The 72,089-nt window shown below is 33.1% G+C and overlaps 4 protein-coding genes and 1 long non-coding RNA gene across 5 annotated transcripts; 3 read left to right on the forward strand and 2 right to left on the reverse strand.

The window, feature by feature from the left end:
* Positions 1 to 8,362: 8,362 nt before the first annotated feature.
* On the forward strand, positions 8,363 to 10,801 carry LOC134274330 (N66 matrix protein-like). The gene is made up of 4 exons (XM_062756599.1): positions 8,363 to 8,438; positions 9,113 to 10,028; positions 10,107 to 10,186; positions 10,713 to 10,801. Exons 2-3 carry the CDS (start codon positions 9,113 to 9,115, stop codon positions 10,133 to 10,135), a joined length of 945 nt encoding a protein of 314 aa, XP_062612583.1. The 5' UTR covers positions 8,363 to 8,438; the 3' UTR covers positions 10,136 to 10,186; positions 10,713 to 10,801.
* A 3,864-nt stretch (positions 10,802 to 14,665) lies between these two features.
* Positions 14,666 to 16,675, forward strand: LOC134274332 (acanthoscurrin-1-like). Its single transcript, XM_062756600.1, has 4 exons — positions 14,666 to 14,762; positions 15,494 to 15,587; positions 15,930 to 16,580; positions 16,671 to 16,675. The coding sequence occupies exons 1-4, from the start codon at positions 14,706 to 14,708 to the stop codon at positions 16,673 to 16,675; spliced, it is 807 nt and encodes a 268-aa protein (XP_062612584.1). The 5' UTR covers positions 14,666 to 14,705.
* A 3,599-nt stretch (positions 16,676 to 20,274) lies between these two features.
* On the reverse strand, positions 20,275 to 27,048 carry LOC134274338 (N-alpha-acetyltransferase 30-like). The gene is made up of 4 exons (XM_062756612.1): positions 26,441 to 27,048; positions 25,065 to 25,188; positions 22,922 to 22,977; positions 20,275 to 20,642 (listed from the first exon to the last, which is right to left on the reverse strand). The coding sequence occupies exons 1-4, from the start codon at positions 26,906 to 26,908 to the stop codon at positions 20,505 to 20,507; spliced, it is 786 nt and encodes a 261-aa protein (XP_062612596.1). The 5' UTR covers positions 26,909 to 27,048; the 3' UTR covers positions 20,275 to 20,504.
* A 215-nt stretch (positions 27,049 to 27,263) lies between these two features.
* LOC134274331 (uncharacterized) lies at positions 27,264 to 32,420 on the forward strand. The gene is made up of 3 exons (XR_009993591.1): positions 27,264 to 27,383; positions 31,779 to 31,956; positions 32,191 to 32,420. It is a non-coding gene; the product is annotated as an uncharacterized LOC134274331 (long non-coding RNA).
* Positions 32,421 to 40,747: 8,327 nt separating this feature from the next.
* LOC134274339 (breast cancer metastasis-suppressor 1-like protein) lies at positions 40,748 to 45,208 on the reverse strand. The gene is made up of 9 exons (XM_062756613.1): positions 45,052 to 45,208; positions 44,300 to 44,390; positions 43,796 to 43,923; positions 43,418 to 43,497; positions 43,128 to 43,224; positions 42,807 to 42,899; positions 42,432 to 42,496; positions 42,193 to 42,264; positions 40,748 to 41,863 (listed from the first exon to the last, which is right to left on the reverse strand). Exons 1-8 carry the CDS (start codon positions 45,182 to 45,184, stop codon positions 42,223 to 42,225), a joined length of 729 nt encoding a protein of 242 aa, XP_062612597.1. The 5' UTR covers positions 45,185 to 45,208; the 3' UTR covers positions 40,748 to 41,863; positions 42,193 to 42,222.
* Between the last annotated feature and the right edge of the window lie 26,881 nt (positions 45,209 to 72,089).

Genomic DNA, 72,089 nt, shown 5'->3' on the forward strand with positions numbered 1-72,089 from the left:
CAGGAAAGATGAAACTCATGTGAAATTATCCTCAGGTAGTGTAGATTCAAGTTTGTTCGAATCATGACTTTCAGGCCGGAGTTAAAAATATCTTTGTTTCCCCTAACCCGACCCTAAATTCTCATGTTGAGTCGGTAGGTAGGTAAACAATTTTTTTTGACAGCAGCTTTGAAAATACATTCTAAAATTTCATGGAAAATTACTTTTATAAATAAGAAAAGTGATTCGTGAACAAAATGCTAAGTATTATACATATGCCGTTTAAAAGCAAAATTCATGATTAATTTATTCACAACTGTTATTCAGTTGAACTTGTGAAATATCTCACGCTAGTATATTTCTTATATAATTCAAATAAAAAAAGACAAAATTCTCAAATAGGCAAAGACCGATCATCCGAGTATATTTTTTCAAACCTTTCATCAACCTTCAGAGCTTATAGACGATCAATGTACTTTTTTGAGGGCCATGAGATTTGCAGTGGTTCTGGAGCATTTTGCTTTAGAGTTAAGACGTAAGTGGCTAATTTTAAATCGCAGGTTCAATTACCAATGAGGAACGTTGAAAACGGTCCTTCGAAAGGGGCTATAAAAAATTATGTCCAGTGTCGCAGAAGATGCTGGCTCAAAAAAGATCCCCCTTAAGCTCCAAAAGTCACGGCAAAAAGTGCTGAGTACGTCTAAATTTTGAGCAATGGGGAAATGTTCAAATGTCGTCCCAACAAACCTCGAAGGGATTAAAAGCAAAAAAAAAAAAAAAATTTAATTAATGAAAAATAAACTGGACATCTTAGGAAGCTGAATCATGATTTCAAAACTATTTGGAAAGAGTATGTAAACAATATTTAATTGAACCCATCCGAATCTACAAATGATAAAAATGCTATATACAATGTCATAGTCACAAAGTTTAACCCATAATTAAAGGCATGAAGAAAGAATATCTGAATTATATTATTTGGAAAGAGTATGTAAACAATATTTAATTGAACCCATCCGAATCTACAAATGATAAAAATGCTATATACAAAGTCATAGTCACAAAGTTTAACCCATAATTAAAGGCATGAAGAAAGAATATCTGAATTATATTTATCAGGATGAATATGCAGACATAAATGAACTGGTTATTAGATCAAAACTCAAATTGAATAAAATACAGTGAAAATGAATGATGTGTCTATACCAGGTGAGCCTTACCATGTATTTCGTACCTTTTAAAAATTCAGCAGGAAGGTTTGTTTGTTGTTTAAAAATTTATTCACTCACATGGAGACGCCAAGACACCTCCGAAACACTCTTAATTAGTCATGGTAAATTTTATCGAATTGTTTCAAAAGTGAAGAATTCTAATCAGCTAAAGGCAAAAAATTGAGACGTTGCCGCTGTTATATGAAGAACCACATCTGGGCGCCATTTTGTTTTCAACAAATGCATGAAAATCACAATAGAACAATATCGGCCATTCTGATAAAAACTGAATTTTATGAAAGTGTATGTTATAAAACTTGGTTAACAATAAAAAAATTTTGAATCAACTTATTTAAAAAATCTTTTCAGTCGGCGCGATTTAATTGGGTCGGTCGCGTTAGGGGAAACAAAGCTATTTTTTATTTTGGCCTCAGTTCTGATCTGATATGTGCTTTCTCCTAACAAATTGCTCAGGTGAGCGATGTGGCCCCTGGGCCTCTTGTTTAGAAGATAGGATCAGATTTAAACATACAGAGTTTTATTTTGAAGGCTCTCTGTGGTATAAAAACCTTGGCAACCATTGCCAACCAAAATGAAATATCATATTTTGTTCTTGGTATATGTTCAAGGCTCTTTTTTCTATTATTTGGTCAAATTTCATCGTATAATTGCTTTTTATTTTTACGTGTATGACTTTATAAAATTCAATGAATATTTTTTTTTTTTACTTTTGAATACTTTGTTACCATAGTAACGTATGTAATAGTTGATTTACCAAACATGTTTATCATTGCATTTGAGACATCTGACCTTCAACTTTTTGAAACAGTCATTGCCAATTGTTTGCTTTGCCGTAAATGTTAACTATGGGGCTCTAAACATGTTAAAAAATGCCATTTTTCGAACTTTAAGACATGTTGCCATGGTAACTATAAAACATAGCAACCAATTTTTGCCTGATTTCAGTTTAGGGTATCAATGACTTTTATCATAGAGAGTTTGGAGAAATTCTGAGACTATGCGTGCCACAGCTCCTATATAAAATTTCAAATCATTACAGAGAATGGTTCTTAAGGTTTCCTAAATATGTCTCTAAATCAATTTGAAAACGAATGCCTGAAAATTTTGAAAAGTCGATCACTGCGACCTCCTTTTGAGACAACGTGGTATGAGATCCTAAGATACATTGATCTAGTCCTTATAGCAAAATATCAAAGTTTTACAACAAATTTTTAGCAAACTTTAAAGGGACCTTGGGAGTCTTTGCCACAGAGTGATATTCTCATCTTTGTATGTAAGTTAGGTGATTATTTGCCCAGTGGTTCTTCAGAAGATTTTTAGAGACCAGTACGTTTGGTTTTTTTTAGCTTATTGGCCAGAGATCAGAAGAGCTTAGATGCGATAGTTAAGATATCTGTCGTTCGTCTAGATATCTGTAACACTTTCAAAACCTTGGATACCTATAATTTTTCATTCTAACAATTTTCAATTAGAAAATGCACAGTGGGTGTTTTTATTTCCTGAAAATTTATTTGAGATTTTCTTATTTTCCTTATATCATTTGATTAAAGATGAAGTTTGAAGAACTTCCGTGGGCAAATACACTTTACTTTGAGATCTCAGAGACAGCATTTTCATTATTCAATGCCTGTTTTTCAGAACCTGGGGATCGAAATACCTTAAAAACAACAAAGTATCTGGTACTTTAATGGAAAACGTGTCTATTTCCAATGCACAGTGAAAATGATTTTAAATTCATCTTTTTATCTGGAAACTTTCCAAAGATGGAATACCTAAACAAGAGGCCCATGGGCCACATCGCTCACCTGAGAATCTTTTGTCATATTGTTCTTTACCAGATTTCCCCCTTGTAATACATATTGTGGCCCTGCCCTACCCCCTGGGGTCATGATTTACTACCCCAGGGTGCATCCACATCAGTTTCAGCTTTGGTTCTTGAGAAGAAGATTTTCAAAGATTTTTCCTATATATTTCTATGTAAAACATTGATGCCCCATTGTGGCCCCACCCTACCCCCTGGGGTCATGATTTGAACAATTTAGAATCTACCTACCCCAGGGTGCTTCCACATCAGTTTCAGCTTTTCTGGCCCAGTGGTTCTTGAGAAGAAGATTTTCAAAGATTTTTCCTATATATTTTTATGTAAAACTTTGATTCCCCATTGTGGCCACACCCAACCCCCGGGGATCATGATTTGAATAACTTAGAATCTACACTACCCAACAATGCTTCCGCATGAGTTTCAGTTTTTCTGGCCCAGTGGTTCTTGAAAAGAAGATTTTCAAAGATTTTTCCTATATATTTCTATGTAAAACTTTTATTCCCCATTGTGGCCCCGCCCTACCCTCGGGGGTCATGATTTGAACAATTTAGAATCTATAGTACCCCAGGGTGCTTCCACATGAGTTTCAGCTTTTCTGGCCCAGTTGCTCTTGAGAAGAAGATTTTTAAAGATTTTTCCTATATATTTCTATGTAAAACTTTGATGCCCCATTGTGGCCCCGCCCTACCCCCGGGGGTCATGATTTGAACAATTTAGAATCTACACTACCCCAGGGTACTTCCACATCAGCTTCAGCCTTATTGGCCCAGTGGTTCTTGAGAAGAAGATTTTCAAAGATTTTTCCTATATATTTCTATGTAAAACTTTGATTCACCATTGTGGCCCCGCCCAACCCCCGGGGGTCATGATTTGAACAATTTAGAATCTACACTACCCCACAATGCTTCCACATGAGTTTCAGCTTTTCTGGCCCAGTGGTTCTTGAGAAGAAGATTTTCAAAAATTTTTCCTATATATTTCTATGTAAAACTTTGATTCCCAATTGTGGCCACGCCCTACCCCCGGGGGTCATGATTTGAACAATTTAGAATCTACACTACCCCAGGGTGCTTCCACATCAGTTTCAGCTTTTCTGGCCCAGTGGTTCTTGAGAAGAAGATTTTTAAAGATTTTTCCTATATATTTCTATGTAAAACTTTGATTCCCCATTGTGGCCCCGCCCAACCCCCGGGGGTCATGAATTGAACAATTTAGAATCTACACTATCCCAGGGTGCCTCCACATAAGTTTCAGCCTTATTGGCCCAGTGGTTCTTGAGAAGAAGATTTTTTAATGACCCCACCCTATTTTTGTCTTTTCTTGATTATCTCCCCTTGTAAAGGGACTTGTCCCTTCATTTTAACAATTTAAATTTCCCTTCACCCAAGGATGCTTTGTACCAAGTTTGGTCAAAATTGGCCCAGTGGTTCTTGAGAAGAAGTCGAAAATGTGAAAAGTTTACAGACAGACAGACAGACAGACAGACAGACAGACAGACAGACAGACGGACAGACGGACGGACGACGGACAAAATGTGATCAGAAAAGCTCACTTGAGCCTTCGGCTCAGGTGAGCTAAAAATGGCGTAAATTGCATTTTGAGATTTTATCAATTTTCTGAAGTTGATTTTTGTCTTAAAACATAGAATAACACGATTATGTCATATACCACTATATTATTAAGTAAATGACATGTAATGGCCTTTATTACGAATGTATAAATTCATGCCAATACATCAACAAAAGGACATTAAAGACCAGTTCTTTGCAAAATGCTCGAATGCTATTTCACTGTATTAAGGATAGAAAAAACAACTTGAACTACATATCAATGACCTTTTCAAAGATCAATAGAATTCACATATTCATTATAGGGTAAGGTTGAAAATGTTAGAAAACTGTAAAATAAATTCCTCGACCGATAAATTAATAACTAAGCGTTATATACATGTACTAAATTAATTTGTATTTACATAGTGCGGGGGATGGGGGTACTAATAATATTTTGTTTATATAAACAAAGATGTATTTTACTTGAAATTTTCTCTTTTATTCATTATTTGACGATTGATACTTGTACTTTGAATCGGGCTGCTAAAAGGGAAATGATAACACATTTTTAAAATATAATGCAATTTCCAGAGAGGACGCTGGGTAACTCAATAAAATTTTTTTAAAATATATAGTATTCACTCTTTTTGAAAAGTGATTTTTAGTGGAAAGACAGTTTGGAATTTTGATAAACCATTGGTGAGTTTTTTTGTTTTTTTTTTTAAATATAACATGTATATATCATAATTATGTTAGTTAATTGTTCTCGCAAACAACTAGATTTCAGAATTGGTTTGAATTATGAGATTCTGATGTGTACGATTTTTTTTATAACACGGTTGCCTTCTGTATCAATATATTCCAGAAAACTAATCCATTTCTCGACAGGGTTCTTAAACACGCGTAAGAAATGTACGTCTAGTTTTTTTAAATAATCACTTCAATGCACAATTACGCAATAATTTCATGTAAAGATTCGTTCTATTCTATAACCTTGTTTTTTCTGTGTTTCAAAATAAGTGTTTTTTATGCTTCCGTTATCAAGGATTCGGGCATATAAATTTTGCTCTGTCCATCCTTCTGTCAACTTGTTTGTCCACATTAATCTTAACCCTGCTCATAACTTTTGAATGGCTATAACCTCTATATTTTACGTATGTTATTCTTGTGATAAGATCGTTTTGGGTACGATCATATTTGACATCTTATTCTTGATCTTAGAGTCCATTTTTGCAAAGTATAACATTTGAACGGTTGATGATAGGTGTTTCCTGTTTCACAGGAAAACGGGGGGAGGGGGGGGGGGTATTCATTGAGACAAGCACTTTCTAAAGTTTGGTAACGACATCTATAACATATCTCTCTTGATGATATAAGTAATATTAATATTAATACTGTTTCATGAAAATTGCAAAAGTTTACATACACATTGCTACAATGCCCTGAAGTGGTCATGATGCTTCAATATAGATATGCTTCAATTCTTAATTGTTTTAAAAAAGTTATTTTACCTACAGGTGCTGATAAGCGAGACAAAAGCAATTCTATATATTGTTTTAAAAAGTATACAGAATAAAAAGCTTAAAAACATTAATTTCAAAATGGTACAGTATTTTAGAATCCATATTTTACGCAGGTTATATATTTTTATGCAACAAATGCAACATTCTTTTCCATACTAACAACCAAAGAAAGAATATCATTCTTTAAAGAAACTGAATTGTGGTGTAAGAAAAGGGGAAAACGTTGTTATCTCGATATACTCAATTTTTTTTTTAATAAAACATTTTTTATAAGATTAAAGATAAGTACCTTGCAGACCATTAGGTATAGTTCATTGTATGTATGACTTTATTTACCGTATTCTGCGACATTACCAAGACCATTACCGGGACAACTTTAAAATGTTTGTTTGCCTTGTTGAGACTAAAACTAAAGCCAATTGTAATATCTTAAAAAGATTTAATACTTATATTCTTTTAAAATTGCCTGCATTAAAAAATATCAATAACAGAGTTATAGAGAATATAAAGAAAAAAAGTTCTTTACAGAACTACATTTTAGTCTCAGTCTTTAGGTATTTTCATACATAAAATTTAGAATTTTTGTTGTGAGAAATTTTATGCTTTCTATTTTTCCATTGGGGGGGGGTTGTATTTCGAACGTTTTAATGTGCTTTAGGTAAGATTTTAGACAGGAACTTGGGAGACCACTTCCTGGGGGTGCATACAAGATGTTTACACACATATTGAAAACAAATGGTTGTGTCAACTAATGTGATTTAGAATGTTTAACACGTCCCGTTAAATATTTTTTTCATGCATTCAAATAATTAAAGATTTTTTAAAAAATTCTACTTGTAAAATGACATAGAGAAAAACAACATTGTATACACGAGTATCTCTTCTTCCTGCGGTGTCATCCAATAGTCTGGCAGTTATGTTGCGAGGAGACAAAACAAGGTATAGAAATGTTCTGGATTCGGTTGCACGAATGTTAGTTAAATTTAACTAGCTGTTAATTTTACTTTAACGCCACGTTAAATTTAACGGCGAGTTAAATGGTTGCACGAAAGTAAATTATCGGCTAAACCTTAGTTAATTTTGTGATTTAACTAACAGATTTAACTTAGGTTACCTAGGTACATTAAATATTTAATTAAACTTTAAAATAAAAATTGTGGAATTGTTCTCCTTTCAAAACTTGTTTGCGGTGAAGGACGCACTTACACAGAGATAAAATAAATGTTAGACATGAGCAAAACACACATTTAATCCTGATTTCAGTTTAAGCACGATTGATTTATTAGGGCTGTGTCAATATATTGCGACATATACATGTACATGTAAGTTGATAAAAACGTTTTTCAATAAACCCCAGGCACAAAAACATGAAGAAGGGGGGGGGGTGTTCCTCTCCCCCCTTTTAGCGTATTATTTATTTATTTATTTTTTTTATTTTAGGTTTAAAATTTAACACCGCGTGTTATTATTAAATACAAAAAAACTACATGTACAGGTATTCATTGTAACTGTATTGTTTATATTGCGTGTGAATTGATATTTCAATATTAAATTCATGCTAGAAGAAACTACTTTTAATAATGTATTAAGCAATATCTGATAAAAGGATAACATATATCAAGTAAATTTTCCTTAGCAAATTCACATTTAAAAGTTGACATCATTTTAATTATGACGTCAGTAATCTTTTCACCATAAGTAAGGGAAGTGCACGCGTCAAACGATTTTAACAGAGATTTAACTATAAAACATGAATTAAATCTGAGTTAAATTTAACAGCTAGTTACGGCATTAACTCGAAGTTAATTTAACTAACGTTCGTGCAACCGAATCCTGAATATAAGGTGAAACCAGTGGATGATCCTTTTAACATTTTTGTACATTACTTTAAATTACATAAATTGATCAAGAAATTGCATCACAATGAATATATTAACAGCATTCTCCTATTTGAAATTATTGCTTTAATTGTCTTTTTGATAACTGTTTCATGCAGAAGGTAAATATAAGTTGATTGATGCATCAAAATTCCAGTATAGCATATTAAGACAGAAAGCATATAAAGATTATCACCTGTTTACAGGTATGACCAATATTCATCATTTCAAATGTCAAATTTGATAGCTAATATCAGGACCATGAAATTAATTACAAATGACCTTTGGAAATATTTAAATGAGACAAAAATTTGTTGAACAGATACTGATTTTTAGTTTTATAAATTTCAAATGATTTTGTTAAGGATATATAGGCTACGTCACATGATTGTCATTATAAATAATTTGTAAAATCGACTGTTTTATAGTCAGGGAGAAATATAGCAAAGTTTAAGGTAAGGTGGTAAACTGCTTCATACTCAAGAGGAGTTTTTGAGTTTGGTCAATTTTTATACTTAGGCTACTTACAAATAAACTAATGTTACTGGGATTTGAACGACCTTGTTTAAAGTCAGTATTTTGTAAATTATATGGCGGTCATTATAACCATGTTAGCAATTACAACTTCTCGTAGGATCTTTCCTTGACCAACTTATCTTATTCCAATAGTTAAACAGTTTATTGGTTCTAGGCATTTTGATTTCGACAGCTGTTCGTAAGCTTCACCTTTTTCATGTACTAGTACCAGTATTGGGCATGAAATCTGCAAATATTTGATGATATGCATACGTTCATAATGTGTCTCCGGGGGTTTTGGTCTCTATGCACCAACCCCTGTCGGTCCCCTTACAATTGGTTTACTGTGAAAAAAATCTCAGATCTGAGTTAATTACATAAAACAAATATTTGCGGATAAAATGTACGTTTGATATATGTATATATTCATGGAAATTCTTTAATTGAAGCTTTCAAATTAAATCCCTTAAAAAGAATAAATGCTATTCCCTATAAATGTGTCACATTTAAGTCAAATATTTATTTTCATAAACTCTAATGTGGAATTAAACTATAAATATCGACCACTAAGAGAATTTAATGTTAATAAAGTTTAGATCACTGATCTTTTCAGATGAACAGAATACTGCTGGGATTTGTCTTCTTGCTCGCGGTCCATGGCGTCAACGCTCAGTTCGAAGCTCTTATTCCATTAATTGGCACTTTGGCTGGTGGTCTTTTAATGGGATTTGGAGTGAACGAAATGAACAACAACAGGAATGCCATAAACGGTCCCATCATGATGATGCCGATGAACGGCGGGGGATCACCGAGCATGATGATGCCCATGAGACCAGTAGGACGACCCCAGACGGTGGCCATGATAACGCCGCTCGGATCACCTCAAATGACAAGTTCGAATGGAATGAATATGGGGTGGCCAATGTATGGAATGGGAAATGGGAATAGCATGATGATGCCAATGAATGGAAACAATGGTATGTCATCAAATGGGAGGAGCAGGATGTCAAGTGGCAATGGAATGATGATGATTATGACTGGAGAGGGAATGATGAGAGGAAATGTGGGTGGAAATGATGCTGTGATGGTTAGTGAAAGTGCTATGAGGAATGGAAATGGCATGATGATGAATAGAGGAAATGGTAGAATGATGAACGGTGGAAACGGTGGTATGATGAATGGAGGAAATGGCGGAGTGATGAATGGAAACGGAATGATGATGAGTGGAAATGGAATGATGATGAACAGAGGAAACGGTGGAATGATGAGCAGAAATCGCGACATGATGAATAGTGGAATGATGAATGAAAACAGGAGAGTAATGAATTCAGGAATGATGAGGGAAAGTGGCATGATGAGTGGAAACAGGAGAATGATGATGAGCAGCGATGGTAGGATGATGTTGATTGGAAATGGACGCATGATGATGCAGGAGGGGGAATCTGACCGAGATAACGGAGACAGAGATTCGTCAAGGAGCGGGGTCTTGATGCCCGTCAGCCGGGTACCTCGCAATCGATTACCAGCATGTAAGTTCACCTATAAAGTCCTAATATCGCTTACATCATTGCACGTTCTATTTATAATTTGTCTTTTTTTAATTTCAGATTTAATGAGACGAAGAAGGATAGTTTGAGCACTTTTTAACAAAATTCGTCTGCTGATATCCATAAATCGCACACTCGAGGTAATTTTTCAACTTTATCAAATGTACTGTGAATTTAAAAAGAAAAACGTCAATTTAAAAGGAAATGACATGACTTTGGAGCGCAAACACATTAAAGCACAGGCACCTGAAGTATGGATCGAATACCCCCCCCCCCTTTTTTTTAATGAAAAAAAAATGTAAGAGTGTTTAATACCTCGAAAATATAAAATTTCCCCGTCAAACACATCTATATGTCGTTATATGCAATCAGATTGCACTTTTTCTCACGTTTAAAGAATGGCCCTATTCGGTATAATAAAAATACACGTGTTTTATTACTAGTATACCGAATAGGGCCTTCTTTAAACGTGAGAAAAAGTGCAATCTGCTTGCATATAACGACATATAGATGTGTTTGACAGGGAAATTTTATATTTTCGAGGTATAATACACTCTTACATTTTTTTTCATAAAAAAGGGGGGGGGGTATTCGGTCCATACTTCAGGTGCCTGTGATTAAAGTTTGGATTTCGTTTTTAAATCATTAATTTTTTTTAATTTTCAGCTTGTGCTGTTCCACCTTCAATTGCGGGTGCCAGTCAGGGGTCTTGTTTATAATTGTGTTACCCATGAATATTTCAGAAGACTTACCTTTACTATATTTGTTGTTAAATATATAAATATTGTTATCCTATCGTCTTTTTTATTTATTGGTGTCAAGAATAGCAAAATGGGGTTGAAAAGGTAAAAATATATCTTTCGGCCCACATTGTGGTGAAAACCATGAAAATGGATTGATTATTATACTAGTTTTACGCCGAATTGGCAAGCACTGATCTAACCTCTGAGGTTTAAACATCCAAAGTCAGTTAAAGTGCCCCAAAACTAGTTTTCGATGTCACAAACAGTTTTTGAAGACAAAAACCCGCATCTTCAGTTGTTTAGGGGTTGAAATGTGATGTTAAGTTATGATCAATTTAAAAATATAGATATTACGATGTATTGATCCCGTTTACTATTCAAAAGCACAGGATTTCTAAGCCTAATTTGATCAAAACAGGGTGTCACAAACAAGGGTGGTTTTATTCAGGTTTGAAAAAATAATTTAGGATTACCAACAAAAATGCTAAATATTGTATATCATAACAATAAAGGGTTAAACAACTCATTTTTACTTATAATTTCTCTGCGATAGCCAAAAAAAAAATTTGCACTGCGTAATTTGAATGTCCCATCTAATGCAGTGAATTACGTTACGATTTTCTCACTGCTTTAACGAAATTGTAAGTGGCATTAACGGTTACGTTACATGGATAAAATTGATTATTAACTTATCAAAATTAAAAATAAATAATGATTTACAGGCATATGATAACATCTGTGTCAAAAAATTCACGAATTTTGAAAATTTTCCATTTTCGCATTTAATTGTGAATTACGTTACGATCTTACACACAATTCCTAAATGCTACGAACATCAAATCTCCTGACTGATATACACACTTATGCCCATTATAAATCACACATAGACAATGCCTTAAACTGTTATCATTAGTTAAATATTTGAATTAAAGTCGAAGTTCGTGAACTACGTTACAGTGAATTACGTTATGATCAATTTTCTTTTTGTTATAAAAGAAACCTAACTAGGAGCAAAATTACCATGAATCTTTATTCAATGTCATCACTTATCATATAGGAACCTATAGAAAGGAAGTTTACAGGCGGGAACGGGTTTAACTAATGCAGCGGTTTAAAAACTATCATAAAACTGAAAATTTTATTTTTAAATAAATAAAAATATTTCATCGTTCATAGTGTTATAGGAATATCGTTTTGAAAATGAAGGATATATGTTCTACTAAGATATCATAAATATAAAACATTGATTCGCTCGGTGTTTATATCAGGCAAGGTCTGTTGTATAATAGTGTAACGTAATCCACAACAGTGTAACGTAATTCACACATTACAGTTTTAATCTTAGATAATGACTAAAATGATTAATGCTGAGCCCCAAAAGAAATGTCGGTGGTAGGTAAAGGCCAAAGAAGGAGATAACTACCTGGAAAAAGAGGTCTAACGTGTAAAATTAAGTTTAAGGGTCTAGAAAAGGTCCAAAATTTGTTTAAAGAACTAAATAGAACACACTTAAATAAGAAAATTCTCCTTACTTTAAACATTTATTTCCATATTGACACTTACAATCTGGTATGTGAATTACGTTACATTGTTTGTTTTATAATGCAGATTGATTTTGAAATATAATTTGATGCTTAATCCCACCAAATTTAAGTGCAACGCCAGAAATCGTGTAGATATAATGTTTAAATCATCTGTAATAGGTACATGTACCGTAGTAATTCGGCACTTTCAGAATATACAGCTTTTGATTTTATCTGAAAAATACCAAGGTGTGTGAAATAGGATGTTTTACAATGATAACAATCTAGATATATATAATTATGATGTCTATTGCAAAGATATTGCAATATTTATAATCATTTTCTGTATTCTAATTTGTAAAAACGGTGTTGTTCAACCAATAATAATCATTAGTTTTCATTTTAAGGATGAATGTGAATTACGTTACAAAGAAGACAGTTTGCTCCTGTCTCAAAATAAACGTTTACTTTGAATTCCAAAATGTAAAAACTTGAGAGTCTTTATATAAAAGGTATACATCTGCAAACACATACAAACTTCTTTGTTAATCTGAGTGTGCGAGTTTAAACAAAGAAAAAATAAGATGTCATTTTCTCAAAATCCATATTATTAATTTTTCGTACATTAACTATGTGTAAATATGGAATATTTTTGAATATATGGTAAATTTTCAATTACACTGCGGTTTTTAATTGGATAGTTATATATAACTCTATCAAATACAACTACTTGAAACACCATTTTGAATCTACAATAATAATGTATTTAATTTTTTTGATAACACCTTAAGAAATAACGTAATTCACTGCTAAAATTACATTGTATTTGTTCCATATGTGTGCAGAATATAATACCCCCTTTCAAGAGCTATCATATGTGTTTTCTGATCATTCGAATATTGTACTATCAAAATCAAAACATTTCCTTTGTTTTCTGAGTTGAAAATCTTCAGCCGTTTTTTGAAACTGTTTGGGGCACTTTAACTGACTTTGGATGTTAAAAGGCCTGAAACTTGATGCTTTATAAAATATAATCATTCATTTAAGGTTCTTTAAGTCTTAGAAATGGTCATGAAATATTCAAATTTGTACCCAATAAAAGCATTTAAAAAATGAGAAAATATATAAAGAAATAATTTACATATACATGTATATGGAGTTTCCGCTTTTTACAATGCTAGGAAAAAAGGCTTAATGTGCGAAAATTCGTTGAAGATTCAAACGGAATAAAGTAGGGCCTATACCATCAGCATAAAATATCAACTGTTTCATTAATAAAGAAGGCTAATCTGCCTAATATACTTATTAACGGTCCAACAGGAAATAATTAGCTCAAATACATAATCAACACTATTACCTGAGATAAAATAAAATCATGTACAGTTATTCTCTGGGGCAAACACAGGACAAATCATCAGATGACGCGAGAGGTTACCTGGATGTAAGGTCACTAAATAGACAATGACCTCTGTATGGACACATGTATTGGTCCAAAATATGTAAAATCATGAATATGCAAAAATGATAGCTACATTACTTAAGAAATGTGAATAAGTTATGCCAATCTATAATGTAATAGATGGTGAACATAACTAAATTTCAAACTCTTTATTTACAAATACATGGAATGTCACCTGTGGGGACTTTGGTCATAGGCAATGTCATACGGTGATGCATATATATAGCAGTAATTAGAAAGATACACGTTTATTACACGGCAAGGTGCTCTGGCAGCAAGTCCATTCTGTTGAAAACAAAATTTACCTTTATTTATTAGAAAGATCAGGATCAGGCCAATACAACCCACATTTATCTATCACTTTAAGTTTTGAGCTGTAAAACACGCCAGCAAGCATTAAATTTGAAAAGGAAATCAACTAATTGACATAATTATCAGGATCTTCTTACAACAATGAAACGCAATAACGTTCGATAGTCTCGTTTTTTCTAGCTTCCGTGTTTGACGGACACGAAAATCAAAAAAAAAAAAAAAAAAAAAAATCATAGTGTATTTCTTAAGTCAATTTCATTTAATTTAAGTTTTCAAATTTGGAAAAAAAATCACAAATATGAAAAAAGAAAGTCTTAGCTGCAGATATTTTAAAAGCAACTAGAAAATAATGATTTAAAAATGTATGTGTTAAATATAGACCGATGTCTGTGTCGCCGTTTATTTCCCGGTCCTTACTCAGTCCGGGTTGTCTTTCTAACCAGTACGTACCTTGACCAATACACGTTGTTGACAAAACATCACGTAACATACAACAAACCATCGATCAAATAGCCGCAATTATACAGAACTTTCTTATCGAACACATTTATTACGACATGACCAATCAAAATCGTGGGTATCTCCACGTGGTATTACGTGTCCTATAAGAAGCAAATGTTTAATGTCCGCGTGTACAGGAGTTGACTTTTTCTTTTTAGGACCACAAGCCTGCACGAGGGTAGGATACTGGCTTAAATAATAATCATTGTTATATGATTTATACTAGTATAATTTCTTAAAAAAAACATTTTGAGACGCAAAGATGAAAAGAGGCTAATTTTGTAATAATTGTCGTATTTAAGATATGAAGGAAATCAATGAAAAGTAATTTTTCTTCAATACTGAAATAATTATTTGGATCTGTTTCCTTTGTTTGTTTGTTGAACGTTTCGTCGATAATTTTTAAACTCATATTCAGACGCTACTACTTGTCAGTGGAGGGCTGCAATTTTAGAACCATACTCGAATCTTACGACCTGTGCTGGATTTTTTTTCTCGTGCAAGCACCTACTACAATACGGGATCTCGATTTATTCAGCCCAATCCAAAGAACTAGTATAAATGTATCTATGTTACACAGCAATGATTGCATCCGAGACGAAAGGATCCTCTCCTTACTCTGCGATTCTAAAGCAAACCCTTTAACTACTGCGCCACGCGGGTTTCCGATTTATTTACAATAGTTCGCGGTTTCCGTAAGAATTAAAGTTCAATATCAATTGATGCACTTAATTATCATATATACAATTAATTCTTTAAAAACTTGTTTTACAACCCAAACGAGATTGCAAATTTCAATCCGATTCTCACAAAAAGAGTTTTAAAAAATGATCTTTCCCTATACGATTTTTTAGAATTCAAAAAAAATTATAAGAAAAAAAATAATAATTCTATATTCTGAACTTTCAGGTGAAAATGAAGTTCCTGTTCGTGCTGTTAGTGTTGGGGATCTTAGCTTCTGTCGAGGCCGGTGGTTATAAAAGACGCCCCGCACCAAGGCGTAGTAAGTGTTTGATTAAAAAAAAAAAGGCAGGCATGAGTTAAACAAAATACGAACAATATCAAGGGGGTAATTGAGGTCGGGGTGAATCTTTATCAAACTTTCAGTACAATTTTTCTGTTCAACGCTGGAGTTTGCCACTGTTGACCGTACAGCCACAAAAAGTGGTGCTAGCTGGGTTGGGGGTGGGTGAGGACCCCTGGATATAACTGTCTTTTGCTCTATTATCTTTTTGAAATTTAAGCAGATAGAGTTCTAAAAAAAAAATTAATTTTGTGTTATTTTTACAAGCTACGATATTCGTGCGAGTTAATAATCATCAGCATTTCGGTGACATACTTTCAGTGTTCAAAGGATATGGCAAAGGCAAAGGCGGCGGAGGATACTGGTATGGTGGGATGGGTGGCATGGGCAACATGGGAGGATGGGGATATGGAGGTGGCATGGGAGGCTGGGGATACGGAGGCGGTGGTATGGGATACGGCGGCTGGGGATACGGAGGCGGTATGGGATACGGAGGATGGGGATACGGAAGCGGTCTAGGTGGATATTACGGAGGATATGCATCATCCTATCCTAGCGTATCATCCTATCCTAGCGTATCTTATGCATCATCCTATCCCAGCGTATCTTACGCATCATCCTATCCCAGTGCCTCTTATGGAGGATATTACAGTGGATATCCTTCCTACGCCGGAGGATACTACAGCGGCGGATATCCCGCGTACAGTGGGGGATATTACTCTGGTGGCTACCCCTCGTACAGCGGTAGTTATTATGCCGGTGCTAGTTATCCTACCTACGCTGCAGGTGGTTTGGCTTCCGGTGGGATCGCCGCAGCAGGAGCAGCCGTTCCCGCGGCAGTTCCGGCAGCAGCAGGAGGTAACGTTGCCGCCTTGGGAGGCACATCTTTAGCCTCTGCCATTGGTTCCATTGGTTCATTCGGAACCGGGTCTTCCGCCGGCTACTATCCCCTGGGAGGTGCTACTTATGCAGGTAAAAATCTATTTTTCTAATTGTCAGTGTAGCAATGATGACAATTGATTTGATATTCTTTCATTAATGAAATTCAATTTCTTTGTCCAGGTTGATGAACCTACCACTCATGCTATTGTTGTTCTGGAAAGAGTTGCTGGTCATTTGTTCTTGTACTTTTACAATAAATTATTTCAATATTCCTAATAATTTAAACATTGACCCAAATTTTAATTGAAATAATACACTTATTGAAATCATTGCAAACGGCGATTTTCACAGGAAAAATATTAATAAAAAGGAAACATATAATTTGTAATTGTGATTCAAGTGATGAAATGTCACTTTGCATACAAACGATATGATGAAAAAAAACTTATGGTTCCGTTCATTATTGAAAAGGAAGAGTTTATTTAAAAAAAAATTATCGATATCAACTTAAAATACGATTTCGAACAAAAGGTGACAATGGATATATAACCGTGACTTTTTGTGACTATATTTTTTAGCTATACTGGTCAGGATCAGAAGAGCTTACACGATAGTAAGGTGCCCGTTGTCTCTCCGTCTGTCTGTAAATAATTTGTTAAAACGTAACTCCTCCTACAGCGTTGGTTTGATTTCAATATACTTAGTAACTGGGCACATACGTATGTAGACTACGCTAAGATACATACTTTTTAATTGGTTTTTTATTTCGATGAACAGTTTTGCAATGGTTACTAAAAATTGAAAATTCTGTAAAATACATGTAATTTCAAAATGCTACTCCTCCTACATATTGGTCTGATTTAATATAACGTGGCATGCAAGTTGACTAAGATACATAATTGTCTTTTTTATATGTTGATGAATGATATGTTGCCATAGTAAATAAAATTGAACTTTCTGTAAAATTTTTATAAAAAGATAGTCCTCCTGCTGTTTTAGTCTTAATGCAATCTTGTCCTCAAAAAGCAATTAAATCAAGGGTTATTATTCTATTTATTGCTGTTGCAAAGTTTCAAGGTCAAATGCTACTTTACTCTTTCTTTGGAAACCAATTGCGCCAATCACCAGACCTTCGTATTCATAAAAACAGAATTTGTTCAAATTCTTAAATATACATGAGGACAAAACACCTGCAGTGGCGTTCAACTCGGTATTTGGATATATCGACAACGGATTATCAATTAATTGTTATTTCCATTCATATGTCGACACGACATATCCTAGTGTACTTGAAATAAAAGACACAACGTAGTCTGACAAATTTGTATTATATTTGGATAGACTATAATGATACTCTTATAATGGTAATCTAACAACAAAGCTTTTAAAATGATAAATGTGAAGATTCTAACAATAATCGTCCAATCTCTCACCAGAGGGCATACTACACTTCACTTCAACATTTAGTATCAATGGAACGATAAATCTGGTTAGAGATTGTCAATTTTCCTTACTTATGCAGCAATTTACCCTTATCACCCATATATGGAGTTGATTCAATAAGCGAGAACATGCTCTAACTGTGAACAATTTCTAAAACGAAGTAAGTTATTGACAAACAAGTTGATAAAACCAGAATATCAAAAGTCTTATTTAAATTCATTTGGTATTTCTTAAATTCTATTGTCGTTATAATGACATTGTCAATTTGTCAGCAAAATAATACAATCCATCATTAAGTCAAATGGTGACTGAAGTTTTTTGTACTTATTGTTAGACAATTCAATTTACACTCTGAACATGTCGACGGATTTTCCGTTAAAACCGGTTATTCTCTGGTCATGACAAAGAGCAGCGGGCGACTGTGACCGATCGACTGGGGATTTTCACTCCTCCATGGCACTTGACCCACTTCTGATGTTTTCGAGGTCCGTGTTTGCTCTTCTGATTTATTTGTTTGAATGGACTTTTGACCTTGAATACCGCTCATTATCTCCATATTTTATTACAAGTACAAACTAGCAGAGCAAGTATCCACAGAGATATCTGGTTTCCAACATGATTTAATATTCATGGATTCATGGATGGTGACATCCACATCCATTTTCAAGTTTCCTTTAATCAACTGGTTCGTCATAGTAACATGAGTATATACATGTATATATCAATAAGAACCCTGAAGAGTAAACACAACAAATTATGTGTTCAACATTGTGTTTTCTTACCATCCAATAATTTGCCCAAATTCAAGAAACCTTCTATCCCTAAAGATCAGGGTTAGAACAAAATTGATTATACATCATCTGACAAGCTTAACTCTTTCTTCCTATGTAAAATTTTGATTACTCATTGAGACCCTATCCCACCTCCAATGGGTCATGATTTGAACAGCCTTGAATCTAACTATAAAATAATGAAACATTAACATCTTTTAAAAAAAACAACTTTTTCTGGCCCAGTGATTGCCAAGACGATTTTTCATATGAATTCTTATCTTCTGATAGCCTTGCATATCCCTAGGGATAATGACTTGAACGAAGTTTAATCTTTATTATGTAATGAAGCATTCATCATAGGTTCATCTTATTTGGTCTATTTCTTTTTGAGAGTTTTAATAGAAGCCATGAAATATTTACTCATTTCTTTTCGGAGGAGAGCATTCAAACCCCTTTACTTAAAGGATTCTATAAGCTTAATAGTTTTTAAAACTGGATCAGTTGTTGTGGAAAAGCTTATGGTGCCAAAAATAGCAATGTATAATTTTTGTTTAGAAAAGCTCACTTTAGCCTTTTGGGTCAGGTGAGCAAAAATGTAACCTCACAAAGAAATGAATTGCATTAGTAGATAAGAGGTATAGCACTAGAGTTCCAATAAATTAGAACTTTACCATTGACTGAGCCTTTTAATCAGTGGTTGGTAAGGTGCTTAGTCATGATACATATATTATGTAGTACTACATGCATCATGATACATGTATGATGTACATGTATAACTTTAGTTTATTCCAGTTTAATACAACAAACTATTTTATCTACATTACAATCACAAAAAGAAATTTATAATATCTATCCTATCCCATTTTCTATCCCTGTCCCCATTAAACTCTGATTTTTAATTTTTTGATATGTGCATAATTGTAAAGACTTCATATAAAGCTTCATAAAATAAAGCTAAACTTACAAAATTACTAAGGAAAAAAAATAGCCATTTTCATATCTGAGATGTCACAATCTATTAATTTCACCAGTTTTTTTTTTTTTTTTTTTTTTAAAGAGAGAAAAGTACAGAAATTTTGTTATTTTTTGACTTTGTTCAAACTAGCCTTTTCAGATTTATTTTCATATTTCATAGTTATGATCATTCTACAAACACATTATACAAAAAATGAAATTGAAGCAGATTTCTAGTCAAATTGATATCAGTGCAGGATACACTGAATTTTTTTTTTGATTATTTAAATGTTGAATAAATGTCATTTTCTGATGACATATCTATCTTACAATGTCACAGCCAATGAAAATGTCCCCAAGCCTTGAAGTCTGCATTTTATCCTCCTGCCTTACAACACAGATTGCCAAATTAATCTTTGATTTGGAGGGACAGATTTTGTCATTACAAAATATAGTCCTTTTTGTAAAGAATAAAATACATGTAAAATGCAGATGTAAATTTTTGTCATAATCACAAATTCTTTATGAAAATTTGGACCAGCAATATACACAACTTCATTTGAATATTTTATCTACCTTAGTATTGAATGAACATATTGACAACAAGTCAAATATAATTTTAATAACCACTCCAATGTTTATTTTACTTCAAGAAAATCACTGACATTTTATTTCTCACACAGTATCATTAAAACGAGTATACATCTTCGCAACAAAATGGCTCACATAATGCAATCCTCTTATTAAAACAGTTCAAATAACACTGAGGGAATAAATCATTAATTGTTTTTGGAGTTTAATTTGATGGTTTTATATGTACATCCCCAACACTTTAAAATGAATTTCACCTTAACCACAGTTTTAACCGTAGAGCATCAACTCCATTGAGATAGTATCTAAACAATCGTTTATCTCTCACAAAGCCCAGATTTTCATACAATCTCAACGCTGCCTTGTTTGTAATTTCTGTCTCAAGAACAACCTGAAATAAATGACAGTACCATCTTTATAATACTGGTATATTTGTTATATCGGTATATCCATAACCACAAGAGGCCCCGTGGCCTACAAGTTCAATCAATATCTTACAATCCTGTAAAGAACCCATGGAATGTCAATTTAATATTTATATAATAAAACAAAATAAATTAAAAGATGAAGACATGATGCTCAAAGGGAAGGAAAATAAAATGATCAATTAATGATGTAGTTAGCAACAACTCATAAAGCATTCTTGACAGGACTTAGAACCTAAAATAAATTATTTCATGAAGAAAAATATAAGTAAAAATTATTTTTGTTGGCCCCAACACAAAAATATTGCCTCACTTCTTCCTCTTAAGTGTATGTATGTGCAGAAAAGTCGAAGAAGTTATCATTGTATCAATTTCATATAAATGTTGGATGACCGAAGATTTCAAACAAGAGGCCCAGGGGCCACATCGCTCACCTGAGCAAATCGGCTAGGAAAAAGCACAAATCAGATCAGAACTGAAAAGTTTACTGAAAGAGGGGGGCTTGAATTTAATACTACTTGAGAATGCTGTCATATTAGTACAGCATATTACTCTGCTGTTCTTGATAAAAGGATTTTTTCAAAACATTTCCTTCCTATATATAACTTCATAAAAATTTGAATTTGATTCCCCATTGTTTCCCTCCCTACCCTAAGGGGCCATGAATTGAATAAATTTAAATCAGGATTTGAACAAACTTAATTCTACACTACCCAAAAATGCTTCCATTTAAATACTAGTATCACTAATCATGGCTTTGCTATTCTTGAGAAGATTTTTTAAAATATATATTTGAACGTAAAATTTTGATCGGCCATTGTGGCCCCACCCTACCCCCCAGGGTCATGATTTGAACAAACTTAAATCTACACTACCTGAGGATGCTTCCACATGAGTTTCGTCTTTCCTGGCCAAGTGGTTCTTGATAAGAAGATTTTTAAAGATTTATACTCCTATATGAAACTTTGATTGGCCATTGTGGCCCCACCCTACCCCCGGGGGGTCATGATTTGAACAAACTTGAATCTACACTTCCTGAGGATGCTTCCACATGAGTTTCATCTTTCCTGGCCCAGTGGTTTGTGAGAAGAAGATTTTTAAAAAATGCCATAAATTCATAATTATCTCCCCTTGGAAAAGGACGTGGCCATTCATTTGAACAAACTTGAATCCCCTTCACCTAAGTATACTTTTTGGCAAGTTTGGTTGAAATTGGCCCAGTGGTTCTTGAGAAGAAGATGAAAATGTGAAAATTTTAGGACGACAACAACGATGACGCCGATGACGACGACAGACAATGGACAAATTTTGATAAGAAAAGCTCACTTGAGCCTTCAGCTCAGGTGAGCTAAAAAGGTTATTACATGTAGAACTCCTCCCTCACGTTTGCTTACTCCAATTCAATGCTGTTTACAAGTTTCACATTAAAAATAAAAGACACGAGCCATGACTTTGGCATTGTTGAAATTGATAACAACCACATGACAGATGCAACTTTTGTTTTCTGGCCCTTATATACATTTAGCAGTTCTTTTCTTGCTTTATAGTGCAGCTGATTCTCAACACTTCTGTTTATTTATATTTCTCATAAATCAGTCAATGTCATCAATTTTAATTATGTAGATAATGATTACTGTAGAAGTACTTTTTTCCGCGTGGTATTTATTTACGCTATGTACGCGGTCACAAATTTTCCGTGGAAATTTGTCCAAGGGTATTTAATGTAAATGTAACGCACATATTGACAATCTAGAAAATCCGCGTCAATTTCTACCCGCGGATTAAACAGAAATTGAGATTCCGAAGTTCGTCTACAGTAATCAAATTGTTTCATTTAATATGAATGCTAATTGAAAATCATTATGTGACATCACTATCTTATAGTCACTTAAGCTTTGCGTGTTTCTTCATTACACAAGCTAGAATTACAAACATTGCTTGGATTATTTGGACATGCAGACAGATGGACATGGACAGTGATTATTTCATACATGTATATACACCCATGACTTTGTTAGCAGGGGAAGGGAAGAGGAGGCCTGGGGTATGTAAGTCTTCCAATGTGACCAAAGAAGAAAATATGGACCTATTAAGACTTCCAAAGAAACTCAAATTATTTCATTACAATTATGCTTGGATTTTGATCAAAAATCAAACTGAATATTTGCAAATACAAGTTTGTTTCAGAAATCCCTATACCATCAATAGTTTTTTCTCAAGATAAGAAATAGAATCAATAGTATACCTCATCACAGTCATCAGCTATCATTCCTCTAATGGCTTTCAATACAAGACGGGACCCTTAAAAAAAGGATAAACTCACTCATTAAGAAATAAAAAGATCACTTGAATATCTTCAAATCTTAAATTCTTCATACCCACGTTTCAAGATCAAATAGGTTCAGTTTATTATTTTTTTCTTTTGCAAGTATAAAATCTAAAGTAAGCAAATGAAATACTAGCTGCAGATATGTAGCATTATGGTTTTATGTATTAGTTTTTTACTATAATGCTATAGATTGATCTTGTTATGCAAACCAGGTCTCAGTCGAGACTGAAGCTCTACTGGTTTGTACTTATAGCAAAGGAAGAGAAAAGTACTTAAGCAGTTGGAAATTGAAACTTTTCAACAGCAATAAATAGAATAATGATCCTTGACTAAGTCTCTTTATGTTCTTAGTGTAGTCTACTTTCATGCCACATTATATTATAATCAGACTAAAACTGTATTTGGAGTAGCATTTTGAGAGTATTTAACAGAAATTTCTATTTTTAGTAACCATGGCAACACCATTCATTGAAGTGAAAAACTGATATATAGAATTATGTACCTTAGTGTAGTCTACTTGTGTGCCAAGTTATATTGAAATCAGACCAAAACTGTAGGAGGAGTAGCATTTTGAAAGAATTTCACAGAAACCTTTCTATTTTTAGTAACCATGGCAACACAGTTCATCAAAATCAAAAACGATACACAGAATTATGTATCTTAGTGTAGTCTACTTGTGTGCCAAGTTATATTGAAATCAGACCAAAACTGTAGGAGGAGTAGCATTTTGAAAGAATTTCACAGAAATTTCTATTTTTAGTAACCAAGGCAACACCGTTCATCAAAATCAAAAACCGATAAACAGAATTATGTATCTTAGTGTAGTCTACTTGTGTGCCAAGTTATATTGAAATCAGACCAAAACTGTAGGAAGAGTAGCATTTTGAAAGAATTTCACAGAAATTTCTATTTTTAGTAACCATGGCAACACAGTTCATCGAAATCAAAAATCGATAAACAGAATTATGTATCTTAGTGTAGTCTACTTGTGTGCCAAGTTATACTGAAATCAGACCAAAACTGTAGGAGGAGTAGCATTTTGAAAGAATTTCACAGAAATTTCTATTTTTAGTAACCACTGCAACACAGTTCATCGAAATCAAAAATCGATATATAGAATTATGTATCTTAGTGTAGTCTACTTGTGTGCCAAGTTATATTGAAATCAGACCAAAACTGTAGGGGGAGTAGCATTTTGAAAGATTTTCACAGAAATTTCTATTTTTAGTAACCACGGCAACACCGTTCATCAAAATCAAAAACCGATATACAGAATTATGTATCTTAGTGTAGTCTACTTGTGTGCCAAGTTATACTGAAATCAGACCAAAACTGTAGGAGGAGTAGCATTTTGAAAAATTGTTTACAGACAGACAGACAGACAGACGGACGGACGACGGACGCATTACTATCACATAAGCTCTTCTGGTCTCTGACCAGTAGAGCTAAAAATGCACAATTTACGGCTCAAGAGTTTTTAAGCACTATTTGGGAGAATTTCTCCACTTCCAAGCATTGAATAATCAACCACCATTTACTCCATGATTCTAGAAACATATTTAAACCAATCTGTATATTTTATCCACCTTCCAAACCTTATTATTGTCTCTGCAGGGGATAAACTAACTTGATTTAAATATTGTCTGTTGGATTTCAGAAAATTCAAATTTAGCGAGTTTACTGCTTGTAGAGACAACTTTAAAGGGTAGGGAAGTGGATAAAATATAAGGATTGGCTAATTAATGTGTCTAGAATTAGAGTGTGAATGATAGTTGATTGACCAATGCTGTAAAGTGGTGTTCTCTAAAACATTGCTAAAAAAAATCTTGCCCAATGAATTGCACATTTTTTTTTATTACGGGATCTGTAGCATAATGGTCAAAGACTAATATAAGAAACCATAACACATAATACAATTACTGCAATACATGCACAATCAAGTAAATATATAATCATGATAATCTGTTCCATATCTCTATATACAGTGAATCTGCCTAATGACCCATCACATAAAAATATCATCCGTTCCACATCAATCTCTAAAAACAGGGTAACTCACCTATCTTTTTCCTCCTGTAATCTGCATCAACAGCCAGCATTGCTATATACCCTCTTCGTACCATTTTCTTGTGCATATCTAATTTACAAACTATGGCACCCACACATTTCTCTTTATCCATGGCCTACAATTATATCAGTTTCAGCGAAAGGTGTAACAGTACTCTTCATTATTTTTTTTCTTACTAGTCCATTTGGTCAAGAGACAATGAAATTTACTTGTCCGATATTAAATTCAAACTTGTCCTTTTTTCAAAAAAGAGCTATATGACCACTTATTATTACATGTTTAAATTGAGTCTATATCAAATTCACTGAGTCTTTGTTATGATTATTTTGACACTCAACAAATCATGCCTCTCAGTTTTATCATCCTATCCATAAAAGCCCAGGGTTCATTAGTAATGCAACATGATATTTAAAATTGTATCAAGTTTATAAAGTTTGATGAAAATATTTTGAATACATCCTTTAAAACCAAGTTTGAATGAGCAAAATCTTAACTGAACCAAGTTATTAACAAACAAGTTGAGGAAACAAGAATATCATTTAAAAAGTCATCACAAGTTATTTGGTCAAAACAGTGTCTTTTTCAGCAAAGAAAATATATCATAAGGTCAAATGCTGACTGCTTTTTTCATACTGTTAGACCATTATTTAATATTTAGACATTGAGATGTCAAAAAAATTTTCTGTTATAACTTATTCCAGATCATGACAAGGAACACAAAGCAGAAGTGACCAGTTGGCAGGGAATGCTCACTGACTCACTAGTCACTTCCCCTAGGACCTGATCACATCTCTGATGTTTTAGAGGTCTGTATTTGCTCTGTTCCAAATTTTTTTTTTTAGTAAGCTTTTGAGTTTGACACTGTTTGTTATCACCATAATTATACTTCATATACCTACTCTAAACCTGACTGAATAACACAATTATAACAGGGTTGTCCCCATGACTATGATGACCCAGGGAATTCCTGTCTATAATGATGTAATCCCCAGTTACTCTGGTATTCCCTCTCACCCCATGTTAAGGACAGTATCCGGAAAGAAGAATGTCAGTAAATTGATACTGAATCGTTTCACTCCTATTGATAGGATAGGTTTCTAGGTAGGAGACGATTTTGTCACTCTGTTTTCAATAACACTTGCAAATAATGAAATTAAAATAGCTAGAAATAGGGGAGAAAACTTTGTAATTAATTAAAAAAAATAACTGGACCAAGACTGGCTGGAGTATAAATTTCGGCCATTTTTTACTCAGTCTGGAGGGGGCAAACACAATATTTCTTAAAGATCGTTGTCATACTTAGCTAAATTATAAAAAAAAATATTCATGGGTATATTTTCATTTTCACATTGTAATTCACTGCTCACCAAAAAGCACAGCTTTGGCCAGTTGTGGATAAAATATCTGTATGTGTAAATGGAATAGGGTTCAGAAAGATCTTTGGTAATGAGCCTCATAATGTCCGGCATTTGTTTTTCTGATTCATATATAGTGTAACTGATTCCATCTACTTCCTTGATTTCTTCCTGTAATTGTGGTTCGATGTGGACTCTTCGCACTGACTCACAGAGCAGGTGCTCTGAACTTTCCTCAACTTCGTGTTCTTTTGAATGATCACATGTGCACTGAGCCAGTAACTCTCTCTTATAATTGTCTTGATCTCTAGGATGATTATGGACAATGCGGCCATTTTCGTCCTTGGTGTGATTTAATTTGCCATTCGGTATTTTTCCTTCCACTTTTGGTTTACTTTCCTCTGCAGAGATTGAGAGTGGGAGGGTAGGACTTTTGTTCACTTCTGAGCTCATTAGTGAAGGCTCTGCTTCAGAAATCATTGTTCTAAAATGTAAATCAGTAAACTTATTTAAATCTAAGTCTGATTTTTAAAGAGTAAGTCATCTTTAACAAATAAACAGAAATTTGTCCTTGCTACGGAAAAAGTGAAGGATCATGTATCGTCCATGTTGCTGTGGAATAGTCAACTTCCGGTGAAACTAATATTCATGCGCTAGAATAATAATTATTTGAAATTTATTTCAAGAGTAAATATAGAACCAACATTCTTTTTGAAATAGAAAATGTAATTTTGATTTTCATCGGTTACCTCCATAAGTTTTCTGATTAAAAAATTTTTCCCGAACTATTTTACTCGTATTCATATCCGTCGCTGTTGCTGGGCACTTCCCGTTGGAACTGAGAGTGTAGTATTTGATGCACATGGTTCTGTGGAGCACAATGAATATATGGAGGGTAGAGTCTTGATAAAGACATAACATTTTTTCTTCAATCCAGATATTTACTATCTTCTAGGTACGTTTCACGGCCTTCATGACATTAATGAAAATCTTGGATTATGCAACCACCTGTCATTGCAATGTCGAATTAGAATAATCTAACTGTGTCTCGGGACAGGCCGTCACCACAGTTAGAATACGTCCCATATGCTTGCAATGTAGTAAATCGGAGCGGATCAGCTCTGAAATAATTTTGAAGTCAAGAATACAAAAGGGGTTAAATAAGGCTGAAAATAACTACCAAATTATTCAAAAACAAACCATTTTGAGATTGGATAAGGCTTTAATCCCCAAAGAAATCCATATGAAGACGAAAATTCAACTAATTTTTTCAGTGGTTTTTCTCGCTTCAAATTTACCTGCCATGGTTACATTTGGTCGAACTCGATGGAATTCTTTCAATCTTTGTTTGTAAATGCATTCATGCATTGAGTACGAATTATTGTCCATGTTTTTTTTTGGTACATTACGAAATACACGGAAGAAATTCTATTGTTAAGGTTTCGTCAAAGGTCAACATGTCCAAAAATTTATTTTTACAACAGCCCCAAAACTAGGTGAGGTATAAAGTTAAAACTTTTACAGTTTATAATTTTTTCATTGATTAACAGATAGAAAGTATCACTTGATAAAAAAAAAAAAATACTTAGAATAATATTGATTGAGAAAAATTCTTCTTAAAAATGCATATATTTTCAAAAAAAAAAAAAAAAAAAAATACACCTAATTAATTCCGTGCTCTTATTGAAAACCATCATTGCAGAAACAAAATATGTTTATCAATGAAGCGCAAGTTGGACTTGGATAGCCTCTGGAAAGTTGTTTTCCCTGTTTATTTTGTCCAAATGTTTAGACTTGAAAGTAAAAGTACATTGCAAATGGAAGCTCTATAGGGGTCTTGTCTTTATACATGTATGCATTCAATAACAGCCTTTCAGAGACCATTCACACCCAACCTGCCCTTCAGTGATTTACATGTATTATTTCCACAATGTTGGTTTTAACAAAAAGAACAGAATTAAGCAGGTGCATTTTTCTTTAAATATGCACATTTTTTGATACAATTTTTCTCAAAAAATATTTTTTAAAAATTATTTGTTATCAACTGATACTTTCTATCTATTAATCAATAATAAATTTATAAACTATAAATGTTTTGACTTTATACCACACATATTTTTGGAGCTATTGTTAAAATAATTTTTTAGACATATTGACCTTTGACGAAACCTTAAACCAGGTCTGTAGGAATATATCATTTTAACAATAGAACGTTCTTCCTAGGCCTGCCCTGGCTGCAGAATTGTAGCAGTATTGTTTTACCAGTATATATTTAAGACAGAGCAGCTAGGGAATATTTGCCACTACTGGGCATATTTATTAATTTTTAGTTAGGAAAAAAAGGGCATGGCAATGATTATGATGTCGCTGGAAAAATGCCCAAGGTGCTGCACCATGCTAGTTTGCTTTAGATTTATCACTGTTAAATGTTTTTTTTTTTGGCTTTACAGTTTTGAACAAATTGATATCTGCATGTCATAAAAATCACAGACTTAGAAATTAATTATTTTTTTACATTTTCATTACACACTCATGACCTGATAACTAGACAAATTCAATATACATTTATTCAATCGAAAAGCATCTTAGAGAAATTACATACTTAAAAGTATACACACTATAACTTGTGTCAGTTTAAATAAGATTGGAAATTTATGTATTTTGTTAATCAATAAAAGTTGCGAAAATACTGTAAATTACACCATTAAAATTAAACGCGTTATAAAGTTATCAAATTATAATTATTTATAACCCTGCTAGGAGAGAAATGGCTATTTTAAAATAAATCCATCACGTGACGCCGTCGCTACTTTTAGATTGATAAACAAACATGGCGTCAAGAAAACGAGAAAGGCCATTTGAGATACAACTCATTTTTGACGTGGATGGCAAGCGTCTTACTCTTAATGATACTTTTTTTTTAATGTAATCATTATCAACCATCTACTCTGTTATGACGCATACAAACCTTTTATTAATAATTGTTGTCAAAACGCAACATTCCTCGTTATCTGTGATTTCCCGTGGACATGCGTGTCTATATACAGGTCTACTGTTTACGCACTTCCTTCATTAATATTCATGAAAAGACTGAATTCTTAATTGCCAGATATTGCTGAATTGTTTTGTTATTACAACGACATCTATATAGTAAAATTTTGTGGAAAGTATTATTTTTTCATTTACACTCCATCTGTTTCAAATCATTAAAACATTTTGTTTCACACAACATTCGGCGTTCATATACGTGTGTATGACTTTAAGCTGTTAAAATATCTATGAAAATTAAAGGGAAAAAAATTGAAAGTGCTGAAAAAAATGATTGGGTAGGGGCAAATTTTGAAGCGTCGTTCAAGTATATCAAACAAATTATTTTTTATTTATCATAAAAATGAGATATTATTTTGTGAAAACGAGATATTATCTCATGAAAACAACTTTATTTTCTCATTAAAATGACACATTTTGTGAAAATGACTTATTTTTAGCTCACCTGAGCCGAAGGCTCAAGTGAGCTTTTCTGATCACATTTTGTCCGTCGTCCGTCCGTCTGTAAACTTTTCACATTTTCGACTTCTTCTCAAGAACCAATGGGCCAATATTAACCAAACTTGGTACAAAGCATCCTTAGGTGAAGAGGAGTTTAAATTGTTAAAATAAAGGGCCAAGTCCCCTTACAATGGAGATAATCAAGAAAAACCAAAAATAGGGTTGTGTCATTAAAAAATCTTCTTCTCAAGAACCATTGGGCCAGGAAAGCTGAAACTTTATATGTGGAAGCATCCTTGGGTAGTGTAGATTTTAAATTGTTAAAATCATGACCCCCGGGGGTAGGGCGGGGCCACAATAGGGAATACATAGAAATATAGTTTTACATAGAAATATAAAGAACAAATCTTTAAAAATCTTCTTCTCAAGAACCACTGGGCTAAGAAAGCTGAAACTTATGTGAAAGCATCCTTGGGTAGTTAAAATATTAAATGGTAAAAATTATGACCCCCGGGGGTAGGGCGGGGCCACAATAGGGAATTCCAAGTTTTACATAGAAATGTATAGAACAAATCTTCTCAAAAACCACTGGGCCAGGAAAGCTGAAACTTATGTGGAAGCATCCTGGTGTATTGTAGATTCTAAAGTGTTAAAATCATAAAAGGGAAGGGGGTAGGGGGCACGATAGGTATAGCAAGAGGGAAAATCTGGTAAAGAACTACATCATCCAAGTTACTCAGGTGAGTGATGTGGCCCATGGGCCTCTTGTTTTGACTTGTTATCATGTGAAATTGCCATATTATTTCAACTTTAAATTTTGTTACTGTAAACATTTAACAACCTGATTTAGCATTTTGCTATTCGTTGTCAAATATGGATGAAGAGTATACAGGAGAGATATCATTCAGGAATGCTTGAAATGACATTTAAATATTCCACAATACAATGATGATCATGAAATTGGGACATTTCTGTCATATTCATTTATGTTTCCAGATTTCTTGATTTAATATGTTTTTTACTTATACATCCCTTCAATGTAAATGCATGCTCGTTTTCACAAGAAATTATGTTGTTTTCACAAGATGATATCTCGGGTTTTGTTTATGTCTCGTTTTAAAAACAAAATAAGACATTTTCACGGAATAATTTTCTGTTTTCACGAGATGTCATTTTCATAAGACAGTTTCTTGTATTTGGTAAAATAAGAAGTTGTTCTCATGACATATTATCTCATTTTACCGAGAAATTATGTAGTTTTCATGAGATAATATCTCGTTTCATGAGAATCGATAAATTATTCCTGGTTTCTTAAAAAAATTTCAATTACGCGTCCTTAATATACCAGCGTACAAATGGATACAAAGGTAATTAGTTCGACATGTGTATCCCTGCACATGTATACATTGTAGATAATTAAATAACTTCTATTGAATACTAAAGTATGCATTGTGATAATTAAAACAACAAAGCTTTATATGTACAAGTGATAACTGTGATATGTGATCAGATGCTGAACTTAATATTTAATGCCCCCCTTCAAAGAAGGGAGGGCATATTGCTTTGCTGCTGTCTGTCTGTCGGTTCACCATCAGTTTCCATTCATTTTCTTCGGAGAGGTTGCACATATTGAAATGAAATTGATATACAAATTTATCATAAGAATTTCCAGGTCAAGTTCTGTTTTTGGTTCTTTCGGACCATTTTGGACAGAGTTATGCCCCTTGGACTTAGAAAAATTCCAATTATTTTGGGGAGGGGAGCATAAGTGTTTTACAAACATCTCTTACTACTTTTTGATCTTGAACTACAGAAAATTTAAGAAGGAATTTATTAAGCATTCATATATTTTGTTTGACAGGTGAAGCATAATTATCCAGAACATTGCTGCCATGAGTACGGCACCAAATAAGAAGGCTCGAGAAATATGTTGGTCATTCCGAGACAAATTATTTGAATGTCTGGACAAAAATAATGAGGATCTTTCAAAGTGCTCAGAAGAAATCAAAGGAGTTGAAAACAACTGTTCCAAGTTGTGGGTTAGTATATGTTTATTGGAGGGTACTAAATGTAGTATTTATTATTCTATTACATGTGTATAAATTTTAACTTATGTAAGATTTGAATAATACGAGATAAATCAAAAAACAAGAAATGCAGAACTGCAAATATTTTTTATATGTATTAGAAAATAATTCCCGCCCTAAACAATTTAATGTTTACATGTACCAGACAATATGTAGTCTAAAACTGTTAAAACTTTTTATTTCCAGTCCAAGTATTTTCTGAAGAGAAGAAATTACCTGCAATTTAGGGAAAAGGTTGAAAAAGAGGGATTTCAGTACACAGAGAATGAAGGAAAATAAGTTATTTAAATGGTACATTTGAAGTGACTTTATTTCCAAACTTCAAACAAATATGTACAACATATTGTTGCAAGTATTTTTAGTTGTGTGTAATATTTTTCTATAATGTTTGAATAAAAAACCTCTTCAATTCCGAGTATTTTCTTAGAGAGTTGATGATCAAAAGGCAGTGACTACTTCAGTAGAGGTATATACACTATACATGTACATGTATATGAAAAACAGAGATTACAGATCTCACCTCAACAGAAGGCTGTCAAATGTTGTCTTCAAGAAAAGAGAAGTCTTACTCTAGATACTAGTAAACTTATAATCTAGTACTAAGTAGTTTGTATCGCTAGGTCAACATTTATGCAATTTTGGTCTGATAGGGCTTGCAGTTACTTGGAAAGCCTCATCCTTTAAAACAACTCATCCAGAAAATGTAAATCAAACATCGTATCTGAGTGTTCATCCCTTGATGCATCATCCATGCAAGTTTGATTCAGATAGGCATTACAGTTTCTTGACCATGTAATGGACGTGTTGTAAAAGATTTAACCTGGTCATTCATCTGGAAAATTTATAGGTCAGATCTAGCATCCAAAGCAAGTCCAGGAGTGTGCTTTCTAAGATGTTATCATCCATGAACATTTGTGATCTGATTAAAATTAAACCATCTACTAGCTCCTTTACTTTGATGGTTGCAAAAAGAACAAGAGGCCCATGGGCCACATTACTCACCTGAAGAACTTTGGTGATGTCGTTCTTTACAAAATTTCCCCCTTGTAATACCTATCATGGCACAGCCCTTAATCTTCTTCTCTGCTCCTGGCTATATTACATAAACTAACCAAGTACACAGTTGTGTTGAATAAGGCTGCCTCTTCCGAAATTTCGTGGCCCTAGGGTCAATGGTTCTGATATTAAGGCAGGGCTCTATTGAGTATATAGTGAAAATGCATGAATTATTTGAAAATCTTCTCCTCTGCCCCTGACTATTAAACAAACTAACTATAAAGTGCATAGTTATAATGAGCGAGAATGCTTCTTCCAAAATTTTGTCAGGGGATCTGGTGTTAGGGTGGGGCTCTATTGATTATATAGTGAAAATACATCAATTCTTAAAAAATGTTTTCTCACCTCTTAGGTATTAAATAAACGAACCAAGTATGTAGTCATGTTGACTTATAAGGCTGCCTCTTCCAAAATTGTGAATTTATTGGCCCCAGGGTCAAGGGTTGTGGAGCAGGGTGGGGCTTTATTGATTATATAATGAAAATGCATGAATTCATTGAAAAATTTTTCCTTTGCTCCTGGGTATTATGCCAATGATTTAGGTACATACTTAGATGAAGAAAAGTGCCTCTTCCAAAATGGTTAATTTCAGGGGTACTGGTATGTGTATATATTTTGAAAATAAATTAATGCTTTGAAATCTGCTTTTTGGTATTAATCAACCATTTACGATGAAATAAAATTTATGATAAAATTTCCAAAATTTTGAAATATGTGGCCCCAGGGTGAGTGGTTCCTGTGGAGTGGGTGCACAACTGATGATTATAAAGTGAAAACAAAAGGCCCATGGGCCACATCGCTCACCTGAGGAGCTTTGACCATGCTGTTCTTTACCAGATTTCCCCCTTGTAATACCTTTTGTGACCCCACCCTACCCCCGGGGGTCATAATTTGGACAATTTAAAATCTACACTATCCCAGGATGCTTCCACATAAATTTCAGCTTTTCTGGCCCAGTGTTCTTGAGAAGAAGATTTTCAAAGATTTTTCCTATATATTTCTATACAAAACTTGGATTCTCTATTGTGGCCCCGTCCGCACCCCAGGGGTCATGATTTGAACAATTTAGAATCTACACTACCCCAGAATGCTTCCAAACAAGATTCAGCTTTTCTGGCCCAGTGGTTCTTGAGAAGAAGATTTTTCCTATATATTTCTATGTAAAACTTTTGATTCTCTATTGTGGCCCAGCCCTAACCCCGGGGGTCATAATTTGAACAATTTTGAATCTACAGTACCCCAGGATGCTTCCACATAAGTTTCAGCTTTTCTGGCCCAATGGTTCTTTAAAAGAAGATTTTTAAAGATTTTTCTTATATATTACTATGTAAAACTTGGATTCCCTATTGTGGCCCCGCCCTAACCCCGGGGGTCATGATTTGAAGAATTTAGAATCTACAATACCCCAGGATGCTTCCACATAAGTTTCAGCTTTTCTGGCCCAGTGGTTCTTGAGAAGAAGATTTTTTAATGACCCCACCCTATTTTTGTCTTTTCTTGATTATCTCCCCTTGTGTGGGGAATTGGACCTTTATTTTAACAATTTAAATTCCCCTTAACCCAAGGATGCTTTAAACAATTGGTCAAAATTGACCCATTGGTTCTTGAGAAGAAGTTGAAAATGTGAAAAGTTTACAGACAGACGACGGACAAAATGTGATTAGAAAAGCTCACTTGACTAAAAATGCATTTTCTTTTTAGCTCACCTGAGCCGAAGGCTCAAGTGAGCTTTTCTGATCAAAATTTGTCCGTTGTCTGTCGTTGTCGTCATCGTAAACTTTTCACATTTTCATCTTCTTCTCAAGAACCACTGCGCCAATTTCAACCAAACTTGCCACAAAGTATCCTTGGGTAATGGGGATGCAAGTTTGTTCAAATGAAGGGCCACACCCTTTTCCAAGGGGAGATAATCATGAATTAGTGAAAAATTAATGGCATTTTTAAAAAATCTTCTTCTCAAGAACCACTGGGCCAGGAAAGATGAAACTTATGTGGAATCATCCTCAGGTAGTGTAGATTCAAGTTTGTTCAAATCATGACCTTTGGGTGTAGGGTGGGGCCAAACTAGCCGATCAAAGTTTTATGTAGTAGTATATAAGAAAAATCTTTAAAAGTCTTCTTCTCCAGAACCACTGTGCCAGGAAAGATGAAACTCATGTGGTACCATCCTCAGGTAGTGTAGATTAAGTTTGTTCAAATCATGACCCCTGGGGCCAAAATGGCCAATCAAAGTTTTACAAGGGAATATATAGGAAAAATCTTCTCAAGAACCACTGGGCTAGGAAAAATGAAACTCTTGTGGAATCATCCTTGGGTAGTGTAGATTTAAGTTTGTTCAAATTATGACCCCCGGGGGTAGGGTGGGGCCAAAATGACCGATCAAAGTTTTACATAGGAATATGTAGGAAAAATCTTTAAAAATCTTCTCAAGAACCACTGGGCTAGGAAAGATGAAACTCACGTGGAATCATCCTTGGGTAGTGTAGATTCAGGTTTGTTCACATCAAGACCCCAGGGGGTAGGGTGGGGCCAAAATGGCCGATCAAAGTTTTACATAGGAATAGATAGGAAAAATCTTTAAAAATCTTCTTCTTAAGAACCACTGTGCCAGAAAGATGAAACTCATGTGAAATTATCCTTGGGTAGTGTAAATTCAAGTTTGTTCAAATTATGACCCCTGGGGTAGGTTGGGCTAAAAAATATTGGCTGATCAAAGTTTTACGTAGGTATAATAGGAAAATCTTTAAAATCATCTTCTTAAGTACTTCAAAGCCATGATTAGAGTTATTTATATGGAATTATCCTCATGTAGTGTAGATTCTAGTTTGTTCAAATCACAACCCCCAGGGATAGGGTGGGCCACAATGGGGGATCCAAGTTTTACATTAAAATATATTTAAAAAGTCTTCTTATCAAGAATAGCATAGCCATGATTAGTGGTACAAGTATTTATATGGAAGCATTCTCAGGTAGTGTAGAATAAAGTTTGTTCAAATCATAACCCCCAAGGGTAGGTTGGGGCAACAACGGTGGATCAAAGTTTTACATAGAAAAATAAAGGGAAAAATCCCAAGAACAGAAAAGCCACGTTTAGTCATATTGGCTTGTAAGCATCCTCATGTATTGAAGGTTTAAATTTGTTCAAATCATGGCCCTATAGGATGGGGAGGGAAACTATAGGGAATCAAATTAAAATTATTACAAAATAATATATAGGAACAAAATGTTTAAAAAAGAAATCTTTTTATAAATAACAGCAAAGTCATAAGCTGGATTGATATGAAAGCATTCTCAAATAGTATTAAAAATGAAGCCCCCCCCCCCCCTTCACCTCTTTAAACTTTCAGTTCTGATCTGATATGTTATTTCCTAGCGGATGTGCTGAGGTGAGCGATGTGGCCCCTGGGCCTCTTGTTTTTTATTCTGATCTACCTCTGGGTATTAAGTAACCAAAGTAAGCATGCTAAGTGTATAGTTATGAAAAGCAATGATGCCTTTTTCAAACTTCATGGCCTCTTGCTTAAAACATAAACTAAATTCAATTGTTGGAAAGTTGTAATGTAATATATAAGGGATAAAAAGCAGAAGAAATACACCAAAAGTGGAAAAAAGGGCAGGTATGAACCTAAATAATGGAATGCTTCAATGCAGTATTATAAATTTAATTTCATTTGCATGTACAAAGGAAAAAGGATGCAATTCAATATCAACAATTTTTCAGGATTTCATGGTTTTTAGACATTTTGATCAACAAGACCCCTTTAAGTAAAATATCAATGATATCTAAATTTAATGACAAAAGAAAACAAGAGGCCCACGGGCCTTATAGGTCACCTGAGTATCATGTAACAACTTTCCAGCGATTGTATTTGGTTCGTGTTTTAATCCAAAAGCCATGAAATTCACAAATTTTGAAGGAGGCACCATTGCTTATCAAAGGGCAGATTTCACAGCATTAATTTATTTTTAGTCAAAGTACCCCCCTGGTACCCCTGACCCAGCGGCCCTGAAATTACCTATTTTGAAAGAGGCCTCTTTCTTCATTATAAGGCCAGCATTTTTTTTAATGTTTAGGTTTAGTTATGAACATGAGAATAAAAAAGTCCCGAAAGGAGAAGGAAATAAAAAAAAAATTTTGAAATAAATCAATTATTAACATTTGTACATTCTTTTTTATGCTATTCTAATAGGCTCCTTACCACTGGACACATAATGCTTACAAATAGGAAAGTAGAACATTCAATTGCTTATTTCATCATCTGCCAGTTTGGGCCAGTTATATAAATTTTGTGATGTTTTTTTTTTTAATTTTTCATTTACCCCATCACATGAATATGGTGATCAATAAGTTTACAGCCAAGGTTGGGGAGCCTTGGATTCTACAAACTAATTTGACAAAGTCCTTATATTAAACATACATCTTGTGAGAAGTGACAGGTGAAGTTTTTATAAACAAAAAAGAAAAAAAACATTCACACTTCAGTCATACATATATGTGTATGCAAGCTTAATCAACTAAATGATACAAAGAAATTAATTGTTTCTATAATAAGTAGTTGAAACAGCAGGGTATTTTTAAATAAAACCATTTTACAGTGCATATTCTAATGGTACACAGCTCCATTTTCTATCAAATTTCTCAATTTCACAGTTTTTCTTGTAAATATATTTCTCACATTTATAATAGTACAAAATCTCATTTTTTAGCTCCTTCAAATGAAGGAATTTGTTTTAAACATCTTTTTCGGTATATGTGCTTCTTTACAATACATGTTATCAAATTTACAAAGTTATAAAACTTAAAATAATTTCCAATAATTATGTCCAATTTATTCATTGCAATATCAATTCCAGATATTTCTTTTATCCAATCATGAATTTTTTCCCAAATCTCACTAACATATTCACATTCCCAAAGTAAATGTCCCAGTGTTTCTGGATGTATATTACAAAAAGTACACAATTCTGATTCTACAATCCCAATCTTGTTTAAAAATGCGTTTGTTAAATTTTGTGATGTTGGTCAAAATATATTTTAAAAAATCAATTCTTTAAGTCTTTCAATATATCTTCATTTTTTTTAATATTTGTTAGGTGAATGTGTAGACATTGTTCTAAAATTTACTTGATGCCTAAAAGTATTGGGGAGTAGGGTGAACATTTTTTCAATTAAGTGTAAAATAATTTTTCTGGCTGATACAAATGATACTACATGCCTGTATATATTTGTATATTCTTGCCTTTTAATAGTTGATTTTTTTTTCTTCAGGTTATTGTTTATTTCTTCCTCAAATGGACTTAACTTCTCTCATAGTTTTATTCATCACATCTGATGCATAAGCAACCCTTTTCTGAAGAATGATGCTTAGACGTAAGCTATAACAGAGACCTAAACAATGTTGCTGGCAATATGCAATAGCTACCACGGGCAGTTTAAAACCTGGGGGAGGAAAATAATTTACAGACAGATACTTTTGAAACGAATACATAATTATCTCACCAGCATGTCATTGTGCAACAAAGTCGTCAACATTTTATTTGTCCTTTGAACGGGTGAAACGTTTTGAATGGCACTCTTTTACACTAAACCAAGCTATCTTCTCAGATCTAGCTTTATTCACCCGCCATTTCATCTTAAAACCGGAAGTGCGAGTTCGTAAATTTGAAATCTCGATCCCGACTCAAATTTGACATCGGAAAGAAAAAAATTACTTTGGGTGCAAAACACAGTTTTATGTATGACGTTATCAGGACGTTACTTGGTGAGGGACAAGCAAAACTGACCCCTATAAAAAAATAAAATGGAGGCTTGTTACATAGACTTCTGCATATCAATGGAAAGATAAAATTGTGAATTTTGTAAATATTCAACTATAATACATTCATCAATTACTACTAGGGGGTATTTGACACCTGAAATATGGGGGATATTGGGTTGTTTATGCATCCATTTTCAGTGCACCTATGCATTTTTAACCCCCCTGCTCAACAAAAACAGAAAAAATCAGACAAAATAAGTTGCATGCATTTCACAGAACAAGTCTTAAGGTTTTCTTTTAGTGTGCTTTCAGGGTACATTTTCCACCTCTTGAAAGAGCTACATTACCTGCTAATTGACTCGTGCAATTCTGCACATGTGAAAACTGGATGTTTTGGGAGTTATCTCCCCCTATTAAAAAGTATCACAATTTTTTTTTCTAAAAATGAATGCACATTTTTTTCTTTAAATATTAAGATAAGACTCTACTTTATGCGAATAAAAATAAAAAAGATGCAGTTTTCATCTAGACTCCTATAAATAGTAGGAAAATCCCTACCCAGCATGCTTCTCTCTGGGAAAAACCCCCTGGATTTTATACGAAACTGTGTTTAGCTACCTTTATTTTTTTTCTGAAAATTCAAAACCTTTAGCGGAGGGTTTGTAAAACTGAAAAGTTTATTTAATACCCAAGAGCAGAGAAGAAGTTTTTCAAAGAATTCATGTATTTTCACTATATAATCAATAGAGCCCCGCCCTAACACCAGAACCCCTGACCCTGGGGCCATAAAATTCACAATTTTGGTAGAGGCACTCTTGCTCATCATAACTATGTACTTAGTTGGTTTATTTAATACCCAGGAGCAGAGAAGATTTTCAAAGAAATAATGCATTTTCACTACCTACTTATTTAGCCCCGCCCTAGCACTAGAAACCCGACCCCAGGGCCATGAATTTCACAATTTTGGTAGAGGACTCATTGCTGATTACAATCATGCAAACAGTTTGACTGCTTGATGTCCAGGAGTACAGAAGAAGATTTTTAAAGATTGCATTAATTTTAGTGGTTTTGGCCCCACCCCTCAGGCCCCAGGGGGGCAGGGATCATGAAATTCACAATTTTTGTTCCCCTTTACCCATAGATGCTAAATGCCAAATTTGGTTGAAATTGGTTCAGTGGTTGCAGAGAAGAAGCTGAAAATGTTCAAATGTTAACGCACGACGGACGACGACGGACGAAAACAGATAGCAATAGGTCACCTGAGTTTACTCAGGTGACCTAAAAAGTGTAACATTAATATATCTATAAATAAATTTTTTACTAGCTAAACTCCATGCTCTTTAAAAAATCTAGTAGAGAGGTATGTAAAATTATTTGTTGATTTGTATACATGTATTATCATAGTAATGGTGATCTTCTCATCTGAAAAGTTTGCTTGTTTATATAAATCTACATGTACATATCTTTTCATTGTAGATTAAAGCTCAACACGACAATTAAAAAGGCAAACATCATTTTGGTTTTCTCATTTCTTATATTAGCACTCAGTAATAAAGACCCTTTAAATTTGTTAAACCTGATTGCTTTTAGCTAGTCATTACAGTATCAGTGCAGCTAATATTGCCATTTTTGTTTATGTTTTATTTCATAAAAAAAACAAGCATTTATGTTTACTTGTGTTGACCTATGCAATAAAAATAGTGAGTGTCATTGTTATCTTTTCCCCTGACATCCCATAAATCAACTAAAATCATTTTACTCTAGCCCGTTCACATTGGCTATGAAGTAGACTTTTGTTCAGATCAATTCTATGAAGCAAAATATATCAAAATCTAAACAATTGGAGGACAGAGAGAGCTACAGTCCTTTTAAGAAATGTGGTCAGCCTAAATTTTTCCTAGAATTTAAAACAAAAAAAAAAACCACACTTATTTTCCAACAAATCATTAATTAGATATTTATAAAACAACTTCTTTCTTAATTTACTACACTTACAACCTCTCATTAACAATATATACAACATACATGATATTTTAATGCAGATACATGTATAAATTGGCTTATTTTGTTCACTGAGTCTGTTCTTTAACAATGCACATACAAACAAACAACTGATAAATCTCAGCAATGACTTTTATACACCAAAAATAAATAATGCATGTACTAGAACTGTACAGATAAAGGTTTTCTGGACAGATAAAAATATTTCATTCATAAGAGAAAACAAACAGCACTTCTTGTACTCCAGCATGACATCTGAATGTGGAATCATAACCCACTCATAACTCTCCTGTAAGTCTATGTAATTATAGATTAAATAATATTGATATATTGAAACTTTTTAGATGAACTATGCAATAAACTTGTATAATCATTTTTACAGTCATTAATGCTAAATGATTCGATTAACATGATTAAATCAGGAATTATTATGAAAATATTGGAGAAGATACAAATTGTCAAAAACCATTGATAATTTACAAGTGTATTTCAAAATAAAAGTTTATGAATGAAGTAGATATTCAATGGAAAAGAAAACAGGAGGTTCGCAATGACACTAGGTGACAAATATTCTGAGAATCTTATTCACTGTATAGGAGAGGTTGAGTATAAGATATCTGGGTAGCTCCAATTGTTAGATTGGAAAAACCTACAGACGGTCACCCAAAGTGGGCTATTAAAAGCAATTATAAAACATTCTATTTTTTGATTAAAAATCTAAACAAAATCTAGATTTTTCAAGTATACAAATTTGTGTTTCATAACACATTGTATTGAATAATAGTTTATTTTGGCATGCACAATCAATTTTAATGTAACAGAAAACAGAGTCTCTCACATCCATGAAAACACATATCTAGTGTAGCTTGCCAAAAATGTGGGTATAATTCATCAGATTCTTCACCCACACATGGATTTACATGGTCAGCTGCTTAACAAGTTACTGGCAAGCACAAGTCTTGTGTTGTCTTGGAGATGTCCTTGACACCTGAACACCGAGGCTACGGACAGCTGGCAGTGACTGTCTGCTTTAGAAGCACCACCTGAGATTTAGTCAGTGGAAGAAAATTAAATACATGTACATAATTATACATAAAATTAAGTTAATAGTTTTGAATTAAAAATCAGACGAAGGTTTATAAATTAGTAAAACAAATTCACTAATAGGCTTGATTCTTTTTAGTTGGTAACATGCTAGATGTGTTGACATTTGCTATATGTATTCTAAAGAATGTGATGTGTCAAAAATTCCTTTAAAATAAGTCAATACAGGGTGTCTTCTATAATGAAGAGGCGAAGCTTGTTTTTAGAAACCTTCCAAAGTTTAAACTATCATGGAAATTGGATTTATCACGTAATAAATTGTACTCACATAAACATTGCACATTTAGAAGTTCCAGCTTCAGCAGAAATCATACTCTGACTTCCTTTTCTGTTTGAGTGCCTTTGAAGAAAATAAAATAAAATGAAAATGAAATGCTTCTTTGCCTTTTTTAAAAATATATATACATTGTTTTCATTTCAATCATGGATATTCTTCCCTTAATATACATATTTTGAAAGAAAATTGTGATAAACATGTATGAGTCATAAATACATTTATTGTCCAACCTTTTTAATTGCTGTCCAGTCTTCTATAATTTCTACATCCTTTAACATGTATACTATATAGGGCCCTAAAGAAAACCAAAATGATATCAGTATGATCTTCAGACAATATTTATTCTCAACAGAAATAATATCAGTAAATGGTTACTGATTAATGATAAGAGTTCATCTTGCAAAACATTTACATTTCAAAAAACTGAGTTTGTATTTAATTTATTACAATAATCTCACTAGTAAAATTGCCAAAATTAATGTATAGTAGATAAAAATACATGGAGTTAAGATTATAAACCAGTAGTGCTAAAAATAGAACTTAATACTGCTGTGGAAATGCTACATATCATTTGCTTAAAAAAAAGAATCGATGATATCTTATACCTGACACTGAAACAGGTTTTTTCCTTCGTTCTGAAGAAGTACCGTCTATTTTCTTTTTACTCTTACTCATTGTTTGTGTTTCATCCCAGAGATCTAGGAAACAAAAATAAAATAACAAAAATGTCAAAGGATTTTGAACCAAAAAAGTAAAGCTTTATGTACAATATATAACAATTTGACTACAATGTATTACAAAATACAAAGTGAACAAAGTTGGCGTGTACAAAAAATTTTTACTTTGAAAAATGTTGACTAAAGTCTTAATCATAACAAAGTTGTGCTAATCGCTAAATACTAAATTTCACTGATTAAACACATTACCTGAAGATATATCTATATTATGTCTATCTTCCTCTAGTCGGCGAATTCTATCCTCAAGTTCACCTTTGACACTATCATATAAAAGTTCCTTTTCACTCTAAAGTGGAAAGAAACCATATGAAATTTTGATTCAAAGAAAGAACAATTAATGATACAAGCAGATTTACATAAAATTAAAGTATAGAACATAATATTTATTTTTTCTGATAAAGTTAATATAAGATTATTTGCAAAAAAATTATTCATGAATAATGCAACAAGTAAATGTCAGAATAGAATTTATATTTTACCTCTAAATTTTGCTGTGCAGCTAAAACCTCACTTTCAAATTTATTTTGAATACTGTCTATCCTGAATTCCCTTAAGATTCCTGTGAGAAAAAAAAAATTAATATAATGTTCACCTTCATTTTACTATTTGGAAATAAAATGACAGAACACAAATTCAACACATACAAACTTTATATTATTGTTCTAACTTCTAACTATTGTTCTGTACAAATTTAATTGTACATGTACCACTAAAGTCAGGCTATCTATTTATATTCAGCCACATGCTAAGTTTCAATGCTTTGCCTATAAATTGAAAACACATTATTTACATGTATAATACAATTATTTTTTAAGCTAAATTTGTGCAGTAGAATGTAAATTGTCCAGAACTTTGACCTGCTACTTCTGTTCTAATCCTCATGTTTTCCTGTAGTTGTGCCAGAGGACTGAGGTATTCCAGGGCCCTGCCTGCTTTAACTTCCTCCAGTTTATGTTCGATCTGACCCATTCTCTCCTTGTAAAGCCTGTAATAAGTAAATGTAGATGTCTTAATACAGCTCATGCCCAAAGCAGCTATCATTAAAGATTTCTTTTACATGTGAGAAACTTTGTGAGTAACAGCTTACCTCTTTCCACATTTAAGGACATGCTCAAAATTGGTATATGTTTTAAAGAAAAGAGAATTAATCTTTTTTTTATATATACCAGCCTTGATTACATCAAACATTTACATCTATGTCAGACATCACTGAATCAAGTAATGATTGCTTGATTTAAAGAAATAAGTGATTTTTTTTTAAAATCTGTTCTGCTATTTTAGTCCAGAGACTACAGAAAACGCTTAAGAAGAATGCAATGTTTACAACGGCAATGGTTCAAAATATATTCTAGAAAACTTACACTTCTTTTAAATCTGAGAACTGTTTTTCTAGGTCTGCCATATCATCTAGGCATTCTGTTTTTCTTCTTTCACATTCTTCTTCATCAAGTTCTGTAATATTTATTTAAAAATGCAATGAAGAATTAAAGTTTAAATTTTAGGAATGCTTGTTCATGCACATGACGTATTCTGTTAACAGTTTAAAATAGGATAGGGCCTAGGTATATAAATAAATTCTATTTTCACAATTAGAAACCCTAATCTTTGTCTCTTCTGTGTTTTCCAAGAAAAAAATCCTGTCAAGTCAGTGAATTCCTCGGGAGAAATGGTACCAAAAGCTGCCATTTTGAGGAAAAGAAGTGAATATTTCTTCTCTTAAAATTATTTTTTTATTTCCACAGTAAGAAAATAGAGGGGTTTTAAAATAATGATTTCCTACTTTTTTTAATCGAATAGGAAACCCACTATTCTTATTTATCAAGAAAGTTTGTCTTTTTTAATTTATCATTTTTATTTTTTACTATCACAGAACATATTAACAGTACTGATATTCCAGAATGGTGCAAACTGGAATCGGGTTCGACATCGCAGTTAAGCTGAGAAAATTCGAAATATGAGTTATCATTTCTAATAATCGCACTTTAGAAATGATAGAATGCGCGAATTTCTTCTCCTTAATAACTATAACAATCTACAGACATGCTATATTAATTAATTCAATGATTTATGGAATGTCTAGAAGGGATTCCCCGTCTTCCTCTACACATTTTACCTGAACCATCTTCTTCCTCTGAACCCATTTCTGAGTCATCATCAGAACTGTTGTTGCTTCCCGGGGTTTCTTGCTCCATTTCTTCTTCCTCTGTTTCCGTTTTCCCGTTCTCCAAGACAGGCATTTTCATCATATCGTATCAAAATATTCAACTCATTTCCCAAACATTCAAAGTGCGCGTAGCGGAAGTTTGTGTCGGAATTAATGGCAATGCGCAGGTGCATTGGAAAACCACACTGTTTCTATTTTTACATTCATAGATACAACATAGGCGGATCTGTTGTCTGTTTTACAAAATAACTTACGACTAAGACCAAAACTTTAGTTGATTGTAAAATTTTACAACATTAATATTGGGCTTAGAATTGCAATCATGAACATATCTTTTACATTCCTTTTATCATTGTTTATAAAGTTTAAAACAATTTTTTAGTCCCCCCGGTTCCGACGCAGGGCCTATGGCCAGCTTGTAATTTTTCTTTTCGCTGTAGCATGTCTATAGTCCATTGGGGTCGACATTTTTCTACAAACAAAGTCGTTGGAAGTGGAGTGCAGTGAAGGTGGGGCTAATTGAAAGTCAGGGGGAGGGGGGCTAAATAAACGACAAAAAAGTTTGGGGACGAAACCCCTTTGCCATAAAGGGGGGGGGGCACTAGTAATTAAGACCCCCCTCCCCCGGTTCCGACGCCAAAGACAAAACCTGGTTCTTTGAACTCCAAACTTAAGCCTAACAGAAGGATATACAGACACTATATGACTTTCAATTAGCCCCACCTTCACTGCACTCCACTTCCAACGACTTTGTTTGTAGAAAAATGTCGACCCCAATGGACTATAGACATGCTACAGCGAAAAGAAAAATTACAAGCTGGCCATAGGCGTCGGAACCGGGGGGACTAAAAAATTGTTTTAAACTTTATAAACAATGATAAAAGGAATGTAAAAGATATGTTCATGATTGCAATTCTAAGCCCAATATTAATGTTGTAAAATTTTACAATCACTATACACCCTCCAACTCTTCAAGTAGGTGGGGGTATAAAAAAAAATTTCGAGGAAAACGAAAGTGTACAGACGTACTAACCAAGCCTGAGATTAAAATTGAACTATACGCCCGGACTTCCTTTCGAAATTGCAGGTATAATATCTAGTTGTGTGTCAGTGTGTCATAAAACCTTATTTGATAATTTGTAAGAAATTGATATAAAAGTTATGCTGACGGCAAATTAACCGCAAACAAAACTGGGCCATTAGAATTATTTATCAGTTGCTAAAAAAATTTCGTCACAGAAAATCTCTATGTAAATTAAGAATTTCCTGTCACAGGCTAAAAAATGAAGTGGGAAGATTTACCAATATTTCTCGAGAAGATCGATTATGTAATAAATGTAATTCTAACAGTATACGTTAGATGAAACTAAATTTTTGATAACATCTAAAAAATATGATCATCAAAGGAAAGAAATATTTCAGTAAATTGCCATACTTCACAGCTTTGGTTGATGAACAAATACTTTATATTGGTTACTCAGAAGATAACTTAAAGGAAACTTAATTTTGAGGACAAATTTATAAATGATAACATGATATAGTAGGCATATTCCTCTACACATGTTCATGTATATTGTATTCCTTTTAATTGAATCAGGATTATTGTTGAAATGATATATGCCATTTACTTTTAAAACTATTTTGCTATTCATTGGCTTATCCTTTCCTTATTATCGTAATAATCTTATACTTGTCTCTTCTGGCCACTACATTAGAAATAAAATGTTTTGTATTGTCCAGCCGCTTGAAAAGTGGGAGAGGTATATAGTAATCAGGATGTCCGTCCATCTGTTACGATTGGGGCACCCCATCTCTTATCCGCACATGTGCTGCAACTCCTCTTATACCACTGAATGAAACTTAATGAGACTTTTACCAATGCATAGAATCTTTGTTTCATAGTGCCATTGTGCACCTTTTATTTTACTTTTTGAACTGACGAAATCCAATACCAAAATATGGACACTATCTTTATAATATGTTCGATACAATACAATTTATAAATAAGTCAAATGATGACTGGCGTTTTTCATACTTATTATAGGCCATTATACTCACTTGATTGACAATGGATATTTCCGTTATTTCCCGATCATGGCAAGGAGCACACGGCTGGTGTGACCGGTCGATAGGGAATGCTTACTCCTCCATGGTACCTGATCCCACCTCTGATGTTTAGGAGGTCCTTGTTTGCTCTGCTCCTTTTTTGTATTGTTTTATGGACTTTTGAGCTTGAATACTGTTAGTTATCTCCATATACTAGTATTTCATTGAAGGGTAACCATCTCGAGTGGCTTACATGTATATTGCTTTCTGCTAATGTGTTGGATAGTGTGAAGTCATAGATCTTTAACCTGAGGTGCAAAGCATAGGCGTCGGAACCGGGGGGCTTCCGCTATGGGAGCACTTGTTTTGAAAAAATAGACATAATATAGGCATTGAACATCGGGACTTAGGTTTAGCCTCGCCCCCTCTACTTTCAACAGACACATTGCAGTTTATAGCTCAAGAAGGGTTAGTGATAGTGTTTGTGAAAAATATACTGATAGAAGTTTGATCCAAGTAGTCCTACCCCCTTTCAAACTTCCTCCGACGCCATTGCAAAGTGTGGATAGACTAGGAGCTTCCTTTCGAAGGTATTGGTGGTAAAGGGGGGTTTCAAAGGGAGCATTTTTTCAGACTCAGACATCTACAATTTTAATTTGACCAGTGAAAATATTGTAGACGTATTTACAGTTTATATCGAGATGTAAAGACCACTTTTACAATTCTGAGAACTCTTAACTTAACCTTTTAATCTGCTTAGCAAATATGAAAACTTCCTTACTGAATAATCAAAATTTGATCAATTTGTTGAATCTCCTACTTATCAAATATAATTCAAGATATCAATTTCGTTTCCTGCACAAAGTATGGACTCCTGTTGCTTTCGATGAAAATTTCTGATCAAGACTTAATATTAACAACACTTTAACTTGATCTTCAATCTTAACTTCAATCTATGAGAATAGTTTTGTCCTTAAGGAGGGTCCACACTTTTACGGATCCGGTTTTAATTTTACACACCAAAATAGAATTCTGATTATCAATTACCAGTTGAAAAAATCTTTTTGGATGATTGAAAATAATTTAGTTAGTATGTATTTGTTTAGTATGATGTCATTGAGCATACAAAGCATCCAATACCGTTATTTATGGAAATTTTAACACTATGCACTCTGTCCATAGGAACTACGCGTGTCATTTATTACATACACAGACACAAAATTCTTTATTGCATTTATGGACCTAATGCTTTTTATTTTTTTTTTTTATCAAACTAACTTGAGATCTATTTTTAATTCTTTTAAAGTCTATATCATCTTTTTAAATTTTACTTTTCTAAAAGTTTTGTAAAGAATGATTGAAAATTGATATTTCAAATATGGGGGTATACCTGTTCAACAGGCTAATTAGTCGATATTTTTCTACAAACAATTAAAGACAATGGGAGCTAATAGAAAGTAAAGGTGGGGCTAATTGAAAGGCGGGGGGGGGGGGGCTAAATCAACGACAAAAAGTTTGTATACTAAACCTCATTGCCATAAGGGGGACGGTTACTAGTAATTTAGACCCCCGTCCCCGGGTTCCGATGCCTAAGACAAAACTCGCTTCTTTAAACTCCAAAGCGTAACTGACGAATGTATAGACATCCCGATCACTATATACCCTCCGATTCTTCAAGTGGGGAGGGGGTTATAAAAAGGAAATCGAGGAAATAAAGAAAGTATAATATAGGCATTGAGCATTGGGACGTAGGTTTAACCCCCCCCCCCCCACCCTCGTCCTCTTACAACAGGTACATTTGCAGTGTATAGCTAGAGAAGGGTTAGTGATAGTGTTTGAAAAAAAATGCACTGAAAGAAGTTTGATCCAGTTACCCTTGCCCCTTACCCTTACCTTTGTCCACAATCTTGAATGTTAAAATTGTTGTCCGTCATTTAATTACATGCTTTTATTAGTAAACTCGGAAACTTAATTACCTGTTACTTTGGATTTCTAATATGTGCATTCGGGAAGAGTCTTTGGAATACGGGTTTACTACTTCCGGCCAACGGCGCCACTCACTTTCCCTACCAACATTCCCTCTTTTCCGACCAACGACATATATTTTGACCCAAACTACGTGGTCATTCTTTCATATATTCTTAACAACATAATATGTGTCATAGTGCACACCCTATATTTTACTTTTGATCTGACATTCAATTAGGGTATCCCAGTGGAAAACACGAACTTGCTATTATAAACATATGGGTAGACGGGGGTATCATTTAGTGAGCTTATTGCTCACAGTACCTCTGTTTTTTTTTACCTCATTTCTCAATGCATTTGGCCAGGATTTCAGCCAATGTAAACAAATACATGTAGATTGACATGGATCACCGGATTGCTAATGAGTTAGTATCTTTCATTATAGAATAATATATATATATATGACATTTACCGCAAATATAGAGAAAATCTTTGGAAGAAAAAGTTGAACACTTATATACCATTTGGTATTAACAAAAGAGAACACTTCTGTCTTTGAATTGGATTTATGAACTTTATGAACATTTGTGTGAAATTGTGATACTTATTTTTACAGATATACTTTTATATATATACTTTAAAATCATCTTTTTAAAGCTATATATGCCGTATTAGTGTTTTATTTTAAAAGAAATAAATATATGTGGTGTCTCATCAAGTTATATAAGTTATATACTTTCTGCAAATAAGACAATTCCACTCCATGACTTTTAAAAGTTATGAAATATTATTTGGTAAAAATTATTTTCTCTCCGAGTCGGATAATAAACCGCCTCTTATTGAAACATTCATGATCACGTTGTCTCGCATGCTCACAGCAAACAATGGTCCAATCTCGTGAATGAACCGAAAAGCATGATGGTCTACTACGTTTTTACTACAAACACGTGAGTTAGGGATTGTCAATACGTGAGCACACCTCAGAGTTGGTTGCTTTTTGTACCGAGGATAAATCATGTGCAACTGTCTTTTCACTGGACATTTTCGGTTGGGTGAACTTCATACTGAAGATCCATAGTCGCTATTTTGTAAATGTTCACCCAACCGATTAAGCGTGTAAATGCTTGAGAAAATGCATCAAGTCTTTCCGAGAGCAATTTAAAAAACTAGCCTTTTCAAAAAACACATGTAGTATTTTATGTAGTAACCCATAAATGCATTAAATACAACTCATTGAGCTGATTGGTCGATTTGTGTTCCTCACTGAACAGACGTCACAAAAATATTTTCCTCGACCTGATGATTCTCGCGATGCTTTCCCCGCGCACATGCGCAGATCTAGGACAAACGTCAGTCCTTTATAAATATGCATGAGAATATCGTATTCTTTTCCCGACCAGTTCTTTGTTAATACCGAATAATATTTCGTCAAATTTGCAAGAATGCTTCATTTTCGATAGCTTATCGTACTTTAGAAGTTTTTGTTCGGTTTCAGCTGTGCAAAAATACTGTTTAACACGGCATACATATCTTTAATATACCCCGTATTCTAGTATTTTATTCTGTATGATAAAAATTTTGATACACAAGTACAATTTTTGCTCTCATAATATTTTCAGATGTATTTGGCGCAATTTTATTGCATGAAGTTGCCTCTCAATTTCTATGTTCATTGTGACGTCATAATACTGTTGAATTGCTATGCATTGAAATAAACACGACTGATGAAGGCCGGTAACACGGTTGAAATATTTCGAAAAGTGTTTTAAAGTTTTTTATTGTATTGACAAAAAGAGACTTTGGATATATATATATATATATATATATATATATATATATATATATATATATATATATATATATATATATATATATATATATATATATATATATATATATATATATATATATATATAATAAAACACATTGTTGATTGGGAGTTGAACTATGTTCAGTCTCCCATGGTAATCACGCGATTTCTAGCGCAGTGATATTACAAATTTACAATGAATTATATAGCGGCTGTCGTGGTGCTTCTGTGTCGACCAATTTACTCCCCTGTGATATTCAATACAAACTCGCTCCAGTCTATATAAACTCGAAGAAACTTCCGCAATAAAAATAGTCCATCTCATTTTTCTGAATTAATCTAATTTTCATAAATGATTTGAAAGTAAATGAAAAATTTTTTTATTTAATTTGAAAAGCATATTTTTGTCATCTCTCTTGAGAAATAACCCGTAAATTTTGATTTCCGTATGAAAAAAAAGTCCCGTCATTTATCATTCGGCAATCCTCTGCTGACTCCACTACGCTGCATTACAAAAAGTGCGAGGTCATCAAAGGAGCAACAACTGGTCTAACTGGTTTGACAATGACGTGATTGTCTAAATATAGAGATGTAAACAAAGATGTGAGGTCAAAGGAACGCTAAGGTTTAACCGAACTTCTTTCAATTTGTTTCAGCAATAAAGAGACAGAACAACATTACTTTTTTTAAAAAAGTATCACTGTCAGACATTTATTTGCTCTGACAAGTAAAATGATCTGTTAGACTGGAAAATGTTTGTCAGACCAGATACATGCAACTCATTCTTTTACGTGGGTAAAGGGAAAAAATAATAGCATTAAAGTTTGTTGATATTCGAATTTCACAATTTCAAATGACATTAAATTTACAACCTTTATTTCATGAGTTTATCAGCATTAAGTTGTCACGTGTACAACACCAAATCTGAACTTGAAAAATGTGTATGTACTTGCATTGCAGTATTACCTTATAAAATGTATCATTTGATTTTATTATATAATTAAAACAGTTAAAATTAATGAATACATGCGTATGCACGGACACAATGGTATAATAATCCCAATGATCGATCTGTGAGAAAGATCGTTCCTCATGATTACAACTGTTTTTTTTCTTGTAGTAGCTCGTTAAACTATGTCTGATTTTTAATTACATTTGAATCAAATCAAAATCACAAACTTTAAGTGTCACTCGCATGGCGCAGTTGTTAAAAAAGTTTGCTCTAGAGATTCAAAGTAATGTGTTCATTGATCCTTACGTCGCAGGTTCGAATCCTGTGGGATGCATTTAAGAAATAAGGTATCATTTTTAAACATCTATCGGGAAATAAATACGGGTTGGTCACGAGATTAAATTCCATAAAGCCCGAAGGGAAGAAGAGGAAGAAAAATGACAATCTAGTGTCTAGTGATGATAACATCGAATATAAAGAGTGTTTGTTTTTATTGTTTCTTGGGACCAAATATCTTGTACACATTGTAAAGAGATTAGGGGCGTTTTGATTCAAATGCTTCAGAAATATAAGGGTTGTGTTTGAGTTTGATTAAGAAATGGTACTGAAAGAAGTTTGAAACCTACCCACAAAATAGTATTTTCGAGTTTGGAAAATCTTTTTTTTTGGTGATGGCGGTTGTTTGTTTAGTTTAGACAAATTGTTGAGGTTAGAATTAGAAAGAATAAATCCAGAACTAAACTTAACTGTTCGTGCGCAATAAATATACAGTTTTTTCAATGGATGGTACTGTAGCTCTCCGGTCTGTCAAAATCTTTTTTCGGACAGCTACAGTTCTGCAGCTAATTTAAGAGCAGTCCCATGATCTTGGCTATTCAAATACAATAGAATTTTTTTTTTTAAGTTTCGTGTTGTATCTCTAACAAATCAGTTCTAGCTGACTTGAATCTGAAAGCATGAATCTGTTCCTATACTCCCCGTGAGATCTTTCAGATAACAATATTCAACTCCCATGAGCACTTTCAGTACTTTGATTTTTTTTTTAGTCAATACGATGATTTAGTTACCTTTTATAGGAAAATATTCACCCTCACCTCGGGATCGGTGAATATTGTATATTAATGACCTTAAACAGAACTATTATTGCATAATGGCTTATGTGTTCGAAGAAAATAAAATTCTTCCATTATTTGAGACTTATTGAAAATATTATACTTGAAGAATCAGGATTGGATTATTAGAGAGAAGGTAACCTGCGTCGATTATGGATTATTTTGCGCGGGAAAACACCGCTGCCAAGCTGTCACACCTTTGATCAATGAATCTGAACACACGGTATAATATTGTATATTTGTTTATTGAATAAGTCGATTTACAAAACTTTTCTAAGGAAACCTAGCTGACAATGTTCGCCACGTCAATGGTACGGACACGTTGCAACAAAGACGAAGATTTTACGTAGCTTCATTCTTAATAGCAAACCAAGTTTTTTTTTATCAAAATTGTCCAGCAATGCCGACCAGAGCTGGGACTGAGATAACTCTATATATCCTAACGACTCAGATCATTGTCTGCTTAATTCACGGAATCAAAGGGTAAGAATTTAGAAACTTCCGCCATATAAAATTAAATACGTGTATATTTAATTATTAATGGACTTGAAATATCTGATTATTATTTATATCAATATGAAAGCACCAATACATTTGTAGAACCTACTTTAAGGTAGGATCCTTCTCACACAAAACTGTACATGTATTTCTTGTATTTAAAAATTAATGAAATTTTCACAGAATCATGAAGATAATATTACTAAGTGATGGTATTAGTTTGATTATTTTTAACTGTTTTATATTAAGTCAAGGTCAGGTCAAGGTCATAACCTTTTCCCTGGTCATTAAAAATAAAAATAATTGCATCCAATCATGAGATAGGTTCTTCTATTTCAAAAGATTAAATGTTTTTCTTTTTGCATAAAAAGATATTACCATATAGGGTCTATAAAATGATATTACCAAATTGACACAAATAGTTTAGCAAAAATGGATTTTGGCTAATCCGAATTTCCTCTATTTTTCTTAAATTTTTAGGATATTTAAGTTTTTTTTATATGCGCCCTGTATTTAACTTTTTTTTTTAACATATAGTAAAGCAGTCATAAAGAGATACAAAATGATGCAAAAACAATAAGTTTTGACCGTTTAGTAAGAGAGTAAAACCACTTTCAATGGATTTTTGGCTCATATCTGTACTTAGAGTCGAAACTTTTAAAAGCAAGCATAATTGTAGTTTGTTTGGAAATTCATATTTATTTGTTATATTTTAAAACTTTAGTTCCTTATTATAAATCTAGTTAACATTTGAAAAAATCTTCTAGTCTTTGATAGTGTAAAAATTATAACTAAATTCATAGTTCTATAATAGTTTTGAGAGGCAGAAAAGATGATATTTTCATACGCCAACATTCCGCCAAAAATATAGTCCCTGCTAGTTTTCAAACACAATTGACCATTTCTATTAAAAGTTGTACAATTGTGATGAGGTAAGAAAAATACGGTCTTTTAAATCTCATTTACCTAAATATATAAGACACATTGAATACAGTATTTCCTCTACTCAGAAACCAGAGAAGAATCCTACCTTAATGTACATGTACTACAATTCATTTGGGATGGAATCTGCGTTGTTGTTGCGTAACATAAATGTGAAAAGCAAATTTTGAATATAATATGAATCTATATATTATTATTCTTTAGTTGCATTTTTAAATGCTTTAAGTCTTGACATAAAATATTTCTTTATCTAATATATTTTAAATTTTACGACATCTCTTGGAGATTTTGTTCAATGCATTGAAATTATTTAAAGAAGATGGGGGGATAAGGCGGACGAAGATATTAATGTATATTTAGTGTAAAATCTCTACAATTTACAAAAATCTCACAAAGACTGAAAATATTTGCCTTTGAAAAAGCATACACACTAAAAAGAACAAAAACTATCATTTTCTCATACTTTTACAAAATTTTTCAATATGGGTGGGTCTTCGCTCTATTTTTTGAAAGATGATCCTAAAAGTTTGCAATCAAATATACATTTTTTCGTTTACTAAAACGTGGAGCGAAGACCGACTATACCTGAAAAGTACACTTTTATGACAAAACATTCGCATCTTTCCGAGAAAAAAGTTCATTTAGCCAAGGGTCATATCACAAATATGATTGAAATGCCCCAAAAAAATCATGAGCGATGAAGCATAGTGGTTAACGCATTGGTTTCAAAACAATATGATATTGATGCGTCACATTTTTATTGCTAGTGTTCGAATCCCATGAATACTATCTTATATTTTTATTAAAGAAAAAAATGACGAGATTTTTTTTTCTCTCAGAATTTTTTTTCTCATAATTTCAATAATGAGAAGTTAATTTAAATACTCAATTAACATATTGAATATGATTTCTTAATATCTTTGAGACTATAAGGAATATGCTGGCCTTGTTCCCCCATCTTCTTTTTTTTTTATAGCAGTTTATTTTGATTTTGCGTTCAGAAGCATTTTGATTTACATATTTTGTGGTATATTTTAAAGAAATGCGATAGAAGCAGAAAAGTGCGATATCAGTATATGGTATACCAAGATGTCTTCTGAAGGATTGTTTGATAGCTCAATGAATACCCAACAGCAAAACATACACAACACAATCCAAAAACTAGTTGTCCAAGGTAAAAATAAACGGAACGTAAAACTTATCGACTGTAAAATCTTGGAAATTTACGAAAATAAAATGAAGAAAGGGAAAGTTCTCAAAGCAGCAGAATCAAAATCTACAAAAGAAACATCAAAGACAACTGACAATTTGACAATATTAAAAAACACAGAAAATGCCATTAACAAGATAGAAAATCCACGAAATAGGAATATTGCAGAACTCAGATCTGAAGAGAAAGCAGCCGAAAAAATGTCCAAGGAAAGAGACAGAGAAAGCGAAATGTTTGCAGACGATAGTGAGATTGATGAAACAGAACTCGATGAGATAAAAGATGAAAGTAGTAGTGACGGAGAATTTGATGACTCAGAAAAACACAACGATAACCAAGCACACAAGTCCTGTTTAGATGACAGGAATCAAAATTCATTGGTGCAGGAAGAAATTCTCAATCAAGAGCAAAACACGCATGAATTTGAAAAAATCGATTCAGAATCAAATAGAACAAGTAACGTTAAAGAAATTTTACAAGAAAGAAATAATAAAGACACATTTAAGTCTATGGAAACTGGAGGAAAGACATGTAGCAGATATACTTGGAAATTACAAAAATACACGGTTTTAAAAATATCCCCGAAAGAAAAAGCGGATTCATCCAAGGAAATTTTAGGATACAATTGTAAAAAATTATACACACTCTCGCCCTCGTACTGCTTACTACAAGTAAAAAACACAGCGATGTATAATGTGACGCAGCATACGACAGACAAGCTGGAGAAAGGTAAAGAGTACTTAACAGGTAACTCGTTTACTCCAAATAATCAAGGCAGCATAAGTAGAGACACCACCGACATCTTTGAAGCAGGAAAGGAGATAGAAAATGAAGTCGATCCTGATGAATTTTCTGAAGAGCAAAAAGGAATGCTTATAGATGAAAAGTTTAACGATGGAATTGACGACATTTCTGAGAGCGACCCTGCAGATTCTGAAGATATGGTGATTTTGTATAACAATAAAGATTTATCAAATGATGCTTTACACAGATCGTCAAATGGAGAAAACAACAATGAATATAAATCACAAGAAACATTTGACACAAAGATTTTGGAAGACATGTTGTCTTTGAAAACGGAAGAATATACAAAGAAAATAAACGTACTGGAATTAAATATAATTAAGCTTGAAAATCAGATGTTAATGGAAAAATTGAACAAAGAAAATCATTCCAGTACCATAGCAAGACTAGAGAATAGCATACTTAGGTTAGAGAACGAGCTGTTAAGAATGAAACAAAGCTTCCATCATATGAAAATTGAAAATGACGAAATGAAGAGAACTCAACGAAAATACTTAGAACTAGGACACAGTTCTGAAAGTTACACTTTACAAAAACGTAATCACGACCAGCTTCTAACAGAACAACAACAAACAATTATGAAACTGTCAGAGAAGTTACAAAAACAATCAAACCTGATAGATAAATTAAAAAATCGGTCCGAGGATCTTGATGACCAAAACAGAATGTTGTATGCGATGATCATGAACCAAACTGTATTGATGTCACAAATTAAGGCAAAAGTACAATCTCTTACTGAACAAACTCTCCAACAACATGAAACAGCAGAAAAAATGAAGCAAAAGTTAGAAATTGGTCTAGAAGACGTCAAAGAATTAAAAAATAGCCAGAGAAGTCAGGGACTGGTAGATCCACCAGGCACAAACTCAAAGGAATCATATCTTGAAGATCTCTCAAACCAACTGCTACAGCAACTAGACGATCTAGTGTCAGATAAAAAACTAGAAAGCGGTGAAATAGTCGAACAATCGTCTTTTGTTGGACAACTGAAAGACCAAGACGATGAAGTCGAGGAACAATTAAAGGAGTATTTACATTACACCTCAATAACATCGTCTGTCAAATTACTTCAGGCATGGTGTGACTCTGGTGCACATTGTTTCAAGGGTTTTATTATTATATCCAAGTGTGCACCGTACTCACCTTTTATTTTTGCTAACTGTGAATCAGAAAGCATGATGAAATATCCTGAATCTAACAATGATCCAGAAACTTTAGAAATTATTAAAAAAGATGGAGAAAAGGTATTAAACAAAACGAAAGATTCTGCCACCTCACAAAATGTACAGCCGCCTGATTCTGATGATAGGACGAGTGGACAAAAGGAAGACAAAAATATCCTCCATGCTAACCAATACAATGAAACTGCAGAAGAGGAGATTTTAAGGGCTATGGAAAAGACAATAGAAGAACTTGATATAAAACAAACTTTGACAGCAAAAAATGTGAAAAACGAAGAAAACGATATGACAAAAGAACAAAAAAATATGAATGCATGGAAATTTGACTCCGGGAAAGAAAGCGAAGACAATATCAATAAAATGAAAAGCGAGGTACACCCAAATTCTGTCGCAAAGCATCTGAAAGAAGATACAAAGGTTAGAAACGAAAGTGATAACAGCGGTTCACATAAGAACGAAAAATATGTAGATGATTCTGGTGATGAAGCCAAATTACAAGAATTACAGAAGACGAAGAATAAAGAAAGTCGTAATGAAAGTACGAATCTAGAAAATAGAGAACATAAAACTGATATAGTAAAAGGAAAAAACACATCAATAAAGTATCTTGCAGATGGACAAAGTGACCCGAAAGGTCTGTATCAAATTATGATACTAGTTTAATCAGATTATGCATGTTCATCAACGTAACTTGTATTTATCTTTTGTATTTTTTTAACTCCTCTTATAGATTGTTACGATTACTTTCTCAAAGGAAACATGAGAAATGGGGTCTATAAGGTTCGACCATATGGTACCAACAGACTAATTCAAGTATATTGCGACATGAAGAAGGGCGGTTGGACGTTGATTCAGAAGCGACAGGATGGTACCACTAATTTCTATAGGGACTGGGAGGATTACAGAGAGGGATTCGGAGGTACTCCGTACAATTCATTGTCATTATAAAAATCTCACAATAAAGTAAACAGTAACCGGCCGAAAAGGAGGGCTAACTCAAAAGTACCTGATACCACCTTTGGTTTTCCATGTCATTGCTTTTTCACGATTGGTTTTATGAATGTCTTTGCTGGTTCATAGTTTGTTTGATGAATGTCTTTGCCTATTCACAATTTTTTTTGTCCATGTCTTTATCTGTTCACGATTCGTAATGTCAATGTCTTTGTCTGTTCACGCTTTGTTTTGTCCATGTCATTTTTGTTCAAGATTTGTTTTGTCCACGTCTTTGTCTGTTCACGATTTGTTTTATCCATGTCTTTGTTAGTTCACTATTTCTTTTATCCATGTCTTTGTTTGTTCACTATTGGTCTTGTCCATGTCTTTGTCTAATCACGATTCGTTTTGTCCACGTCTTTATCTGTTCACGATTTGTTTTGTCCATGTCTTTTCCTGTTCACGATTTGTTTTGTCCATGTCTTTGCCTGTTCTCGATTTGTTTTGTTCTTGTCCTTGTCTGTCCATGATTCGTTTTATCCATTTGTCTTTGTCTGTTCGCGATTTCTTTTATCCATGTCTTTGTTTGAACACTATTGGTCTTGTCCATGTCTTTATCTGTTCACGATTCGTTTTGTCCACGTCTTTGTCTGTTCATAATTCGTTTTGTCCATTTCTTTGTCTGTTCACAATTTGTTTTATCCATTTTTTTTCGGTTCACGATTCATTTTGTCCTTGTCTTTGACTGTTCACGATTTGTTTTGTCCATGTCTTTGTCTATTCAAGATTTATTTTATTCATGTCTGTGTCTGTTCACGATTTGTTTTGTCCATGTCTTTGTCTGTTCACGATTCTTTTTTGTCCACGTCTTTATCTGTTCACGATTTGTTTTGCCCATGTCTTTGCCTGTTCACGATTTGTTTTATCCATGTCTTTGTCTGTTCACGATTTGTTTTTTCCATGTTTTTGTCTGTTCACGATTTGTTTTATCCATGTCTTTGCCTGTTCACGATTTGTTTTTTCCATGTTTTTGTCTGTTCACGATTTGTTTTATCCATGTCTTTGCCTGTTCACGATTTGTTTTGTCCATGTCTTTGTCTGTTCACGATTTGTTTTGTCCATGTCTTTGTCTGTTCACGATTTGTTTTATCCATGTCTTTGCCTGTTCACGATTTGTTTTGTCCATGTCTTTGTCTGTTCACGATTCATTTTGTCCATGTCTTTGTCTATTCAAGATTTATTTTATTCATGTCTGTGTCTGTTCACGATTTGTTTTGTCCATGTCTTTGTTCACAATTTGTTTTATCCATGTCTTTCCCTGTTCATGATTTGTTTTATCCATGCCTTTGTTTGTTCACTATTGGTCGTGTCCATGTCTTTATCTGTTCACGATTCGTTTTGTCCATGTCTTTGTCTGTTTGCGATTTTTTAAATCCATGTCTTTGTTCATAATCCGTTCTGTCCATTTCTGTTGTCTGTTCACAATTTGATTTATTCATGTTTTTTCCTGTTCACGATTTGTTTTGCCCATGTCTTTGTCTGTTCACGATTTGTTTTGTCCATGTCTGTGTCTCTTCACGATTCTTTTGTCCACGTCTTTATCTGTTCACGATTCTTTTTTGTCCACGTCTTTATCTGTTCACGATTCGTTTTGTCAACGTCTTTATCTGTTCACGATTCTTTTTTGTCCACGTCTTTATCTGTTCACGATTTGTTTTGCCCATGTCTTTGCCTGTTCACGATTTGTTTTGTCCATGTCTTTGTCTGTTCACGATTCTTTTTTGTCCACGTCTTTATCTGTTCACGATTTGTTTTATCCATGTCTTTGTCTGTTCACGATTTGTTTTATCCATGTCTTTGTCTGTTCACGATTTGTTTTTTCCATGTTTTTGTCTGTTCACGATTTGTTTTATCCATGTCTTTGCCTGCTCACGATTTGTTTTGTCCATGTCTTTATCTGTTCACGATTCATTTTGTCCATGTCTTTGCCTGTTCACGATTTGTTTTGTCCATGTCTTTGTCTATCCAAGATTTATTTTATTTATTTCTGTGTCTGGTTACGATTTGTTTTGTCCATTGTATTTTCTGTTAAAGATTTGTTTTGTCCACGTCGTTGTCTGTTCACGATTCGTTTTGTCCATGTCTTTATCTGTTTACGATCTGTTTTATCCACGTCTTTGTCTGTTCACGATTGATTTTATCCATATGTTTGTATGTTTACGATTCTTTTTGTCCACGTCTTTGTCTCTTCACGATTTTTTTATTCATGTCTTTGCCTGTTCACAATTTGATTTTTCCACGTCTTTGCCTGTTCACAATTTGATTTTGCCATTTTTTTGCTGTTCCAAAAATTGCTTTGTTTATTGAGATTGAACTTTGTTTGTTATCATCACCCAAACAAAAACTTATCTTAACAAATCATACCAAAATCACATACAAATCATATCAAACTCACAAATTCATGATTTTGAACTATGATTTAGACATGATCCATTCAATGGATCATTCTGAAATCATAGATGACAAATAAGGAAGTATGATCCTGATGTGGTTTGTTTCTGGGGAATGAGTCTGCTATGATTTTCTTGCGATTCTGACATGTGTCATTAACTTAGAAAACAAAGGAACATGAGTTTGAAATGATTCGTTAACTTTAACTGCTAAAAGTTTGTGATTTTGATATGGTTTCTTAACTTTGTCTTTAAACTCCATACGAGTTACACATGATCTGTTAACTTCTCTGTTGAGAATCATGAGTTTTATATGATTTGTTAACTTTGTCAGAATTGGTTGTATGATTCTGATATGGTTTGTTATCTTTGTCATCTATGATAGGTGAAAATGCAAGCTTTAAATTCACTCTAGCTTGGAGAATCAAACAACATGCATACATCAATAAAAGTCTTATTTAAAAGAGAACAGGAAAATTAAGTTTTAATAATTAAAATGCACACAGCATGTACAGGTATAGTTACAAAGACAATAATTTTTTTGAAGTTGAATGAAATTACAAACAAATACAATAATTCATATTTAAACTAGTGCTAATTGTAACGGGGACCGTTACAGATGTTCCCCAAACGCTCCCCAACTCCCTGTTGGTGCCATATTCCCTGTAAGCTTCATTAAATAAGACAAACTCTATGCATCTGAGATTTTAACAACATTTACAAAGAAGTGTACAAAAATTATTTAAACTTTAGCATCGCACGCGTGCACATGTGAATGCATTTGCGTCATGACCATATCATCTTGTCTACACAGTCTATATTTTTAATACACTAAATATTAAAGTAATTAATCCAAAATTATTTTTAAAAATACGTTCATTCAAGTAATATGTTTGATTTTACTCATTTCACGTGCACGCACGTGCATACATGAGCATGGTGACCATACCTTCTTGTAGAAGTCCATTACATCTATCTATGTTCTAAATTCCACCCCGTTTGGGTGAAAACTAAGGGAGTTATAGCTGTGTAAAGTTTCAGCCGATCAGACTGTAGCACATGTACACGCACGTGTATGCCTGTGCCTGGTGACCATACCTACTTGTAGAAGTCCATTATATCTATCTATGTTCCAAATCCCATCCTGTTTGGTTGAAAACCAAGGGAGTTATAGCTGTTTAAAGTTTCAGCCAATCAGATTGCAGCGCACGTGCATGCACGTGTTTTCATGATAATTGCTTTATTTCATGTTGTAGGATATTCTAATGCATGGCAATGTTCAAAATTTCAAAGGATTTCGTCAAAAAACAAGAAAGATATTGAGACTTTAGTTGCAGCCAATCAGAGGGAAGTGCACGTGCATGCGCGTGAGATCTTGCTATTTTCACCATGTCATCATGTCTATACTACTAATATATCCTCACATTAGGAGTTTCAAAGCATTTCATCTAAAAATAGAATAGTTGTGGCTATATCTATTATATTGGTCATTTCACGTGTTGCACGTGCACGCTCTTGCAAGCACGTGCGCGCAAAATGACCTTGATTCCACAAATCTACATAACATGTCTACTAACCCTAAAAAGGTTTTACCTACATCGGACGAACAGTTTACAAGATCATTCCTGGACAAAAAAGTTCCAGGAAGAAGAAGAAGAAGAAAAATAATAATAATAAGAAACAGAGTAAAAACAATATGTTCCCCAACTTCGTTTGGGGAACATAATTAGCACACATGTATTTCGTTTAAATAACGCAGCCAGGATTTTATTTAACCTCTTTCTCTTCATGTAATATTTGTGATCCACTCCCAGTCTAACTTTGAGGCATTAGATTAGGATTGGATCTTCAGAGTCATAGTAACCTTGTTATGCAATTCTCCTGCTGGGCAGCACGCTGTAGTACAGTGGTTTGCAGTCGATCTAGGTCAGAATTTGAATTCTGATAAACAAGATGTGCGCGTTTTCTTGTTGCCGATTTAAAAGAAAAGCCTTTGCATCATATAAGCAATAAAAATAAGTGCTGGACTATTAAGTCTATACTCGGTGAGTATAATTCATTAATTCTATTATTGACCTTTTTTTAATTTCTAGTTTCTACCAGCAAGTGCATGATTCATTTTTTCTTTGTAAATGTGTAGAAGAGACATAGCAAAGCTTTACATGGATTTGAATTGAAAACTTAATTTAAGCATCAAATTGATCTGTTGTAGCTAACAACTCGTATTAAAACCATGATCCCGGAATGATCTGGTGTAGCTAACAACTCGTATTAAAACCATGATTCTGGTATGATCTGTTGTAGCTCACAACTCGTATTAAAACTATGATCCTGGTATCATCTGCTGCAGCTAACAACTCGTATTAAAACCATAATCCTGGTATGATCTATTGTAGCTAACAATTTGTATTAAAATCATGATCCTGGTATGATCTGTGAAGCTAATATCTCGTATTAAAATCATGATCCTAGTATGATCTGTTAAATTGAACAACTCATAGGAAAATTCTACTTCTTATACAATTTAACTAAACACTTTGATATTTCCAATAAAGTTCTCTTTAATATTTGATAAATAATTTCAGTTACCAATAATTAAGAAAAATATTATACACATATGTCACATGAACCATGACGTCATATTAATATAATCCCAACAAATGATCTTCCTTAATAAGATGACGATTTAAATGTAAAACATTATATCCAAACTATTCACTGAATTTTATAAGAACAGAATCACAGAAACCCATTCTTCTTAAAGAATAATCCGGAACTCATTGATATCACTGCTTATTTATGATTCTGCAAAAGCATATAATTACAACATTTGTTCACTACAGAATCAGCAGAGTGGTGGATCTATTATTCAGAATCACAAACACTGAAAAGGCTCCCAATTAAGTTGTCTATCCTCTGATATAAGCTCTTTATATGTGTATATAAGCACCCTGAAAAGAAACGTAGAGAAAGTGTTATTTATTTATCGATCAACATATCATTATCTTTAGATCATGAAAATATGAAATATTCAAGTACTTTCCCCATTGCATTAGTGAAAAGAATTAGATTAATCACCAAAAGAATACTATTGTTGAAATGTAATATTATTTACGTACACAAATTATTTGTCTTCACCAAAGGCGGGTCTTTTGAATTTGGTAATTTGAATGCAACTCAGATGTTAAACATGAAGATGGAAATGTCGGTAGCTGCAAAAGAATTTCATTTTTATAAATAAACATTTTATATAACGATTAACATGTACATGTACAACAAATATTTGAATCAAGGAGGTCAATTTGATGCTTAAATTAAGTTTTCAATTCAAATCCATGTAAAGCTTTGCTATGTCTCTTCTACACATTTACAAAGAAAAAATAAATCATGCACTTGCTGGTAGAAACTAGAAATTAAAAAAAGGTCAATAATAGAATTAATGAATTATACTCACCGAGTATAGACTTAATAGTCCAGCACTTATTTTTATTGCTTATATGATGCAAAGGCTTTTCTTTTAAATCGGCAACAAGAAAACGCGCACATCTTGTTTATCAGAATTCAAATTCTGACCTAGATCAACTGCAAACCACTGTACTACAGCGTGCTGCCCAGCAGGAGAATTGCATAACAAGGTTACTATGACTCTGAAGATCCAATCCTAATCTAATGCCTCAAAGTTAGACTGGGAGTGGATCACAAATATTACATGAAGAGAAAGAGTTTAAATAAAGTCCTGGCTGGGTTATTTAAACGAAATACATGTGTGCTAATTTAAATATGAATTATTGTATTTGTTTGTAATTTCATTCAACTTCAAAAAAATTATTGTCTTTGTAACTATACCTGTACATGCTGTGTGCATTTTAATTATTAAAACTTAATTTTCCTGTTCTCTTTTAAATAAGACCTTTAGTGATGTATGCATGTTGTTTGATTCTCCAAGCTACAGTGAATTTAAAGCTTGCATTTTCACCTATCTTAGACTGACAAAGTTAACAAACCATATCAGGATCATACAACCAATTCTGACAAAGTTAACAAATCATATAAAACTCATGATTCTCAACAGAGAAGTTAACAGATCATGTGTAACTCGTATGGAGTTTAAAGACAAAGTTAAGAAACCATATCAAAATCACAAACTTTTAGCAGTTAAAGTTAACGAATCATTTCAAACTCATGTTCCTTTGTTTTCTAAGTTAATGGCACATGTCAGAATCGCAAGAAAATCATAGCAGACTCATTCCCCAGAAACAAACCACATCAGGATCATACTTCCTTATTTGTCATCTATGATTTCAGTATGATCCATTGAATGGATCATGTCTAAATCATAGTTCAAAATCATGAATTTGTGAGTTTGATATGATTTGTATGTGATTTTTGCATGATTTGTTAAGAAAAGTTTTTGTTTGGGATCATGGTTTTCTTGCTAGTTGTTTAGTTTAACAGATCATCTCAGAACCATGATCCATTAGCTCATTTGCATGTGAAATTTTCCTATACCGAAATCATATCAAAACCATGATTTACACATGAGTTGTTAGCATGATCCGATAGGCTGTTTTTTCTGTTTGGGCACCTTTTACAAACTAATAAGTCAAACGAAAATTGGAAGTGTATGAATAAATATCAATTTTGTCTGTCAATTCTCTGCTTAATCATATTTTTTGAATTTTATTATGGAAGAAATTTTCAAATGGCTATTGTGTTTTGTTTTTCAAACTATTGAGGTCAAAGATGTATTTAAAGTAATTGTTTTGTTTAACTCTTCGAATATTATTTTGTAGGAGTATATGGAGAACACTGGCTCGGGAACAACGTGATTCACCGACTCACAAATCAGGATCACTACACACTTAGAGTTGAGATGACGGACTGGGATAAAAACCATAAATACGCTGAATATAGCACGTTTGTAGTTGATGATGAAGATGAAGGCTACAAATTACATATCGGAGGTTACGAGGGAGATGCCGGTGATGGAATGATTAAACATAACAATAAAAAATTCTCCACTCGAGATGTTGACAATGATCAAGTTGTGAAGGAATTTGGTGGAAGTTGCGCAAAGAGATTCAATGCAGCATGGTGGTTTTATAAGTGCTATCAGAGCAATTTAAATGGAAAGTATTATAGAAATGGGAAAATTGAGGATAAAAAATATGATGGTGTAACATGGAAACCCTGGACTGGCACAAACTATTCACTTAAACATGTGGAGATGAAGATAAGACCGACTTTAGAGCGTAAAATGACATAAATATTAAAAGGTATTACCACATTCAATAAAAGAACTATCCACAATGCATAACAGTTTTTAATTTCATATCAACGTTTCATGAAATGCTCAAGTTATAAATACATGTATATATATCACCTAAGATTTGGTCCGATAATCTATATGAACAATATGAATTTATTTTATGGAGTGAAACATATGGAGATACCGAACAGTACATGTATTTCATATTTAAAATCCATAAAACAATACTCAGTAGGAGCAGACCAAACAGAGACCTCCAAAAATCAGATTTGGAGTAGGTACCATGGAGAGTGATCAACCGGTCACACCCGCTGTGTGCTCCTTGTCATGATCGGGAAATAACGGAAAAATCCAAACTTACGGACGGAAGACTTTATACGAGACTGCTTATATTCTTATTTCAGCAATTTGTCAATAATTACCTTGTTTTAGAGATTGATCATACAGAGAACACGCTCTTGCGCATCGAATCAAATGGGAGACATAAACTTGGAAAATAAAGCTTGGTAGTTACACAACCATTGTCATTCTCAAGTTTCATATCTAAATATGAAAAAAGACTCCATGATATCTTTTATTTCAAGCTCACCAAAATATGTTACATCGACATAAGAATGGAAATAAGCATTGTTAATTGACATACTTTGTCGATACATATAAATGTTGAGTTGAAGGCAACAGAAGTGTATATTTTGTTTTCAACCCGACAATTAGATATACTGACGAACAATTTTAACTTAACAATAGTTATAGTTCCATTCATATATATGTTGACATGATATATCACTGTGAGCTTCAAATTAAAGATATAACAGAATCTATTTCATATTTAGATATTTTACTAGAAAAATACGTAAATGTTAACCCAACAACTAAGCTTTACGATAAACCTCACAATTGAAACTTTTTAATTGTCAACCAACCTTACTTACTAGTTTGTTAATGTAGCAACATGCCCTTTTTACCTGTGTACGTAGTTTATATTTCATAGTTGATCAGATATGCAGGAGCATGCTTCGTATACGTATGAATAATTTCTAAAACAAGATAAGTTATTGACAAACAAGTTGATGAAACAAGAATAGCAACAGTCTCGTTTAAAGTCAATTCGTAAGTTCCAAGGTCGATCGATATAATGAACTTTTAAACAAATACAATCACCTTTAATTAAAATGATGAATGATGTTTTTCATTGTTAGGTCATTATTAATGTACTGAAATTTTGTAATCATATTTCGTTTTATTTTCTGATATGACAAGGAGCACATGGTGAGTGTGACTGGTCGGTAGGGTATGGTCATTCATCAATGACACTTAATCCCACCTCAGATGTCTAAGCATTCCAATAATTGTTTGCTCTTCTTCTATTTGTATTGTTTGAATGGAATTTGGCTTAAATGCTGTTTGTTATCTCTATACATTTCATTTATTAGAATTTTTTGAAGGACGTTTTACAGTGATATCTTGTAATCTGCAGCTCTTATGTAGGTATCCTATTACTGATACATAATGGAACATTCTAGACATCCACTGATAATCATCCTAGGTGATTTAAGAGTTCTACTGATGAAATCTGCCACCCACCGATTTCTGTAATATCCAATCCATAAAGATGCTGTCAAATACCAGTATTAAGAAATCACATTTGATATGTAAATTGAGTACTTAAATTAACTTCTCATTATTAAAATTTATGAAATTATGAGAAAAAAAAAATTTCTGAGAGAAAAATTTCTTTTGATAATGTCATTTATAAAAATATTAGAAGGTATACGTCGGATTCAAATACCAGCAATAAAATACCGACGTATCATACTGCTTTGAGACTAACGCGCTAACCACAATGCTACATTTAAGGGGGGACCTATGTCGTTCTACGTCAAGGCAGCGTTTTGTGACGTCACAATAGCGACATGTGTTTTTACCTGTTGACTTTTGCAACTGTGGTATAGGCATAACATTGTTGATAATCAATAACGTGCACAATTTACAAAAAGAAAATTTATTCATCATTAATAACAGTTTTATTTGATTTATGGAATTTGTTAATATTAGAATTCTCTTTCTTTGGTTGATAATTCATAGCAATTTCTGTTGTGAAAAAATACCTCGATAATATGCTGATATAATAGTGCCAAAAAGGGACAAAATTCAGCAAAGAAAGCGGCTTAAATCAGGGAAATGTGTTTAATTTTATAATTAACATTAATCGATTTTCTAGAGAAAAGTAAGAAAAAAATTTAGAAATGTACTTGTACAGGTCTATATTTGCTTATTGATTTATAGTACATGTAGATTTTATTGTATAAAGTCATTCCCAGATTCTAATAGGTGTTGGTTGTTGACGTGGAAATAAGGGGGGGGGGGGGAATGAATGGAATGAAGAAAATTTATCTGTTTAAATTGTTTCTAATCAAAACAAAATACATGTACTCGTTTTTCACAAAATAGTTTTATACTTGGATGTTTGTCAGTGCTTACTTACCCTTTTTAATTGCAGAAAGGTCAATATTTATGACATAAGAGTACAAAAATAAAAGAAAACGTCATATTTCTCGTTTATTTTATCATAAAGGTATACTTTTTTTCTTTGTTAAAATAAAGAGATGAATCATTTCTTTCAAAAAATATCTATTACAACATTTTCACACAAAGACTTTTCAAGATATTACCTGTTATGCATGTCAGAATTGTAAAAAATACGACAAGAGAAATGGGGTGATACTTACTTTGTGCTCCATTATAATTTTCATGCGTGATGGATTTCAATGAATTTGCCTCCATTTTAAAGATACAATTCATATAAATGAAATAAGTGTTGATTTTGTATATGATTTGATATTTTTGGTTCTTTTTAGCGCATATTTGGGGTAGAACAATAATGTCTGAAAATAATCTATTTTTAGCATTTCACACTTTTTTGCAAGTGCTCCTGTGTAGAAATAAGCATATAAAGGTATTGTTTTTAATACCTAAAATTTAAGAGCAAGTGGTCAGGAAAGAAATGTCAAAGTTTTGAAAATTTCACACAAAGACTTTTCGGACATAGGTCCCCCCTTAAATCATGTTATGATATATGACCCTTGACGTACTGGACTTAAAGTATTTCTCGGAAAGGTGCGAATTTTTTGTCATAAAAGAGTACTTTTAAGGTATAGTGGGTCTAGTGGGTATAGTGGGTCTTCGCTCCATTTTTTTGTAAACCAAAAAATATTTATTTTGTCGCAATTTTTTAGGATTATCTTTCAAAAAAATGGAGCCAAGACCCACTCATATTGAAAAAAAAGATGTTAAAGTATGAAAAAATGATCGTTTTTGTTCTTTTAAGTCGGTTTCATAGGGAAACAATTTCAGTCTTTGTGAGATTTTTGTTAATTATAGAGATTTTACATTAAGTATACTTTAATATTAGATGAAATATCACATAAAATTTGGATATAATTGAGATTAAATTTTTCACTTCACATCTGTCGCACTATAGGCATTCTGTTCGCCTTATCCCCCACTCTTCTTTGCTTAGGAGACGCACTCAAATCTTGACTGAGTGAAATGGAATATTTGTATTAGAGGCAGATCCAAGGTAAAGTTTGCGGCCTCATGAAATTAAAATCGAGAAAGTTTATCGTTTAAAGTTAATTTTCAATATTTGTTTTGTTTGTTTACAATTGTATTCACTGATACTCGGTGATACATGTAGACAATTATCTACCAATCGCCTTACAAAACTGTAAAAAAAAAAATACGATAAACAATATGTTTGTAATTTTGAGCATGGATATTTTATATTTGTATATAATCTGTGATTAAAATGCAGATAAAATTGACTGTCGGAAAGCAAGGAAAAAATACCCATTTTCAAGTATTAAAATTTCCTAGAATTTTTGTAGTACCCACTAGTAATACCACTCAGCTGATTGATCAGATAGAGGGTCAAGTCGATATCTATTTAATCTTACATCAGTAAAAATAATTTCCCTTTTCCGTTTATAATGGGAGAGCCATCTAGATTTTATAATAGTAGTATTTTATACATAAAATGCAAGCGTAATTAGGTACACTTTCTCCCTTTCACATACACGTGGAATCCGATAAAATACAGTGAACAGCCAAAGGAGAAAATGAACCTCCTTGTTCTTACTTATTTAAAGCTTCAAAAAGTGGGTTAGGGCCAAAATTCAATGGCTTATTAAAATGATATCCCTAATCTTCCAAATTAAGATTCTTTTTTGGGTAAAATTAGTACGTATTCCATTAGGGTATACATATCAGTGATTTAAGTGAAATTCAGGCATTTATTTTTTTTTCATTCACTGGGGACCGTATGACACTCCATCCTTTTGGCCTTTACTGTCACTCAGGTTCATTAAGCAGTGAGGAATCTTTATTGTGTCAAAGACTCGGGTCTTTGAAGTCTTATCCGATTGACCCATTTTCTTTTTTAAGAAATGGTGTAAATCAGATGTGGATACTCTAGAAAAAAAAACCCAAGCGATACTTAGAAATTTCCTTTTAAAGGTGTATAGACACAGATTTGACGTTAATATTTTCTGTATAATATCACGACTTATATATTGTAATAGCATTTCACACAAAAATAAATAAAAAATCTTACTTAATCTTAAATTTATTGAAACTTATTATGAATATTATAATAAGTAAGTAGGTAATAATAATAATAATAAGTTTCAATAACTTTTAGATGAAATAAGATTTTTGATTTTAATTCATGCATGAATATGATGAAGAGATCATCAAATTTCTATGTTATAAAATTTAAGACCATATTTTTATTACTTTTTCTTTTGCAACGTTTTTTACCACTTCTTTAAGAGCGTCAAGTTATCTAACGTCAAAAAAAACCCCACACTATTACGTCGTCAATCTACCTATCACTTAAATAACGTTTTTAAAATCATTTATTTGAAATTGTAATAAAAATTTTTATCCTCTTATTTCTCAACTTTGTTTAGTTGTATTAATTAAGTGAAAAAGATGCTTTAAAATAGCAAATACGTTTCATTTTACTATGATGCTCGAAATTTTGCGCAGTGGAAACCCTAGTCAGCTGCCTTAAATTTGCAATATTTTTTCCAAAACCAATGGCATAAAATTGTTTGACATTTCAATTTTTCTACAACCATTCCCTAAGAAAAATAAATTCAAGTCCAGACTTTTGAAGTCATAGACAAATATAATGAAAGGAAAAAGAAACGCGTAGGGATGTAAAATGCGTCATTTTTAATTTACTATGTTGTCGAAAATTATGAAAATTGGTTAGATGTGTATTTAAGTTATTTTTTCACTAAAATCGCTGGTCAAAACTACTAACTTGCTGTGCAAATTGTTTTTAAATTTCAACCAAAATTTTTTTTTCGGTCGTCAGAGAGTAACTTAAAAGGTTTCCAACGAACCATGACAGTGACTTTGGCGCGTAACAACGTCACATGAAGATAGGTTTTTCATCATGCCACCTCGGTTATCGTCAATGCATTCTTAATGAAATCGATATTTACACAAGAGACAATCATACTCAAATTTTCACTCTAAAACTGACAGAATCTCTCTGCTCTAGTTTGGTCCGAGAGCTTGGCAACTTGACGTCGATTTTACTCTCACACGCGCACATACGCGTCGTGTGCCTTTATGTCTCTAACATGTTCACACTGGGAAAATGTAGCTAGTGTTTGCCGAGACGTTCGTACAAATATTACAATACTGGAAAACATATTCGAAATAATAGTTTAAATTTAATTCCGAAGTTAACTCTGCGTCTTTTTTTTTCTTTTCAGTATACTTAAAGAGAAGGAATACC

The sequence above is a fragment of the Saccostrea cucullata genome, unplaced genomic scaffold (assembly GCF_032062105.1).
Source record: "Saccostrea cucullata isolate Sc308-1 unplaced genomic scaffold, CSIRO_AGI_Scuc_v1 ctg1274, whole genome shotgun sequence".
Lineage (NCBI taxonomy): Eukaryota > Metazoa > Mollusca > Bivalvia > Ostreida > Ostreidae > Saccostrea > Saccostrea cuccullata.

What these genes read in the sequence shown, in the direction of transcription:
- LOC134274330 (XM_062756599.1), top strand. Translation starts at nt 9,113, where the DNA reads ATGAACAGAATACTGCTGGGATTTGTCTTCTTGCTCGCGGTCCATGGC. An exon ending in TCGCAATCGATTACCAGCAT is followed by an intron (nt 10,029 to 10,106) that starts GTAAGTTCACCT and finishes TTTTAATTTCAG; the next exon opens with ATTTAATGAGACGAAGAAGG.
- LOC134274339 (XM_062756613.1), bottom strand. Translation starts at nt 45,184, where the DNA reads ATGATGAAAATGCCTGTCTTGGAGAACGGGAAAACGGAAACAGAGGAA. An exon ending in AGAGGAAGAAGATGGTTCAG is followed by an intron (nt 44,391 to 45,051) that starts GTAAAATGTGTA and finishes TAAATATTACAG; the next exon opens with AACTTGATGAAGAAGAATGT. An exon ending in TAATATAGATATATCTTCAG is followed by an intron (nt 42,900 to 43,127) that starts GTAATGTGTTTA and finishes TTTGTTTCCTAG; the next exon opens with ATCTCTGGGATGAAACACAA.
- LOC134274332 (XM_062756600.1), top strand. Translation starts at nt 14,706, where the DNA reads ATGTCCGCGTGTACAGGAGTTGACTTTTTCTTTTTAGGACCACAAGCC. An exon ending in GACCACAAGCCTGCACGAGG is followed by an intron (nt 14,763 to 15,493) that starts GTAGGATACTGG and finishes CTGAACTTTCAG; the next exon opens with GTGAAAATGAAGTTCCTGTT. An exon ending in ACGCCCCGCACCAAGGCGTA is followed by an intron (nt 15,588 to 15,929) that starts GTAAGTGTTTGA and finishes ACATACTTTCAG; the next exon opens with TGTTCAAAGGATATGGCAAA.
- LOC134274338 (XM_062756612.1), bottom strand. Translation starts at nt 26,908, where the DNA reads ATGATTTCTGAAGCAGAGCCTTCACTAATGAGCTCAGAAGTGAACAAA. An exon ending in TTACAGGAGGAAAAAGATAG is followed by an intron (nt 22,978 to 25,064) that starts GTGAGTTACCCT and finishes CCTTTTTTTAAG; the next exon opens with GGTCCCGTCTTGTATTGAAA. An exon ending in TAGCTGATGACTGTGATGAG is followed by an intron (nt 20,643 to 22,921) that starts GTATACTATTGA and finishes CATTTATTTCAG; the next exon opens with GTTGTTCTTGAGACAGAAAT.